A 72,089-nucleotide genomic window follows, 5' to 3' on the forward strand; every position below is an offset into this window, starting at 1 on the left:
TAAGAGCTTTCCCGTAATTGGCCTTCAGTGTTGCTTGAACATAGGTGTGCCAACTATGTGAGGCCAATCAGCTTCTCTTGGTTTCAGATTTTGCAACCTAGGCTGGTTAAACCTGCCTATTTTATTTTCCTATTAAATAAACATTAAAGGAGGACATTGTTTTATACTAAATGTTTGCATAGTACCCACAACAGTCCAGACTAACTTCAAAATGACATACATCCCTCAGGCTAAATTGAAATTAAGCTGCTTTTCTGACCCAGTAAGAAATCAGTAGAGAAAACAGTTGGTGAGGTGCTTAATTCTAGCATAAAACTAAAAGCAATTGTGATTTTTAAATCACGTTATTCACATTATTATTTTGTTTTTGTTTTTTCTTTGTAGTGCTGGGGATGAAGCCCAGGACCTTTAACATGCTAGCTAGGGTTCCACACCCCCCCACACACACACACTGTGTCTGACTTTCTAAACTACTGTGATTTTGTCTAGAGACCCCCAAAGCTACAGGGAAGTAAGTCTGGAGCTGCTGACAGCAACACCTCCCTTCTTTGGGAAAAAATGGAGTGGACACATGGGAATAATGGGGCCAAGTCCACTTCTGTCGCTTGCAATTCAGGGACTCTGGAACCTGTATTTTCCTTCTTTTGCTTTGGTTAACTTTGGTGGAGTGTCTTTGACTTTCAGACAAAAAGATGATGATCCCAGGAAGAGAACTTCCAGCTATTCTGAAACAAAGGGCAGGGATGCTAATAGCATTTACTGGAGATATGCCCATAAGTGTTCTTATGCCAATAAACTTTCTGTTTCCATGGCCTATTTCTGTAGACATCTACTCTTTAGTAGTTAGGAGAATGGAGGAGGTTGTATGATAGACAGAAGAGGTATATTGCCACCTGTAGTGGCATCATATGTTGTCCCCTCCCCAGCAAAATATGAGCCATCCCCTCTTCTGGGTGCTGTGCATGCTTTGATCAGCTTGCACATCCCAAAGGCTCTAAGCCATCACTCATTCTTACCCTTCACTTCTATCTAAGGAAAAGGCAATGACTTCAGATTTTCCATCCAGTGCCTTTGTGCCAGCAGGTGAAAACTAGAATTTGCATAGAGAATGCTTAACTGAAGATTCTAATTGTTTCACAAGGAAACTGGAGCCCAGGAAGTCGAGTCAAATGGCAAATTCTATTCCAGAACTGCATCTATTGGGCTTGCTCAATAGAGAATAGAAAATGTCTATGGCTTTGAGATTATGTTCAACTGTGTTCAAAGTCTCTGTCTTTTAATAGCCAGATTGCCATGAGACAGTGATACCCCAACCTCTATTTTCTCATCAACAGAAAGAATTCTACAATGACAGTTACTTCAAAAGCTTTAATAAGTGATGGATTAAATAATGCCTATAATGTGCCTTATGTAACCCTTGATACTTGAATTACTGATTCATTCACCTTCTGCTAATACTCCATTCCCTCATGAATAGTGAACAGAATCCAGTGTTCTCTTCATCTCTGTTAAGCAGGGTTATCTAAAGCTAGAATTCTTAATCAGTGGGTTGTGACCCTATATGCAGTTGTACAGATGAATGCGAGGGATGATGAAAACTTTGTTGACCATAAGAAATTTCTGAACACATAAAAATTAACTCAAAGTCAAATGTGTAAGGAGCCTGGGGTTTTTCTAGTAACTTTCACCCGTGTTGCATCCTGTGACTTCTCTGCACCCTTGGTTCTCAACGGCCTGCTCACTTTGTACAAAGCACACACCAGCAGGTCTCATGGTACCACATAGTAGTATCCGAAGTGCTCCAGCTCAGATTTCAAGACTGCTCTTAGGAATAGCAGGGTTTCTGCTGTGCATGGAAGTTTTCTGTTCTTAGAGAAACATGATGGTCTAATTATAGAAAACAAAGGCTTTCCATGCTTTTCTACCATAATTCCTTAGCAGGTTGAGTTTCAAATCAGTATATCTTCGGGTTATACTGTGTGAAGATACTTGTTTTTTTTTTAAAAATTACTGTTTGGATTGCTGACTTAAGTTTCATAAAAGGAAAAAAAACATTAAATGAATTTTAATTAGGGATTAGGACAGAATTTCCAACAGCTTCTGAAATGGCCACAAACCATTCAGCACTAAGTTATTTATGCAAAGTGGCATGCTCATCATGGATGAGTATAAAATTAAAATGTCAGTCAACTTTGGAAAATGTTGAAGATGCTGTATGTCCTGCAGCATCAAATATTTGGTCAAGATTTAAATCTTTAAGTAGGAATGAACAAGCACATTTATCCCATTAGTGTGCAAATTTGCTTTTGTCTTTATTACTACTAATAATTATATGTATACAAACAGTTGCTTAAAATAGATGTTTTATAGCTTACCATCAGTAAATGTTCATTACTAGCAATTTATATACATGCATTATATACCTATGTATGTTTCTCAGGTGGACATCCTTGAGATTGGATGAAAGAGCCAAGAAAGTGGCCGCAGCGGGAGGAAGACTAGAAATCCTAGCCTACGTCTTGGGGTCTCCAGTGGAAGGGGTCATGGAGAAGAAAGGAAGCTACAACATTTTCTGGAAGTGGTGGGCCATGAGGTGAATGTCCAGGAGACTGTGGCAGCTGCATGGACGGAGGAATCTGCAGCTCCGTTGGGTAACAGTTTGCAGGAATGAATAGTTGACCAGCAAAGCCTCGTGCACAGGCAGGGGGGCCGAGAATCCATTGCAGCCTTGGGTCCCCGAGAGCTTAGGGCAGGTTGCTGTTAGGTTCAGGCCAGGAGAAGGATCTTGGTGGAAGCTGTTTATGGATTTATACTTTGACCTTTTCTAATCAGGTTGTACGAGGGGCTAGCAGGCTGTGTTCAATGAAGTACAGATCAGAAACCGGAACACAGTTTGATGAAAGAAAAATAAGTTAACATTTGGATTTAAAACTCATCTCAACTCCGAGATATTAAATGTGACTCCTGAGCTGCTTGCTAATGCCTAAGCTAATGTATCATGCCCAAATCCTGAAATGCAGAATTCTGAGCATTCTAAGCTGTTTCTCCCAGAAGGACATCTGAAGATGAAGGTCAAGCTCTCTCCTCAGCAATGAGTTATGTTGGCCTTTCTTCTTCCTCTTCCCTCATTTGTAAGAAATGGAAACTTTCACCATGTTTAATGGGCTTCTTCACATGTTATTTCACGGACCATTAATATAACTGGATAATAAAATTGATGGTTAAACCCCCTACCTACTCCATGCAAGATGTGAATGTGCAGCAATGGTGATTAACCTAAGAGAGCTAAGGGCCACACAGGAGGAAAGCCCCTGGGCACAAATTGAGGATGGCTCTGAAGCACAGTTAGTGGTGCTCTGCCCACCCAGGGGAGAAAACAATTATCAAAGTAGCTGTGATGTATGTCCTACACACATGGCCTTCACCAGTCTTCCCGAGAATGTGATGAGACAACATTGTCCTCACTTGGAGAGGAAATTTTTTTTTCGAGACAGGGTTTCTCTGTATTGTTTTGGAGCCTGTCCTGGAACTCACTCTATAGACCAGGCTGGCCTGGAACTCACAGAGATCTGCCTGCCTCTGCCTTCCAAGTGCTGGGATTAAAGGCGTGCACCACCAATGCCTGGCTAGGAAAATATTTTTTGAGGCAGAGCCTTATCTTACCATGAAGTTTGGATTGATTTTGAATACATGATACCTCTGCCTCAGCCTCTCGAAGACCGGGCTTACAAATGTATGGTACTTGTTCTGAGAGAAATCTTAACTAAATAGAAGTATTAGGTATCTCTATCAAGAGAGATGTTTTTGTGGAAAAAAATCTGAGATGTTTTTCCCTGAAAAGGCATGTGTTGAAGTCCTAACCACTAGGACCTCAGAATGTGAGGAATTAGGAGTTTGAAGGCATTAAAGAAGTGGACTTTACATAAATGGGTCACGTGGGGGAAGGTACAGTGCCATGTCCTGAGAGGAGGGGTAAGAAGGCCAGACACACAACATGAAGGCAAGGGGTGGCCCTCTGCCAGCCGAGAAAGAGGTTGGAGGAAAGCCAACCTTCTAAAACCTCGGACTTCTAGCCGAGGCCTCTGAGTACTTGTTTTTTGTGGCAGCCTGGACTGATTAGGGCAGGATACCACATACACAGTAGGTGGATGCTTTAGAGGGCTCTGTGAAGCTGGTCTCCTTCATCCTCTACTAAAGAGGCTGTGCTGAGAGAATCATGTCTGAGTTACTTTCTCCTTCTCCCCCCTGTCCTTCCTTGGCCAGGGGAGGTTGGCAGGCTCACAGCATCCAGATCTCTGTCTTCCAGATTTGTAAAGAACAAGAGACTTCAGAGTTCTGAGAGTTGAGAGTTCTGAGGGCAAAATGGTCCATGACCGGGCAATACAACTTCTCTACAAGGGTACAAGGGATTTGCCAAAAAGGAAGATGAATATGTGTTCCTGCAAGAGAATGAGAGAAAGAAGGGGTCTGGCAAGTCAGTTTTTTGTTTTGTTTTGCTTTGTTTTGTTTTTGTCAGAAACTTCTGTACTTCTGGCCCATGGATCCTGGGAGCATCTCATTTGACAAAAGTCCTTTCACTTGCCTGGTTTGAGCGAATTTCCCTTGTTTGCAACCAAACTTGTCTCCTCTCTCGGTTTGTTAGACCCTTTGTAGCTGTGACATAATACCTAACAGAACAACTTAAAGGAAGTATTATGCTGTGGAATAATCCTGTACTGTGAGCATGTGTTTCTCTTGTTGTTTATAAAAAGCTGATTGGCTGGTAGCCAGGCAGGAAGTATAGGCAGGACAACCAAACTAAGGATGCTGAGATGAAGAGGGGTGGAGTCAGAGGAAATGCCAACAGATGCAGAGGAAGCAGGGCATGTAAAAACTGAGGTAACAAACCGTGAGCCATGTGGCAGAGTATAGGTAAGAAATATGGATTAATTTAAGTGTAAGAGTTAGCTAGTAATAAGCCTTAACTATTGGCCAAGCTTTTATAATTAATATAAGCCTCAGTGTGTTTATTACATGCAAATAAACCAAGAGCCAAGGTTAATATATACAGCTGAACCAAGAAAAAAGTTTAGCTCATCTCAGTAGGAGCAGGCTCTGTTGTTCAGACCATAAACACCCAGCTGCAGAGGATGGGGGAGAAAGCTATGGTGGACATTTTCTGCACATACTATCAACATTTACACTTGGACCAGGAGGGAAGGCTTTGCAGTTTACCCAAGGATCTGAGGCTTTGGTCCTTGGCATGGCCATGTTTATGTCAACAACACACATCCACTCAGGATTTCACATGCTTAAGGTTTCCTCCACTGCCTACAACTTGAAATCAATTAATCGTCAACAGTGATCACATCTACCAAATACCGTAGAAGAAAATAGGTCAATGTTTGACCGACTGGACTGGGTCCTCTCACTTAGCCCCATTAGCTTATAAGAATAATCATTATAGGTGTTGTGGTCTTCTGGGTCTAAGGAACTAGGTACAAGATGTTTGACACTGCTCCTATCACTAATGTGTCACCATCCAGGGATATGGACTATAGTCATCACAGAATAAGAATCAAAGTGCTAGTCACACCTCATAGATCAAGGGAGGGTTCAAAAAATTGAGGTCAAATGTAGGCCAGACTCCCAAGGATCTGTAGGATTTTGATGCCAGGAGAGAGGTGTGTCTTAGGGACTGGGAAGAAGTTGCCCAAGAAAGTAGGCTGGGCCAGAGGATGCCTATTCTTAAAGTCAAGACAGGCATGAACCTGAATCTGGGGGGCAGTTGTACAAGCTCAGAGGTTTCCAGAGAAGCAACGGCATGTCAAGAGCCATGCTTCAGTGCATCTAGGAGCGGCAGGTCTGGGAAGAAGTCACCAGGCATGGGCAGGGTTTAGGATTAAACACTGTTTTCCTGGCGTATCCAGTACCTTTCTCATTCCTGTGACCAAACATCTGAGAGAAACAGCTTAAGGGAGGGAGGGCCTAGTCTGACTCCTACATAAAATCCATCACTGAGAGGAAGACATGGTGGCAGGAAGATACGATGACTGACGGTGTTACAGCCATAGTCAAGAAGCACAGGAAGATGAACGCAGCGGCTTAGCTAACTTTGCCCTCTCTATTCAAGCTAGGACCCCAGCCTAGGGGATGGTGCTACCCACATCTGCCCACTTGATGTACTTCTCTGGAAATACCATCCCCAGATAACCCCAGACATGTATTTCCATGGCTACTTTAAATTCAGTCATGTTGACAAGGAAGATTAGCTACTACTGAGCTATGGATGATCAAGATGGGCCTGAAAAGGAAGTGAGTTGGCTTAAAGCATGGTTGAGACAGACTCCTCTCCACTGTGCCCTGAGGACAGAGAAGCTTATGTGACCTGGAGTTTACCAAGCAGCCCCTGAATAAAGATCTAGCGTCCAGAGCCTGGCGTTTAGACAGCTGGATTGGTCCTTTTAAAGCAAAGAAGGAGGAAGTAGAAATATGGTATTTGCAGAGCCTCAAACTAGTAGGGCATCCTAACACTTCATACTCCTACCCTGGAAGATCTGCTCTGAACACATAAACTGTTAACTATGTCCATTTGCCTAAGTTCATATTTGTTTGGACAATTATTGAGTTTTCTCTTGAGAAACTCCTGTGTGTTATGTAGTGGTGGTTATGGTGTTGTTGTCATTATCATAGTCATCGTCGTCAACATCATCATCATCGTATCATCATCACTAGTGTTAGGAGATGGGGAGGTGCTGGTTCTGTTGGTTCTCTCCCTTTCCCTTTCCCTGAGTTCTGGGGATCCAACTCTGGTTGTCAGGGTTGCTCTGTAAGTGTGCTACTCTCTGAGCCATCTTGCCTACCCTACCATCTTGGTTTAATAACCTGGAGACTTCTTTCCATATAATTACCCCTTAAAGCAGGCTTTCAGAACTTGAAAGGCTACGAATCTTACAAGAGGAGCATGAACTAGCTATAAAGGGGGCACTGGGCACAGGGACCATAAAGAAAAATGCAGAATATGGGGATGACTACTGAAGACCCGTGGCAGTAGTGACAGAAAAGCCAATGGGAAAGGAGACAATGACAGATAGAGGACAGAGGAAATCTGAACCAGCAGAAGAAATGGGAAATAATTTGGTTCACCTGAAATTGGTCTAGGTGAAGTTTTCTGCAATTAAGTACAAGATGAAGCTTGAAATTAGGTAAATCCAGTTACAGGCGTTTAAAAATAGCTTCCATTTCTTGCTCACCCAACCTTAAGGCTTGTACCTGCTTTGTGTATCAAAACAACTACCACTTGTCACAGGCACCAGTCCTGGGAGGAGGCAGAGGTGACTGTCTCGAAGAGGCATTCTGCCCAAGACTTGAGCTGTCTCACTGGAGATTGAATGACTACATCCTATGATGTGCTTGCACATTTTCAAAGCTCTGCCCCAACAGCAAGCAGTGTGTGGAGGGGATGGGGCACAGCCCTTCAAAGCCTTTCACTCTGGAAACCACCTGAGATGATTAAAAATGAAAAAGAGGGTTGGAGAAATGGCTCAGCAATGGAGAGCGCTTGTTTCACAATCATGAAGACAAGCATTCCAGTCCCAGCCACCACAAAACAAACTGGGCCTCCCATGCACAGCTGTAACTTAGCTCCATGTGGGGCAGAGATGGGACCATGGCTGGTGTCAGCTGTGTGTGTGGGGGTTCCTAAAGTGATAGGGGAGAGTGTTAGAGGGGACCCTGGGTCCTCGTGTGTGTGTGTGTGTGTGTGTGTGTGTGTGTGTGCTTGTGCATGTACATATAAACAAATACATCTTTAGAGAGGACAAAAGGGAGAGGAGAGGAGAGTAAGAGAGAGAGAGGAAGGGAGGGAGGGAAAGAAAGAGGGATTCTTTTGTCTCTCATTTTTGGTGGTTTCAGTTAAAGGTTTGGTGCTGCCATAACTGTGACCCTCTGGTGGGTATTGCCACCACAATTGGTCTTAGGTATCTGATCATCTTCCTCTACGGACACCTTAGTGTGACCACACCCTCCTCTTACTCCTCCTATCCTATCTTCACGTTTTCTCTACTCTCTTTCCATCTGGTCCTCCATTGTGGTTTCTAATCAACCTTTAACATAGCCACATGTTCCACACATATGCCCAAGTGTCTCCTGCTTCTTTGCCTTTGTTTACTCTGCAGTTGTTTCTTCTAACAGGACTCACTTCCTTTTGCTTCTCCCAAGCTGAAATATCCCATTGCCAGCTTCCAGGAAGAATCACATCTGAAACACAAGGCGTAGTTTTTCTTTTTTCTGTGTCTCTCTAAGACTTCACAGAATGTGTGTGCATGTATGTATATGTGTTTGTGTGTGTGTGCTCATTTGTTTGTGTGTGTGCACACACATGTATGGGTGCATGTGTGTGTTGCTGTAGACAGAACTCATGTCCTCTCATGCTAGGTGACAAGTGCTCTACCACTGAGCTATACTGTCAGCCCCAGATTCCAAACCTGTCCTGCTCTTACTGTATTTGTGCAACAAATACCCTGTTCAACTTCAAACACCTTAAGTGAAAGGATATTGTCTCATTTAGTTTTAATATCCTCCACAACCTCCCAAAATGACAAATATTCAACATAGGACAGGTGTTTTAGAAAAACCACTGTTAGATACATTGATAATGGTAGGCAGAAAGATGAGCAGTGGAGTCCTGCACCAGGTAACAAGGTGGCCTCGGACACGAATTTTGGGGGCAGTGGGAGTTAGTGGTTTGGTATAATTTTAGATCAAGTTTGGGCAAATGTTTTCTATAAAGGGATAAATATCAAATATTTTAAGATCTGCAGGCCGTTCTTTCTCTATCCCAGCTTACCCTACTTTGTCCTTGTAGTCCTGGAAGGAACAAAAATGCTCTAAATGAACAGTTGTGTCCTTCCCTTGGTTTACCAGATTATTGAAGCAGTAAACCCCTCAAATTAGAATTTCCCCAGAAGTAGCATGCTAAATCTCTGGTGCCCATGTGAGGAGGAGCTCATCTGCAGGATGTCACACAGTTCTCACACTTACCAGACCACATTGCAGGAGAGCCTGGCAATGAGACAAGGAGGATGGGCAGGGCCATACCATGACCCTGAGCTGTTCACGCCTCTTACTTTCTACTGTAATCTAAACTTCGTATCAGTGCCTGGAGGATTCTGGGGATGACAAGGAGGTCACTGGACCTCTTTGTTCCTCATCAAAGTCTGGCCACATTGAATACAATTATTTTTTTCTGCTTTTCACTATTATTTAGGATGGCTTATTGGGGATGGATGGCCAAGTCTAACTTGTTAGGGATGCCAGAAGCTAATCTCTGACACCAACTCCAGTATGTTCTGTAGTATGAAAGCAGTCACAGATAATGTGTGATAGACCCGGCCATGTTCTAATACAACTTTATTTGTACACACTGAATTTTGAATGTCAGACAATTTTCCAATATCATAAAATACTGTACTTTAAAATTTTCTCTTCGACACTTAAAACTTTGAAGACTATCATTAGCTCACTGGCAATAGAAGAATGGGTGGGTTGATTTGGCTCTCAGGCCATAGTTTGCCAAACCCTTATTTAGAACAATAATTAAAATGTTGCAATTAAAGAAGATTCACATCAAAGTTTTTATGTTGGTCAAAAGGACAATGATTGAGTAAATTATAGTACAATTACTTGTGAAATTCTTTATAGCCAATTAAAATAGCTTAAAGATTGTGGGGCAACATGGAAAATGCTATGATAAATTGCAAGTTGAAAAAGCAGACTCCAAAATTATGTGTGTTCTGATTCTAACTATGTTGAATGAATCTTAAATAAACTCTGTGCAAATTATGTATGCACACGATTGAAAGGGAAAAGGAAAGCTGTTTGATTTGTATGGAGCTGGGACTGTGGGTAATTTGTTTTTACTTAAGCGTGAGTATCAAGCTGCTTTCTGAAATTCTCAGGTTGTGTGATGTGATTCCCAAGGACATCCAGCTCAAGCTCCTCATCAGGGAAGAAAGGATGAGGATGTGATGTAGGTTAGCTGGAGGTCAGCAGAGAGTTAAGTGGTGCAGTTCATCACTGTTATGCGATAAACGGCCCTACACTTAATGCCCTAAAAGGACACCACTGTATACAGTATGCTCAAGGGTTCTTTGTGTTAGAAATTCAATCAGGGCCCAGGAGCAATGGTATGTGTGTAGCCTGTGATGTTGGTGGCCTCAGCTGGGATGACCTCAATGACTACTTCATTGGGTGCCTGGACAAGGATAACTCCAAGGATGGTGAGTTTGATTCCTAAGACTATCAAGGTTAGAATGTCACACTCAGGTGGATTGATGTGGAGACTCAAGGCTCTGGGGGCTGAAATCTCTGGTCAGGTGGTTGGTAGAAATGGCTTCTTCCAAGGGTTATGGGAGAGAATGCTTTCCAGGTGTCTCTTTAAGCCCTGAAGGTTTGCTAATGAACTTCAGCACGTCCCAGTTCACAGAGCCATCACCCCGCTTTCTGCATTTGTCTTTCTGTGCTGCCCTCCCTGCCTGTTTAGCTAACTTTGTATCCAAATTCATCGTTAAAAATAATTCATTGGAGTTGGAGATATGGTTCGGTGGTTAAGAGCACATGATGTTCTTCCAGAGAATCTGGGTTCAGTTCCCAGCACCCATATGGCAGTTCCCAACTGCCTGCAACTCCAAGATCTGACAGCCTCACATGAACATATATACATGCACACAAAACATCAATGCACATACCATAAAAATAAAAATAATAAATTAATATTTGATCTTTTGAGATAGGGTCTCACTCACTCTCTAGCTTAGATCATCATGGAAGTCATTAAATTCATGCAAGCCTTCTGCCTTAGCCCCATCCCCAAGTGTTGGTAATACAGGCATGAGTTTCTACATCCAGCTTAATTCTCTCCTACCCCCCCTTTCTAGAAACATCAGCCATATTGGATTAGGGTCTATGATGATGACTTCATCTTTACTTGATCTTCGGGTAAGGCCCTGTTTCCAAATAAGGCCGCATTCATAGTGTGAAGGTCAAGCTTTATTGTCAACTCGCCTGGGTTTAGAGTTTCCTGGGAGATTGCAGCACACCTCTGGGTGTGTCTATGAGGGTAATTTGGAGATTAACTGAGGGATGACTCATCCTGAATGCAGGTGGCACCATCCCATGCACTGGGAGCTTGTGTGGAATGAAAAAAAGGGAAAGGAGAAAGTGAACTAGGCACCAGAATGTATTTCTCTCTCTGCATCCTGGTCCACTGACATGTAAACAAGCAGCTACTGCATGTTCCCATCACATCACCATGATGCCACGCCTCCTCTGATGTGGACTGTAGCCCTGAAAACTGTGAGCCAAGATAACTATCCATCCCTTTAGGATGCTTTAGCCAGCAACAAGGAAAGTAACCAATACACATAGGTTTTGGGGATTTGGACTTAAACATTTGGGAAGATGCACTTAACCTAATAGTGGCTGGGATAAGTGGAGGTGACCCAACAGAGTGTCTGTACAGACTGTGTGCACATACCGAGGCCTATGACTCCATGCCCAGCATAGGAACTTTTCTGAACTACCTTTGAAGGTATACTCCACTGGAGAAACATTTACAAGGTTGCACTGTGCTCTAGCTTCAATCTGTTGCTGTGATTAAACACTTTAATAAAAAGCAACTTGGGAGGGAATGTTATTTGTCTTGCTTTTCCAGGTCATAATCCATCACTGATGGAACTCGGGGCAAGAATTCGAGGCAGGAAGTGATGGCAGGAACCATGAAGAAACACCACTGGCTTGCCTTCTGGCTCCCTCATTGCCTCATTCTTAGATAGCATCTTAAAGTATAGCTCAGGACCACCTGTCCCAGAACGGCACAGCCCACCGTGGACTGAGCCCAACTACATCAGTCAATGCCCAGGAGAGTTCCACACAGACATGCCCACAGACCAACCTGATAAAGAAATTGCTCGACTGAGACTCTTTCCAAGTGACTCTAGGCTGTGAGCAGTTAATGTGTACCAAGAGACCCTGACTTGAGATAGGGATATTAGCCTCACCCCTGCATGGAGAAGTATCAGTGTATTTTCAGGCATTTACATTTTTAGAGCAATTTTAGGCAAACAACAAAATTGAGCAGAAAGCACAGAGATGCCCACACACCCCCATGCCCTCTCTTACACAGCCTCCTCCATAGTCAGCGTCTCCCACCAGAGTGGCACATTTGCAAAAACAGATGAACCTGATGGTGCACCATCCCCACCCAAACCCTCACGTTGTTGCTTAGGCTCATTCCTGATGTCCATTCTTTGGGTATGGACAAATGTATGATGGCAGGTATGCACCATTACGGTGCCCTATGGAGTCTTTTCACTGCCTAAAATATTCCTATTGGCAGCCATCTTAAGTAACCATTTTTATCCTAGGATCTGTGAGCCCACTGGGAACCCACTGTTGGCTTATTAAGCATCTGCGAAGCCACAGAAGCTGAGCAATGTGCTGCCTGAGACCGTGTCCTTTGTTTCTGCAGTACTTACTGGTCCTCAGATTCCATTCTATGCTCTGAAGGGTCTTTGACCCACAAATGATGAAGGATTTCTGAAAAGCTGAGCCCATCTGCTGCTTCCAAACGGAGCAAGGCATGCCTTCCCTTAACTCAGAAAACGTTTTCCATCTAGCTTGGCATCTATGACAGCCTTTCTCCTTCCCCCAGGCAGCTCCTGCCATCTGGCAAATGGTACTGTTTTGTGACCCCAGTGTCCTTGAAGCTGTTCAGCAGCCCTAGAGTGGTCCTAGGATGCTCCAGCTTCTCAGTGGACAGTGAAGGGTTTGAAGAGGATCCTGTTCCCACTCCCCAGACCTGGGAAGTTGTGTGATACCTCAGCTACATCCTAGGGCATCCCTAGAGTCAGTGGTCCATAGCACCCAGCCTCTTCCTGATCCCCTTCCAGTACTGGTCACATGTTTGTAGTATTTGTGTGCATGACTATCCTGCTGCCTATTACATACCTCTGTGAGCAAGGATCTGTTATATTGCTCCTCTTATTAAAAATATTTAGTCTTGCTGTTTGTGTGTTAATTCCTAACACGGTTAGTACTTTAAAAATATCAAAGCTAAGTTACCGCAGATCAGCTCAGATTACTAAGACCTGGTGCTAGTTATACACATGGGTATAACCAGGGCCTGGGTAAAGGGTCTCATTTGGGGTGAGGTGTCACTACAAGTGGGCAGTGGTGGGGCAAGATAAGTAGATTGAGAGGGGGACTTGGGGAGTGAAGCCTCCAACCTTCCCAATTGTCACTAGTATTCAATGGGACACTGGCCAAGACGTTTCTGAGGACACGGGTAAAAGATAAATGTGACTCATGGCTCATATGTATTAGCTATGAAAGGGGTAGTCAGCAGACTGGGGAAGCTGCTGGCCCTGAGCCCAGATTGCAAGGGGGGTATCTAGTGTGTCCTCTGACTGCCTGTGGGGCTATAGGCATTAATAAGCTTCCTGGGACCCCAGCTGCCTCCTCTGTCAAACACCAACATTCCGAGCTCACCAGCCTCTTCAGTGTGTTTGCACTTGCTCAGTACTAGTACAGGTACTGTACTAATGCTTGCACATGTCCTTAACTGTGGTAGGACCTGTGCGTGTGTGTGTGTGTGTGTGTGTGTGTGTGTGTGTGTGTGTGTGTGTAATCCTTATGTCCCTATCATGACTGCACAGAGGCCATGCTATCACACCATTCAACAATAATGCAACTGAAACATCCAGTGGGTTAACTCTCTCATGGTCACTGTCTTAGAGTTTCCAGAGCTGTGAAAAGACACTATGGCCATGGCAACTCTTATAAAGGAAAACATCTAATTGAGGTGGCAGCTTACAGTTTTAGAGGTTTAGTTCATTAGCATCATGGTGGGGGGACACAGTGGCTGGGAAGATGGTGGTGTGCAGGCAGACATGGTGCAGGAGAATTCTATATCTTGATCCAAAGGCAACAGGAGATGAATTGAGCCACTGGAAGTGACTTGATCATATATGAGACTTTAAAGCCCATCCCCGTAGTGACACACTTCCTCCAACAAGGTCATACCCATTCCAACAAAGTCATACCTCCTAATAGTGTCACTGCATTTGCCGACCATTTTCTTTCAAACCATCACAGTCACTTCATTGACAAATGGTAAATGGGATGCAAGCCAGGCGATCTTGTTCCGCCAGGTAAGCAGCCTCTTTTTCCATATCCTACCATGGTCAAACACACAGACCAAACCACCATGGACTTAATGCTCTAACTCCATGCAGCAGAACCAACCTGGCCTTGTTTCTGTCAAGTATGTAGCTATGTAGCTATGTAGAAATCATTATTAACACAAGGGCACACACACAACTCAGGCACATCTGTATCCCCAGCACAAGCTTCTTGCTGTAAGTGGAAAGAGGGAGTCACTAAAGATCAAAAATCCAATTCTTGCTTCTCTTTCTTCTTGTCAGTACTGAGGATCAGTTTCAGAGCTGCACACATTCTAGGGAAGTGCTCTACCATTGAACACAAATGTCTACTCTTCTAACAGGCAGCAACCCTCTTGGCAGCTGCTGTACAGATGGAATACGTCTGATGCCAGGAGGGTACCTAACTGTAGTACTTTCCTTGTTGCTGTGACCAGATACCTGACGAGAAGCAGAGATTTATTTTGTCTCGTGCTTTAAGAAGGGATACGATCATCAAGGGAAGGACTGGAGACAGGGGCGCCTTTGGATCCAAAGTCAGGAATTAAAGAGTGGACAGGAAGTGGGACAGGCTGTAACAGTTCAAGGCTCTCCCTCAGTAACCCACTTGCACTTCCAGCAAGGCTCTGTCTCCTAAGGATATGACAACCTTTGGAAACAGCACCACTAGCCAGGGACTAAGTGTTCACAAACTCGAGCCTGGTGGGGGCATTTCTCTTTCAAACCACAGCACTAAAGCTGCAGGTTTCTTTGGCTTCCTTGCCATGTGTGCCTGCTCTACCCACCTCCTTGTGGAATAACATCCAATCAAAAGCCCAAGAGACAACATGAAGAAGCAATTGACAGAGATTCCATTTGGGAGGCTGGGGAGTGAGGCCTGCTGGTATCCCTCCCTCTAGGAATATCAGGGTCTGCACATCTATATGCCATCCATTAGTGGTTAGTGTGGTTCTACACACACACACACACACACACACACACACACACACACACACGCACACGCACGCATGCACGCACGCACGCATGCACGCACACACACGTACGTGCCCTCCACGCTGTCTTGATAAAAAGTAAGAGTGAGAATATCTGAAATAAAGTTACTGTTTTCTTCTTCAGCCGTTCAAATACTGTTTTATTTCTCCAGAGACATCCTGAATCTGATTCCAAGAATATGCTTGGAATTTATTAAGTCTTTGCAACAAACATGGGCAACAAAGAGAAGTCAGTAAAACAAGTCACAGATCTGAGGGCTAGAGAAAGGCTGAGACGCCAGTGAAATCTGGGGATGTGGAGCCAAAGTTTCAAATGAAGATAGAGGTTCTAACCAAGAAGGAGCTAGGCTGATTTTAACAAGGAAGCCCACGACTGACAAGAGATTGGAGTCTAAAGGAAGACCTGGAGGTTTCCTTTGTGACTTTAAGGAAAGAGCTATTAAAGGAGATGGGGGGGGGGGGAAGAGGCCAAGTGGAAAGATAAAGACAACATATGGTTCTCTGTAAGACCAGTGCTTGCTTACAGGATGAGGAACCTAACAAATTAGATGACCTGTATCATGAAAAATAAAAGACCCAGAGACAGGTATTAGGGTTCAAGCTTCAATCTGAAGATCAGAAAAGCAAAGCAGCCAGCCACTAGCTCTTACTCTTCCTCAGCTCAGACCAAAGGGGCGAGCCTCAAACTGCTTCCGACTTCACTGCTCCTCAGGTTCACTCAGACTGCTATGCTCTCCTCAACGTGGCTACAGACTCCTGAGACTGAATGCACTACCTTTTATACCTCTCAAATCCTGGGATTAAAGGCATGAGCGCTGACTCATTCTCCAGTAGCCCAGGGTGGTCTTGGACTCAGAGATTCATCTGCCTTTCTCCTGAGTCCTGGGATTAAAGGTGTGTATCACCATTGACTGATCTCTATAGCTTGAGGCTGACTTCGCTTTCTGAATACTCAGGCAAGCCTTTATAAATCATAAATAATATATCACCACATGACCCATGTTAAATGAGTTCTTTTTAAGCAGAGAAGTGTTGTGTCCATTTTTGTTGTTGTTGTTGTTGTCTTACTAGGCTTGCTCTGGCTACGTTATGGGAGATGCAACAGAGAAGGATAAAGATGGAGGCAGAAAGACTGCCCAGGAGGCTACAGTTCAGGTGAGAGATGATGTAAGAAATGGAAAGGAGAGAAGGGATGGAGTGCAAAGGTACTTAGGGGCAAACCTGGCAGGCTTGGGTATGGATCAGAAGAGAGCAGGTTTGAGAAACTGGGCAGAGGCAGCACATGAGCTTTAGGGGAGAAGTAAAATGCTGGAGAGATGTGCTATAATGACTCACTGCAGTGCACTTAGGAGTCCCCAACTATTTACAAACGCTTTCTTACCACTGGAGATCCCTCGATGGGGGAAGTCCTTCTTCTGTGTATATGTTGATGAATTAAACACTGTTGGCCAATAGGGAAGCAAGATAGGTGGGACTAGGAAAAAGGGAGGATTCTGGGAAATGTAGTCAAGAGTAGGGTGAGCATTTTGCTTACATGTATGCATGTATACCACTTGTATGCATGCCTGGTACTCTTAGAGGTCAGAAAAAGCTATCTGGTTCCCTGGAGTTAAGGATGTTTGTGAACCACCATGTCAGTGCTTGGACTAAACATGCGTGATATAGAATGTCCTTTTGTATGCTGTGACTATGTGTTTCTCTTATTGGTTGATGAATAAAGCTGTTTCAGCCAACGGCCAGGCAGAATATATGTAGGTGGGAATTCCAAACAAATATAGAGGGAAAAGGAAGGCAGGGTCAGAGAGACGCCATGTAGCTGCCAGGGAAGCAAGATGCAAGGGCATCACCAGTAAGCTGCAGCCATGTGGTGATGCTCAGATTACTAGAGATGGGTTAGCATTTTAAGAGAGAGCTAGCCAGCTAAGAAGCCTAAGCCATTGGCCACACAACTGTAACTGATACTAAGCCTCAGAATGGTTATTTCATAAGCAACTGTGGGGATCAGGTGGGCAGAGAAAAATCTCCCGTCTACACATGGGTGTGCAAGAGCAACACATGCTCTTAACCACTGAGTCATCTCTTCAAACCCTGGACACAGATTTAAAGTGATAGTCAGAAAGATGAGCTGGCCCTGACAGGGGAGGTGGCCGAATGTGGGCAGTAAAATGGGGGGGGGCTGGTATCACAGAAATTAGTGGTAGGTATGGCTCTCTAAGACTGAATCAATACGGCAAATGCTTCCAGAAGGCCAAGTAAGTAGAACACTGATCATGACCACCAAATCTTGTTTTAGGGCCCTCGGAAAGAGCAGTTTTGATCCAGCAATGCCAACGGGGTTAAGATAGAAAGGATTCAGCTGTGAGGGAGAGATAATGAATGCAGACCACAAAGGAAGGCAGCCAAAGAGTTTTGGCTATCCTTGGAGGTCATGTAGGGTTAAAGGGGAGGAGTTTCATTTTTAAATCCTTAGACAAGCTAAGCCTCCTCCTAAATGAAGCATTAATAAGGTGCCATGTGAAGTGGTGTTACATATTTAACTAAACAACGACCTTTTCCATGTGGGAGAAAGAAGCATGGGTTTGAATAAGGATGGCATGAATCTAGAAGGCAAGAGAGAGGAAAGACAAAGGAGACAGAATGATTTTAATGCTTCACTTGCTGTAGAAGAGGCGGGTGGGATCACAGATGGGGGGTGTGGTTTTAGAGAAGAGAAAAAGCCCCTTTTTTTGCTCTCCTAGGAAGGAGGATGTGATGCAATATGGAAGGCATGTGTTTCGGGAGTTAACTAGTGAAGATATATGGACTGGTGGTACCCCCTTCCTTCCTTCCTTCCTTCCCTCCCTCCCTCTCTTTCTTCCTTTCTGTAGCCATAGAGTTCTTTTCCTGGGTTTGTGTAGGCTAAAGGTTAGGGCTTCCAGGGGAGTAGAAAAGGTTTCCATGGTTATACTGAGGACTGGAAGAGCAAACCTATTAGATCGCCATCCGTGTTGGGGATCAGCTTGGGATGAATGACCAGGACTTGATGGCAGCCCCAGTCTGTTGAACAGTAAAGCCATTCCTGGCAGTTTAGCAGGCTCTTAGAGGGAGCTGTTTCTAAAATCACCATCTCCTCATGTAGACCCGCAAGGTAAAGAAGCAGGGTAAAGGCTGGCACCCTGACCTTGTGTCTATCTCCTTTGTCTTAGACGCCCGTGCCACACCGCTTAGGCCTGTCCATCACCTAGAGAATGTGTGCCTGCTTAATCTATGTCATCTCTGGAAGCATGGAGCTTAGCCATTGTCCTAAACGTGAAGGCACCCTGGACTGAGGGAACAGCAGAGCCTGGAGGACAGACCACCTCTGAGAAGAGGGCAGTTGTCTCCGAAGGCAAGCTTTACCTTGAAGCATGAATAATTATTTTCCTGGAGTGATCTTGGCCCAGCAAGTAAAAAGGACTTTCTTGGATCACTTTCAGACCTAGAACTGAGACAGCGATTATCAGACCAACTCTACCAGGACTGCTTAATTATGTATACCTCTTGTTCCCTGTCCCAATTCTTCCTCTATTTAAACCCAAAACTCATGTCAGTCCCCTGAAGGCAGACTCGGGAGGTCACTGAACCCCTTTATCTGTTCTTCCCAATGGGCTGATTAAATCTCCACTTTTCGCCATCACTTGCCCCTTTAATTGTTGTATCAGCGTGCGTGACCAAGCCTAACCTGTTAGAGCCACTGGAGACGAGGCTTTTCCCCTAAAACTGGGGACAGCAGGACTTGGCACCTGTTCACTGGCCAGGAGCCGGCAGTCAGTTCTAGTCATCAGGCTAGGGGATGTTCAGCTTGCTACGACAGAAGGACAATGGGCACGTAAAAGTGACAAGAGGCTAATCCAGACGTTCTCCATGGCTGAGGTGTTTGGGATCAGGTGAGGCTGGTTTGGGGTGTCACCACGATGGGGAACACTATTTGGGTCAGAGGTGCAAAGTAGCCTGCAGTGTTTAGAAGGGAACCTCAATATAAATAATGGTCTTCTCGGCATTGCCAGTCACAGCCACTGACAGAGAAAACCATGAGCTCTAATTAGTTCAAATAGAGGGCAGAAAATGAACAAGTGGGAAGGCAAGCAGGTCAAAGGACAGGAAGATCCAAGCCAAAGGGCAGAGGCTGTAGGTGTGCAAGACAGCTGAGCTAAATGTGATCAGGATAGACAGTGGGTATCTAAGTCCTTGATCTCAGAGATGAGCTGTTCTCCCATGGAGGGAGACTCCCCTGCTTAGTGCTCTGAGAACAAAGCCAATACGGTTCTCCATGTGCAGGTACTCTGCCTGGAGCAGACGACACAGGAGGGCACATCTGGAGTGTGTGTTGGTGGGTGAAGGAGGGCACATCTGGAGTGTGTGTTGGTGGGTGAAGGACTGACACACTTGAGAAGGGAGAGGGAGGGCAGGAGGGTGGGACAGGAGTACTAGGATGAAAGAGAGTCCCTGAGCAAAGAGTACCCACCGGTAGAGTCCCATTGAGGGCAGGATGGCCAAGCTCTGGGTGTTGGTGTCAGGCAGGGGTGTCAGAGCAAGGCACCTGCAGGGCTGCCACACAAGGGTGTCTAGACAGACAAAAGAAGTTCAAGCTCCAAGACTGTCGCACCTGCTGTGCGGCCTGCATCCGAGAATGTAGCGAGGTGGTCGGGATAGATGACACAGAGAGCGGTCGGTTGCTTTAAGAAAACTTTATGCTTCCCAAGTCAGCTTAGGAGGAGACCCCAGTCCGCTTAGGAGAGAGAAGTCTCAGGAGAAGTCTCAGGAGAAGTTTCTCTAAGAAAAAGGAGCTTCCCTTTTTCAGGACTTCTGCCATTCATCTACATACCATTCTTTCCTCCTGGCTGGTGGTTTAATCTCTGGCCCCAGAATCGGGGAGACACCACAGGGAAACAGGAAGAGGCACCTAGCCGTAGGGGATGTGAAAGGCATGGTATTTCAGTGAGCAAGCCCTTATCTGAGCCCTATCAAGAGCTTTAAAGCACTGAATTGTTTTCAGTAAACATTAACAGATGCCTGCTCCCAGGCCGAAGGGGAAGTGGGTTTCTGCTCAAGGTCTGGTGTCCCCACACAAGACAGAATGCTGCTGGGCATTCAGGTCCGTTAACCATCGCCTCGGTTTCCCCATGTTCCAAAGATATCAGGAAACAGAAATTGTTCTGAAAAACATAGATTCATATCCAGCTCAACCAAAGAAGAAAGTTCAGTTCCCACCCCCAGGCCCCTTGTTCCTGGTTCCTGTGGTCATCTTGAAGTTTACAGAAAAACTAGCCCTAGAGTGTGCATAGGTTTAGCTGTGAGATGGCTAATATTCTACCTTTTGGTGTTGTCAAAGACATCATCTACTAAATTCATGTTCAAGTGTCAAAAAAATTCACAAAATAAAAACTCATAATGTTTTAAGTTTATGTTTGGTGTTAGGCCCTATTCACAACTCTACTGGGTCACACGAGGCAGGTTGTACACACATGAGCTTTATCAGGTCTTTCCGTGGGGGAAAGTGACCTTGGGTCCCAAGTTTGCCTCAGTTCTCTGTTAGTTTTGTTATTCAAGTCTGGGATAAGAGGAAGAGGGCCTTTAATATCCTCCATTTTGAAACAGGAAAGAACTTTTTTTTTTTAATGACAGTGAGGTCCTTATCCATTCTGGATCCGGCAGAGTTCTTTGTTCATGGGTTTATTCTGTGAAGGATTTAGAATTGGGGTTTGTGAATCTTTGAGCCTCAGCTTCAATCATGAGTCCTGCATGCTGGCAAACACACTAAGCTACCTCCCAGCTAAACTATAGACATCCCGGTGTTCCCTCACAATTTCCTACAAATTATCAAGTGACCACAGGCATGGCAGTCATGAAACTTGACTTCCATCTTCTGGCTTGGCTGAACTGTAAGTAGATCCATGTTTCTTTGTCAATTTCTGCTCCCTAGTTTCTCTGGGACAGTGGGCTCATTGACTGCCCAGTGGTGTTCCCTCTTAGATCTTACGTTACTCCCATGCTAGACCAGACACCCCTAGTGAACAAGTGAATACATGCGAACAGACATGAGCATGTGGGTGTTAAAGGGCTGGCACAGCATCTCTTCAGGGTCTCTCTTCCCAGCAGGGCTGCAGCCCAGAATCACGGTGATGAGAAGCTCTGCTATAGATCTTCTGTTGTTTCTAATATCGGATCCTTGCCATATGGTATTAATGCCTTGTGTTTGCCACTCTAGTTGGTGGTATAAGCCTGGGAGAAAAGGGCCTAAGAAAGAGGCGAACTGAAGTCCCATCCAATAACCAACTTTATCAGAGCATCAGATAATTTATACTCTGAGGGTTATGACAGTCACCTGGATAAAGTACGCAATCACAAAGACACGCCACACATGGCAAAAGCACGTTTTCCCGTAGAGGCATGTGTCTAAATAGCAGGGCCAGCTGTAATGAATAACCTGAAGTAAACTCACTCCTATCCGCTACCCCTGGGAGGGCATGACCGCAAGCTCTGAGAGCAACAATGTTTCAGAGGAACAGAGGTTACAAGAGTCCTGTCTTGCTTACTCGGAGTTTTCTCACAAAGTTTCAGGAGTCTCCTCACACAGCTTCGTGCATGGACTGTGTTCCGACACCTTGTCCACTCAACCTGCGGTGCAGAAGTTTGTCAGTGAACTGATGTGTAATATCCAGAAGCTATAAACAGCGGGACCCCGGGGCCGAAGCCTACCTGAGGGCCAGAGTCTAGCTGCAGCAACTCAGTGAGGAAGGTAGGCAAACCTGTTAAATGGCTCCCGTCCTGTGGGTCTCGGCGAGATTAAAAGGCATTTCAGGAGGAAGGCTCCTCAGGACCGGTCTGTAAGTGGTACTTGGTATGTGTGAACTACTTTTAGTGTAGTGTTTCTTCCCCCTCCCATTGTTGTCAAGGTGAACAGAGCTGTGTTCCAATATTTAGATTGTTCACTTTCTATATTGAATTCAGTGACCCCCAAATGTGATGATCCCTTACTTTTTTTTTTTGCTTTATAGTCTTTCTTATTTTTATTACTTCATTATTTTATTTAGAGTGTGGGGGGTGCAAGCACGAATTCAGGTCAAAGGACAACCATGTGGGCCCCAGGATTGAATTAGGTCATGAGGTTTGGTGACAGGCAACCCCCGAGTTACCTCGTAGGGCCCATCTTGCTTTGGGAATCTAGGAGCATGTCGAGCATCCACTTATTCCCCTCCTACAAGCAGACAAAGGTGAAGTGAGTCCATGGCTGCCCCACAGACACCGACTGAGCCTCAGCTATGGATTCCTGGGTGGGAGCAAGAAAGGGGGTGTACTCGAACAGGAGTAGGCTGGGTCTCACCAAGCTACATAAATATCACCCTGGACGCATGTCTTCTCTGCCAGGAAGCAGAAGCAGCCTGCTTTCCTCCCGGAACAAAGCCTGTGCATGTGTGAATGTCTCTAGAGAGAAATGTGTTTGTACATTAGACTGGTAATTAAAGGCTCCCAATAAACCCGGTCTCATTACTCAGCTTAAAGAGCTGCCTACATGGTGTCTGGCGCGACGTCAAGTGTCTGCCTGTGCAACGCTGGGGTTGTGGCTGTGCGGCTGCTGGAGGAGGGCACAGTTGGTGTGTGGGGAGCTCTGCTTCTAGGACTCGTGTGTGGTGGGCTGAGGGGCAGGAACAAAGCCCTGCACCTTCCGGCTCTCATTATTCTCCTCTCCAAATATTCCAGTGGACTGCTAAGACGGAGCCACTGTCTGGTCTACTGTCTGGTTCACTGAACATTAACATTGGTACAATCAATTGTCAGTTTGACAGACTCCGCAATTCCCAGTCAGGTTACATACACTCTTTCAGGGAGAAAGAAAGCTGCTACCTATCACCCTTGTCAGGATGCAGAGTCCTTCTGAGCCAAGGTCAGATGCAGGAAAGATGATCACTCCAGTGGATGTGGTTTCTGTTTCCTTCTCTCTGAAAATCTTCCTTCCTTCCTCATTCCCTCCATCCCTCCCTCCATCCCTCCCTCCTTCCCTTCCTCCCTCTCTTACTCTGTTTCTTTTCTTTTCTTTTTCTTTTCTTTTCTTTTCTTTTGGGTGCCATGTACTCCAGTCCAGCCTTGAACTCCTTAATGTTGCTTCAGATGACCTTCAATGCCTGATTTTCCTGACTCCACCTCCTAAGTGCTGGGAATGCAGGAATGTGCCACCCCATCAGGCCAAATACTTCTTATTCATCACTTCCACTGGCTAAGAGAACACTTAGCTTTGTAAATTGTTTTCTGCTTTGCAAAGCATTTTCACTGTATCTATACTTTTTCTTTACGGTCTTATCCAGATTAGGGGTAATATTAAAAGTAGCTGTTACCACCATTATAGCAGCTGATTTTTATTTACAGCCTTCTTTGTACCAGGGACTATTTTAATTGAACTGAGGAGACGGTGGAAATAGAGAAGCCAGACAAGAGAACACGATCCTGAGCTTGCTCTGCACATATACATTACAGGGGTTTGCTGGGGAACTCAGGAGGCATATTTTTGTCCACTCCTTGTATCCAAATGCTGATTTTTGGAACAATGGCTCTTGCAGAGGACTAAGGTAAGGTCTCAGTATCTCTGTTAGGTAGCCTGCAACCGCCAGTAATTCTGGTTGCAAGAGATCCGATGCCCTCTTCTGGCCTCTATAGGCATTACACTCACATGCACAAAACCACATGCAATTTAGAAATAAAATATTTAAAAAGACAAACTGATTTCAATTCGTTCCACTTTTCTTTTCATGAGTTTCAAGGTGTTCTGTGGTTTCCATCCTCTGAATCATCCTGGAAAGGGCAAATCACTGTAGTAATATCTATCAACACCAACGGGACACAACTACTATGTATTATGCCTCTAAGAAGAGACTTTTAAAGAGTCGCTTATTTAACTATCTCAACAACCCAATAAAATGGGTATAGTGTTTTATTCCTATTCTTTATAGGAGACTGAGCAACAGGCTAAGTGACCTGCCTGTAGCTCAGAGCTGAAAAATCAACACCAACGCTCATGGTCTAAATCACCAAGTGGACCACAACATCGCTTTTGGCAAGCTTAAACCTGAACTGACTTCAGCCATCCTGAAACCAATTTGCTCTGTATGACAATATGAGAGACTCAAAGAGGTCAAGTGACTTCCTAAGGAAGTCAGGGTTTAGACTTCGGTGTCCATGTGACAACCTAAGGCCAGAGTTAAAAACAAAACAACAACCAAGCCACAGAATGTCATAAAAAACATATGTACAGAATTAAATATATTTAACATTATCACTAAGATATTACATATACTCATTAAATATATAATATATAATTTATATATATACATGTATATATATAAAATTTTCCTCTGTTTTCTTTTTTTTGAGTCAGAGTCTCACTATTTAGCCCAGGATGACTTCAAACTCAGATCCTCCTGCCTCAGTCTCTAGGATGCTGGGATTACAGGCGTGTGCTACCACACCGACCTGCAACTGTTGTTTAATTGCACTTTTTGCAGTTAGGTAGTCAATAATCCAATTTTGTTAATTTTTTTCTCCACAGAAATGTTTATTTTTCTGTGTAAGTCAGATACTCAATTGTTCAGCCTTCTTACCTGTTGGCCAGCTGTTTTTGGCCTTTGAGACTTCACCTCCAGGGGTAGAGCCCACTTTTCCAAGCTCTGCCTGTACTTTGACTTCCCTCCCTGTACAATGTATTAGAATTATTTTATAATTAAAGGCGCTCTGAGGGAGAGGATTGGGTTTGGGACATGGGTGGCCTGAGATCTCCTATCTATAGCTTATTCTGGACAACAGAATGCAATGCAATACTATACAGAACAATGAGGCAAATGTCCTAATGGTACCAGTAATGCAATATTTCTGACACTGAGGTAATGTTGTTCAAGCTGAGGTCTTCTACAAACTCCCAAGGGACTTTAGGTTATGAAAGTAGATTTATGGAATTACCCCTGGAGATTATCATCTACCATCTATCTGTTTTGAGAGAGGGTTTCAAGTATCCCAGGCTAGCCTCCAGTTCTGTGTAGTCAAGGATGACCTTGAACTTCAGGTTCTCCTCCAGCACACTCCTATGGGTGTGCATTGACACATGTGGATTTTAATGTGGCTGTGGGGGTGGACCTCATGCTTAGAGACACTCTACCAACCAGCTACACCCCAAGCCCCCATCACCCACCATTTTGTGGGCATGGCTGAAGTTTTATTTATTTCTAACTTAATTAGATGAAACACTTTCTAAATATTCATGGCAGTGACAAAGGGCTTTCTCTTTTAGAGGAAGATGTCTTCTACTCTACGTGCACATTGGAACAACCAATCACATCCACCGAGGTTGCTTGCGAAGTGTTCAGGAAGCTAGGGCAAGTGCACATACGTGTGCCACACACTACAAAGGCCCAGCGTGTGCAGATGATCACCTATAAAATGATTGCTGAAGAACAATGGCATGGAGCTTTATATGTCACAATTATTTCAATGATTCTGTGACAATGATCTTGTAATCATATGTGCCAGAAGAGAGCTCATTTCTCTCTCTCTCTCTCTCTCTCTCTCTCTCTCTCTCTCTCTCTCTCTCTCTCTCTCTCTCTCTCTCTCTCTCTCACACACACACACACACACACAGCCAATGTATATACACACATACACTCACAAACAACACACTCATAAACTCAAACACAGGTGCACATACACTCACAAACTCTCTGTCACATATGCACACAGACACAGAACCCATTTCTTACACACACATACACTCACAAGCTCTCTCTCTCTCTCTCACACACACACACCAAACACACATACACACACGCCCTTATAGACACAGAAGTTACCAAATCTCCAGAAAGTGTCAGCACATTGTACTACATATAACTTTATTCATTCTAAAACCCATAGTTCTCCACCCGGACTACACACCATGTCACCTCCTTAACTCCCACACTCTATGCTTTTAAAGCTCTGGTGCCCAGTCCCTCAGAACTGAGAAGTAATCGGACTCTCTGAGTTGGAGACAGGTTCTCTCTCTAAGTGTCCTAGAGATTCTATTCAGTTAGCATTAACACCCAGAGAAGATATTAACCACCAACTGAGGGCAATTGAGCCAGGCTTGTGCAAATCCTTTTGTTGGTAAGATTCCATGACAATGAAGGTGATAAGAAGTCCCAACCAAGTGTTACCTTCCCCACCTCCGGAGAGTCCCAAAGGAGCCACCATACCTCTCTACTGACTTACAATCCACCCAGAAGTGCTGAGCCTCACTGCTGAAGTAGGGGGGAGAATACTGAGTTGATTATTTTATAATTAAAGAAAGCTCTGGGGGAGAGATTTTGCCCAGGAGCCCAGCATTGCAAACTGGGTCACCATGAGCTGAAGTCCCCATCCATCCTCACCACCAGGAAATACCAGGCAAGTTCAGTGTTCTTTCTTTACTTCCCAGTTGGCTTTTCCAATGGTTTGTTTGCATCCAGAGAGGCTCCATAACACATCTGGTTTACATCTGTCCATGTTTCCCGCTGCCATGCTGGTGTGAGAGAAAAGCATACATTATCAGGAAAACGTTTGCACATCTGTGCCTCTAGGTCCCGGGAGATGACCTGGGAAGCATCCCAAATCCCAGGTGCCCTGGTGCAGGTCAAGCTGAATTATATCTAAATCTCTATTTTCTTTCCAAGAGCTCCTTGTGGTGATTTTAAGATACACCAGGCTCCTGCTTCCTGGTATTGGTTCTGAAAGCCAGGTCTTGACCCAGCATTGCCTGAGAGCTTGTTAGAAATGTAAACTCCCAGGCACCACTCTGTCCCCACGCACTCAACCTAGCAATGAGTGATTCTGTTTTGTTTTAGTTTTTTTGTTGTTTTATTTTTCTTTTTTTAAAGTTATCAGTCTTAACAATCTAGGTGATTCTAATATGCGATAAACTCTGAAAATAGTCTGTGGGGGATCATCAGGCAGGTACAAACTATTTTTTATTAAAAAGCATGGACTCTTCTGTTGGGCCACCAAGTGAGACAGGATAAAGCCTGCTCTTTCTGCCTCCATTTTCACAGCTGTCTCTCTTACTTTAGGTCACCTGTTTACCTCTGAAGGTAAAACTTATTTTTTCTTTTTATCATTTGCATATGTCTGTGTGAGGTCAGGTACCCCCCAGAGGCCACAAGCTGGGGGCAGCTGGCAGCTGCCCATGGAGGGTGCTGGGAATGGAGCTCAGGTCCTCTGTAGGAGTGGTATGGGCTCTTTACTGAGCCATCTCTCCAGCCCCTGTGTAGGAATCTTTATCATTCAGGGAATGGCTCTCTAAAAACTGGTGATATCCCCTCCAGGGTAAAGGCACACATAGATAAGCATAATTGAGACATTTTACTGTCAGATCTTTATAGTGTCCTGTTTCATAGCTGTCCCCAAAGGCACATAACTCCAACAGTGTCCTAGACTTACATCTACCCTGAATTCCAGGAACAGCCAAGTCTTATGGGACAGGTCACTTCCTAGACAAGGCAATTATCTGAAGATATCTGTTACCTCTGAAGCAGAGTTCCCGAGGCTCCAGCAATGTCAGGAACGAGGACGTTCCTAATAGCAAATAGCAGGCAGGCAGAGTAAGTAGCTCAAGTGGGCCTTTCTGCTTTATAAGACTTTACATGCAGGCATCAGGCACCACATGATTTTATTCTGCTCTCCCTTTCCTCTTTGAGTAACCAGGAGAGTACACTCTTAGATGTCACCTCTCTTTGAGTAACCAGGAGAGTACACTCTTAGATGTCACCTCTCTTTGAGTAATCAGGAGAGCACAATCTTAGATGCCACCTGCGTCTCACCCTTCCCTTTGCCACTAGTATCTGTCTGTTTCTTAACAAGCACTGTGTGTGGATTATGTTGCCCTGTTTGCTTTTTTATCTTCTTAACTCTAAACCTTGAGGGTTTGCTGCTGTTGTTGGGGGGAAGGGGACTAGACCAGTAGGCATTAGCAGGTTCCAGTGTTTTCCTATTCATCCAGAGCTGGACCTCAAGACACTTCTGAAAATGGACCATTGGTTTTTATGTCTTATGAACAATAAGAATGTTTAGCCACCTTGTAGAACTAGACCCGGGATAGTGATCAACCAGATCACACGGAGTGGGACTTTTTAAACAAACAAAGGTATTTATGTGTTTGCGTGAGTTTATGTGCCCTACGTGCGTGCAGGTGTCCTGGGAAGTCAGAGGTCCCCTGATGTGGGCGCTGAGAACCCAACTGGGTGCTCTGCAAGACCAGTAATTGAGTGGGTAGGTAGGGGAGGGAGGGACGGACGGACGTGCCCTTAACTGCTGAGTCCATCTTTCCATGCCCTGACCAGGACTTCTTGATTACACAGGCCTCTTGCCCACACCAGTTTCCCCTGGATTTCAATCTGAAGTACATATACTGATCAGAAGATGCACTTGGGGTCAGTGAGCCCCTTTGTGTGCTCCTCTGTTAACGCAGTCTCTGTTCTCTGCTTTTCCCTGGAACTCTTTAGTGCGTTGGCGTGGACCCCCCCCCACTCCCTTTCCCCATATACACACACACATTAAACTGTTGGCTTTTTCTGCTAGCTCTCTCAGTAGCATAGAATCTCAATTCCCACTTCCTGGGAGCTCTTGGGAATAAATGCTGAACCCTGACCCACCTGGGATGCAAACTCAAAAGTCACTTCCCACAGAGCAAAATAACCTCATGAAGTGACGACGGCAAACTATCTGCTCCCCTGTAATCAAGGTGTTTGCTTTAGTGTTGTTTGCTGGACTGAACCTTTCTAGTCTTTACCTATTGTTTCTATATCTGTTTAGCTTAAAACTGCCTGGAAAAAAAGTTACCCTCCAACAAGGTTTAATTAGATAGCAGGTTGGAGTTCCCTAGAGAATCCTATGATTCGATGGGATGAAGTGTTTATTATGTTGAGTTGAGGACAGGCGTCCTAAATTTCCTCTAATTGAACAGAGCTGAGGTAAACACTGAGGCTGGAGGAAAGCAGAGCTGAGCTGACACTTGGCAGCAGTTTGTGCCAAGAAAAACAAAGATGACCTGCCATGACCTCTAACCTGGGTGCAGGGAGCTGTTTAAGTTTCAGGCCTGAGATCTTTGGGATCAGGAGTTACTGAGAGGCATAGGCGATTCCTTCCATACAGAGGGAGCTCAAAGATGTGTCCTCCGCTGCCCTTCCTTCGGCTACAAGGAAAATTCTGTAAACCAGTTACATCCAATAGTTCTTTTGATAAAGCAGAATAAAAATAATGGCCAAAGGAAGCAGGACCCAAAGAGGGGTCCAGGGATCCCAACCAACTGCAATCAGGCAGTGTTTATAGAGAAGGGGAGGCGAAAACTAGGAAACACTTAATTGGCTACAGCTTAACTGGCTAGTTGTGTTAACTGGTTAGTTGTGGACAGCTTAATCCGTTGCTTAGCTGCAGAGCCTCCTGCAGCCAGCCATAGTATAGCCATGCAGTGTGATTAGCCTCCACAGTGGTTTGGTCCCTTGAACCCAGTGCAGGAACCCAGTTTGAACCCATGGCCTCCTGTAAGTCTTCCTCAGTGCCTTCAGTTTTCAGAACTAAGTCACAGAGAAAGAAGAAAAAAAAAGAGCTGATGTTGCCGTGTGTTTACAAGGGTCTTACAATCTGGTTATTCAGAATGCTGTTTTTTTCCAAAGTCAGCGGAAGTATGGCAGCGGCCTGAGTTCTCTAGTTATATAAAGCTGGATCCCTGACTCTGAAGCCGAAAAGAAATTCAGGGTGAGCCTGTATGGGCATAGTTCAAGTTTATTAAAGGGAGATTTTTAGCACAGACTCAGTGTGCAGGTTAATAGAAAGAGGTAGCTGGGATGAATAAGACACACCCAAGAGCATGCAGGTGGACTTCTCAAAGGTGGGTTGGGCTTAACTATCTTCTTTGCAGTAGCCATATGTAGGATTTGCCTGTTCTCTGGAGGTCTGTCTTCAAAGGCTTGCTAAGGAATCCAAATAAAATAATAAAGTGTTTCCTATGGTTTTTTGATAGGATTACAATATATAAGACAACGTCCTAGATCACAGTGGTTCAGGAAGCTAGGGCGTTTTCATTGCAAACAAGTTAATCGTTTTGTTTGTGATGTAGCCAAAAATGTCTGGGCAAGGAATGAGGCCCTATGTGCTGAGGCCTGCCTTCTGGATTAATGCTATTAAACTTTCCTACTTGAAACACCTCTATAGAAAGAGCACTGTCTCTATGTAGGCCCTATATGCTGAGGCCTGCCTTCTGGATTAATGCTATTTAACATTCCTACTTGAAACACCTCTATAGAAAGAACACTGTCTCTATGTAGGCCCTATATGCTGAGGCCTGCCTTCTGGATTAATGCTATTTAACATTCCTACTTGAAACACCTCTATAGAAAGAACACTGTCTCTATGTAGGCAACCTGCACAGTGAATGGTGTTTGTGTTGAATTCTTGACTAGCTGGTGAGGTTTCAGATAGACTCTGGACTCTGGAGTGAGGGGCCCCTTCCCAAGTCCTTTTCCTTTACCTTTTTATCCTGCCTCAAAAATGAAGCGTGTCTGGTCTGCCAGATGGGGTACATTTGATGGTATTTTAACATTGGATGCAGTTTAATCCTCATAACGATACTGTAAAGAAAAGTATCTTTGGCCCCATTTCCAAATTAGAAAAGTGAAGATCAGGTGGTCTGCCGGTGGCTTTTAGAACTGCAAGCTGGATGACTGACTGAAGTTCTAAAGCAGATCTATCCAGCCTCAAGGCCTTCGTGTGCTTTCTTGGCCCAGCAGGGTACAACTTGGAGCTAGACTGTGTGGTTATTCAGCAGCTTTGTGTCCAACTATAAGTAGATAGATCAGGGGGTGCTGGAGAGACAGCTCAGGGGAGGTGATAGGTGTTGGGTTGAGCATCTTCAGTTTCTTTTTAAGTCGGGCTACACATTTCCACTTTGGGATCTCTAATCTCATTACCCCATAAAGACAAAAGAGAAATTTGGTTCATTTCTTTTAATCATTAAGCTAATGGTAGCTACTTCCTTCCTCTGTCATAACTACCATTTTAGGAACAGTACCCTAAACCAAACTAATTAGACAAAAATTATTTTCAATAAACCCATACTTGCATCTAGTGACTATCTTATTTCTTTGATTGTTCACACACACACACACACACACACACACACACACACACACACACACGCGCGCGCGCGCATGGTTAAATGTACAGAAGTACAGATATCTGCAGAGGCCAGAGGAAGGTGTTTGTGAGCCTCCAGATGTGGGTGCTGAGAAGCAAGCTTGGGCTTCTATAAGAACAATATATATTCTTATGGTTGTAAGGACTGAGCCATTTTTCCGGCCCTGATTTCTTTCTTTCTCTTTTTTCTTTCTGGAGTGGGGGATTTTCAAGACAGAGTCTCCCTGTGTAGTCCCAGCTATCCTGGTCCTGGAACTAGATCTGTAGATCAGGGTGGCCTGAACTTAGAGATTCCCCCCTGCCTCTGCCTCCTTAGTGCTGGAATTAAAGGCATGGGGCACCACCACCCAGCCCTGGCTTCTTCAAGTTCATAAGAAGTACACCGTTAACCTTTGCAACTTCTTTCTTACCCTGACTCTAAGTCCTATCAGCTGAGATTCAAACTGAGAAACAGAACTGCCAGGGTGACATAGACTAAGGGGACTTGGCTTTTGCCTCCAGTGGGCATCTGGTGTTAGAGTCTAATGACAGCAGAGTCATGGGGCAAGGTGACAAGATACAGTGCTAGAGAGAGCAGGACAACCTGGAATTTCTGTACACCTCACTGTTTCCAGTTCTGGCTGGAAGCCTCTCATTAAGACACTCTGGCCAGGGTCTGAGAGCTGCAGCAGCAGGCACCTGGCTGTTTCTCTGCACCATCCCCAGGAACCAGCCAAGTAACAATGGGCCATGGTTGCCATGGTGATTCTGCTCCCACCTTTAAATCTGCCCCTTTTAAAATCTGCTGTAAAATGTCTCTTTGGCTTCCTTTGTTGAGAACCATGGAGGAGAATTAGGAGTTCAAGACAAGTATGGGCTATACAGAGAGTTGGAGGCTAGCCTGGACTGTATGAGACCCTGTTTCAAAGTAACAAAAACAATTTATAAAAAGAGTATTTTCTAGGGAGGTAGGACAAACCCAATTCAGTAGTAGATGGGTAAAAGGACAAACCCAGTCATCTGAGTCTACAAGAACTGTCTTTAATTGGGTGTGACCCAAACTTGTATGGGTATGGAGAGTGGGGAGGTGGGGAGGTGGGGAGCAAAATTGGCTGTAAAAATCTGGGTAGGCTGAACCCAGAGCAAACCCAGGCTGGAATTGAGTGCTCCAAAGATGTAGATGCTGCTGCTCAGGTTGGAGGGTCCCACAAAAGCCCAAGTACAGAAACTGATGGGGTTAGGGCGCTGTGGGCAGCATTCTAGGACAGGTCAGTTTCATTGATGGGGTCTTCTAACCTCCCCGTATCACACACAGACCTTCCTTCAAGAAATGAGATGCTTCCATCCCTTGCCTAATCACAGGAGACAACCTATAGTAGCAGAAATCTTTGTTATCTACATCTACCTCTCTCTCTCTCTCTCTCTCTCTCTATATATATATATATATACACACATATATACACACATATATATATATATATATATATATATATATATATATATATATATATACAAGATGGAGGGGTTTGGGCAATTGGTCTTTCTTCATAACATCAATGCTAACCATCCAAGATTCTCCCATCTCCTATTGTTGGCAAAAAAATTAATTGCAAAAGAAATTTAATCTTCTTGGCACCTTTTCTAGGAAATCTTGTGACAAGACAGATAGGGAAAGCTCCTCAGCCCTGTTCTCCTATTAACTTCAACCCTCATTTCAAAAGCCCCAGCTGTCCTGGACCAGGTGCCTGAGGTTCCCTTTGTTGTGGTCTGGGAGCTGTTTCTCTAGAGCCGCCCTGCCCTCATCCTTTCACACCTTCCTAGCTCTAAGGCCCTCAGGCCCCATTCTCTTGCTCTACCAGCCTGATTTGCTGCTACCTTAGATAAGGCTTATCACCTTGTTTATTGCAGCTGGCCCAGAGTTAATGTTTCCTTTGTTTCATGAGGAAAATCCTTGAGGGTTAAAGGACAGGAGGAAGTGGGAAGACACAAAAGTGTTTCATGATGGTGACATAGTCAGTAACTTTCATCTTGTATCCTTAAAGTCAATGGCTAGGAGGTTTATTCCCCTCCATGCACAGGAGGAGGAAAGTGGGATTGGGGAAGGTCTGCCTTGGCATTTCTCCTACACTGATTCACTTGCTGGCCCCGGGGTGGGGGCTCTTATTTAAATCAGGGAAGGAGCACGACTGTGTTGAGGCCCAGCATCTGCATTTCTAAGAAGCTCCTGAGAAATAGCAGTATGCTCATCTGTGAACCCAAGGTGGGGACAAGGACATGTGGCCCCAGGGAAGCTTTAACTGCTGAGCTTTCTGATGGGCTGCAGCCATTGTTACTGGCCCATCAATGTTTATGTCTTCCCAAAATTCATATGCTGAAACCATAGTCCCAGTTGGGGCTCAAAGGAAGTAGCTAAGGTTAAGAGATGTCAGAGAGAGAGCACACTCCATAGTTCTCTCTCTCTTTTTCTGTCTCTCTCTCCTCTCTCCCTCTCTCTCTTCTCTCTCCCTTCTTTCCTCTCTCTTTCTCTTAAACACACACACACACACACACACACACACAGACACACACACACACACACTCCTGAAGTGAAGAGAGAAGGTCACAGTAAGAATATGGCCATCTACAATCCAGGAAGTGAGCCCTCACCTGAACCCAACCATTCTGGCGATTTGATTCTGAAATTTCTAGCCCTCTGATTTTTTTTTTTCCTTTGGTTTTTCTAGACAGGGTTTCTCTGTGACTTTGGAGGCTGTCCTGGAACTAGCTCTTGTAGACCAGGCTGGCCTCGAACTCACAGAGATCTGCCTGCCTCTGCCTCCCGAGTGCTGGGATTAAAGGCAGGTGCTACCACCAGCCAGCTCTAGCCCTTCAAATTTTAAGAAAGAGAACTTTGTAACTGAAGCCACCCAGCCTATGTTGTTTTATGCTGGTTCTAGTTAACTAATCCAGTCACTATGGTTCCCAAACCAGGTATCCCAAGAACTGGTCAACAACAATCTCGAAGACCGAGTAAGTTGGAGTTCACTATCTTGGCCATTATGCTCCAATTTAATCTTGAAGTCAGTGGATCTCAACCTTGACTGATCACTTAGTCTGAGAGTTTCTTCAGGTGCCCATGCCTGGGGTTGTAGACATGGCCCAGAGGGTGAGAGGACAATTGCTCTTCAGACCGTCTTACTTTGGTTTCCAGCACCCTCATCTGGTGGCTCATAACTGCCTGTAACTCTAGCCCTAGAAGATCTGATTGTTGTCATTGTCTGGCCTCCATAGATACCTGCACGCGCACACGCACATACACACTTGCACGCGCACACACACTATTAAAATTACAGTTTTTTTTTAAAAGAAAACACCTGTTCCCAGATCTTACCCTCCCCCGCCCCCAGAGTCTAGCTAGACTCTTCCTGCATGCAGCTGATGATAGCTATACAGTACGGCCTAAAACAACATTGTAAACTTAAAAACAATAAGGTTTTTTTGTGTTTTCAGTTTTTTTGGGGTGCAAGGGGGGACTTGACTGCTTGCCTCATGCTTGTGAACTCTGTAGATGGTGATGCCATTTTGCAATGTCATAAGACTGGACAAGGCTGATGAGGGAAGCCTGGTGTTAGGGTCTTTTTACAGCTAATTTTTAAACCACCAATAGCCAAGACAGAGAATGATTGCCCAAAGTAAACATATCAGGGCCGAGTAGGGGGAAAGGTCAGTTTGCAGTCCCTGTGTGTCTGTGAGGGTGAGAAAAGGCTGCCTTCAGCAGGAGAGAGAAGGTCTGCTAACAATAGCTTGCTCTCTGGAGTTGAAAGGGGTATTTAGTCAGGTTACGTGCCTACACTTGTCCTGACCCGTTGTGGAGGCCTTAGCTTCCATGCACTATGTGTCTAGGAGTCTTGAAATCGGGCTATAGAATAGATCTTTTAGGTGAAAAGAATAGGCCTTCTGGGGAATTCAAACCACAAGTATAAAAGAATCCCCAAAGGCCATTGTCAGCACCCAGATGTACAACCTCTTTTCTTGATTTCTTTGCACTCAAGTATCCCTGAAAAGAGCTGAGTTGAGCTTAACTATCTTGGTGGGCAGTGCCTTGTATGAGGACGCCTGCACCCTGCCTCTCCTTGGAGTTCCCTTTTACTCGGCATCAACACCGAGAACCCCCTCAAAGAGGAATTCAGCACAGGCAAGAGTGGAAGGCATCTCCTCCTCTTCCCTCGTGTGTCTGGTTTGTGCTCACTGTTGTGTTTAGTGTTAAGCTCCATTGTGGTCTTGTCACATTGCATTCTGTCACTTCTGAAATCATGCTGCAGTTTTATCAGTCACAAGAGGAATCCAGCACCCACTGATGAGGACCCCCCCACACACATTTAATGTAACCAGTCTACTCCAAGTCCTCAGATGCACAAGGCCACATCCAGTGGTGCTGGGTGAAGTCTAGGAGGTAGACATGCCACCAAGCGGGATCAAAGATCTAAGAGCTCCAGGTAGCTCACCCTCCACACACACAGTGGGGGCAGGAAGTTACATATCTAAGCTCAGATATCGCAAACATTCTGCACACTCTGTCAGACCTGGCTCCTCCAGAAACCCTATCAGAACAGATCTTAAAGATGGAGGAACCAGGTTCTGAGACACTTGGTAATTCCTTGGTCCGAGGTCTGCGCAGTATTGGAACTGAGACTAGAGTATTATGCTCTAGCCATGACCCCCCACTGCTGCTAGGAAAAGTCATCTTATTTCCATTTTATGGGCATTGGAGTGATGCACGAGTCTAGTTAACCTGCAGGAGGTTTCTGAGCAGGAGCAGTGCACAGCTGGCTGACTGCTCAGTGTCTCCCCATGGACTTTGTTTTGTTCTGTTATTTCCTTTCAAGACACAAGCCTCACCACACCTGGGCAGCATCCTACCACTCCCAGGATCTCTTGGTGCTAATAAGTTCATCCCTAGGATTCCCACAACCATTGTTGGTTTTAGAACAGAGCCCCCCCCTCCTTCTTACCCACTTTTCTTTCTTCCTTCAAAGACCTTTTAAGAACGGAGTTAAGTCAGCCTAAAATTACATAGGAAATTACAGGGCTTTCACAAAAATCTGAGTTTTTTTTCCTTTTCTTCCAGCAAAAAAAAAAATCTGCAATTTCCATCTCTCCCTCAGCAGCCCCAAGTGCTTCAGGGCGACTGTTGTCAACTCGTGGGTGACTGAAGTTTCACAGTAGCTCATCATCATTGCTGTCTACGAACACAACACAAGGTAATCTTAAAGTCATGTTGGCAGGAAAGGATGGGTGTCTCCATCCATGCAGAGCCTTCCTCAACCCAATACCATAGGGAGACACCTGCCTTTCTTTATCCAGTAGCTGGGTGGGTTTTGCATGGCCTCTGGCAAGACCAGCAAAGTAGAATCTAGAAATAATAGATCCAGGTCATATTTAAGTCTTGACACATTAGCAATATAATTAGTTTAATAAACGCAATTTGCCAGTGGATTTGGTCCTAATGAAGTTGGGAGCTTCGTTTTGTCTCCTCAGCTCCCTTCACTCCTTACACGTGAGGAAATTATCCTAAGCATCTGTTTACTGAAGGCATTGCAAAACCTCCCACATGGTTCCCATTTTTCTCCGCATATTTTTTGTTTTCAAGGATGGAGACAGTCCTCTGCTGAGAGGATCTAAGGAAATTGTCAAGATGTCTTTTGTTAGCATACGTTAATTAATGAGTGTGGGCATCCTAACGTTAGTTGTGGTTAGCAACAGGCACCTTAGTAACCTTAGCAACAGCATTATGAATTGAAATATGCTTTCAACAACTAATACCTACTACCTGCAAAGATGACCATATTTGGAAATAGGGTCTTTGCAGTTGTAACTAAATTAAGGTGATGTCATTCCAGAGTAGGCTGAGGCTTGGTCGACGAGATTACTGTTCAGAAGAAAAGAGGAAAAGGGGTTGGAGAGATGGCTCAGCTGGTGAAATGTTTGAGTTCAGATCCCCAGAAACCGCATGGAAAGCCAGGTTTGGTGGCATGCTCCAGTGACCCCAGTGCAGGGGGTTATGGGAGAGCGGAGACAAGAGGATCCCTGAGGCCTGTCCTTTTAGCCTTATCAGTGAGGTTCCAGGTTCAGTGGGAGACTTTGTCTCCAGAAATGAGGAGGGGAGTGATGGAGGACACCTGACATTAACCTCTGGCCTCCATGTATGCATGCATGTGCACACGCATAACATTCTCCACAAAAAGCAATAAAACCACGAATGTACACATACACCACACACAAAAAACAAAAAAGCCAAAAGGAAAAAAAAAGAAAAAGGAGAGGAAGTTACATGGACATAGGACAAAGCCGTGAGGTGTCTGGGGCAGAGACTATATTCATAAGCCAAGGAATACCCAGGGCTCCTCGCACCAACCGGAGTTAAGAGTGTAGGATACGTCCAAGGCTATGAGAGAATCCACTATGGTTGTTTTTACGCCACTCAGTTTAGGGCAATTTGTTTCATCAGGTAAAGGAATTCACAGAGATGGGAGGGAGAAGCTGGTCTTGATATATAGAGACTACAGGCTTCCATGAGTGGAAAGCAGGCACGGGCTTCCCTGTTGGCTGTAGATCAGAGGTATGAGCCATCAGTATCTCTGCTTGGGTAACTTGTTAGGCCTTGCAGTCATTCCACCTGAGGGAAGGGCCTGAAAGTTAGCCTGAGTCCAGTCCTGATCATGCTGTTACTCTCAGAGCAGCCCGGGATCACTAAACAAACTGCCCTTTGAAGAGTCAGGCCTTTGGCTGAAAGAAAAGAGGAAATGACCCCACTTTGTCTGTTTCACAACTCTGGCCAGGGCCAGTTTCCCCAAGAAGAGGCAGCACACATCAGCTCTTTCTTACGTGCAACCAGGAGTTCATTGCCCAATGCTTGCTCTTGCACAACCCTTCCTAGGGCTCACTGCTGATTTTTCTGTCTTAAACTTTGCCTGCCTTCTATGTTTATTTCCTGCCAGGAAGATAATTCAGGGAGCCAACTTAGTTACCTTTTATCCGCTTAATCCATTGGGTGCTCAAAAAATGTTGACAAATAGATTTTTATCTTTGCAAGCAAACAATGGGGGATGCCATGTAGGATATCACCAAGTATTGGGCTCAGATTTGTTCTCCTTAGTGCTGGAAATGTTGTCAACAAAGACTTTACTGGAGCCTCCTACTACCGGAGCTTCCTGTGTTTCAAACAAGCTGCTTTAGCCAAAATAGTCTTCTCTGGGCACAGCCTTCATTTAAGGACTGGTCAGTGCGAATGTGTGAAGGCCTAGCCCCATTAACTCTCAGCACAGTTATCTCCGAGGAATCTCCTGGATTCAGAACTCACACAAGAGTGGATGAGGTCTGTGCATGGACTGTGACTGACTCTTCTGTTTGTGTCCTGTCACATCAGTCTTGATCTTAACAGTTCCAACATCCTGGCAGACACCCTGCACACAATCTCAGTCTCACTAGCTCTTACCTCTACCTCAGGCTGAAAGGGCTGATCCATGAGCTGTCCACCAAGGCTGCTGCCTCTCCTCAGCATGACTGGAGAGAACCTGAGACTGAGCCTACTGAAGACCCTGCACCTACCTCTCTAGTCCTGGGATTAAAGGCATGTGATCCCAAGTGCTGAGATCATCTTTGTGTGAGCTGTTTCTCTTAGCACTGGATCAATTTCATGTAGTCATGAAACTAACAGAGATCCATCTACCTCTTAATCCTGAGTCCTATGATTAAAGGCGTGTGCCTGGCTTCTATGGTTTGTGACTGACTTTGCTTTCTGAATACTCAGGCAAACTTTAATAAATTGTAAGTAATGTTTCACTATATACACACCTGTGGCTTCATTGGCCTTCCAAGGCCTTTTGTTATCACAGCCATAAACAGACACTGGAGTATAATTATGGCAAGGATGCTATGTCTTTGTCATTAGTCTATGTGTCTAAGTTACTGTTACTTACATGGCTGAGAATTTTCACTCTAGATGTCCTTCCACCCATCCATCCACCCATCCATCCATCCATCCATCCATCCATCCATCCATCCATCCATCCATCCATCCATCCATCCTTCCAATCCAGTGGTCCCCAAGTTCCCTGAGTCGATACCTCTACAAATCAGTTCTCCAGCTCTGCAGCATGTGGAATTACCTGGGAAGGACTTACCTTTCAGGTCTCACCCAGCCACTGTGCAGCCCAGAAGGAGAATTGCTATGTGCTTCACCTGAAGCCTCAGCTGTGTTATGGGTGGTCCTACCTACAGGCATCACCACCCTCAACTCTGCCTTACACTCGTACTGCAGAGAACTCAGTGATTTTCTATTTCAACAACTTGAGCGAAGAACCCTCTTTTACCGCCTAGCAAATAGTTTTGCTGCACAGCTATTTGAGGTTGGAAAGCAGAGACAGGCTTTCTGTAGAAGGTGGTCTATCTCCACTGGTGGTAGGTGATGTTAGCAACATGTAACAGATAGCACTGACCACTCAGATCACCGGTGGGAGATACACAGATGATCGTGGGCTTATTGGCTCAATAGCAACCCTGCTTTTTCTTTCTCCATTCCGATTTGAATATAGAGTAAAAAGGAGCTGATGTAGAGAGGGAAGAAAGAAAGCTCATCATATTGCACCTGATTTTGTCTTTAATGTAATGAGAGCTCTGGGTTCCCCCAAGGGATAAAAGAGGTTCTCAGGTTATTCCAGCCTCTACCAGAAAGGCTGTGTAATAGAATTTAGTACAAAGGCCCAGTCTCCAGGAGTCCCAATGGACAATTTGGCTACCTATCCCAAAACCCCAATAAAGAGAGGAGTAACCATGAAAGGCAGACAGAGGATACTTAATCAGTGTGTAATTAGTGAGGCCACACTGGAACAGGAACAGATAGAGGGGTTCAGTGACCCTCGGATTCATCTTTAGGATACTGGCATGATAGAATAAGAATTGGTGCATTGGGGAAAAGGCATGCATGATTTAGCAGTATGGTCAAGATGTATTGAGTCTGATTGATCACTATCTCAGTTTTAATTCAAGAAATCATCTTGCTTCTTGGGTTGAGATGGGCATCTTCTGAAGGAGGAGGAGGTAGCCCTTCAAGGCTCTGTTGTGCATGGGATTCATGGTGACTTCACACTTAGGATAATCGTTAGAGCTATTTAGGTGCTTTCTGGAGATTATGAATTAGGTCATTATAAAAAGTTGAACTATTTTTATTTATTTATAAAAATAAGAGGCCTCAGTTACTCTGTGTGCTTTCATCTTTGAAGGGGAATGGGATGGGTTATATTTGGCCAGTTTCCATATAGACACTCTATGAGTGAATGACGTACCTATGTGCAGAGGTAAGCAGCTGACCCGATGTAAAGGAAGGAGCTGCAAAATGAAGGCAGAGATGTCAGGTTTTCACTCTGCTCATTGGCACAAGAGAAGGTCTGTGGTTGTTAGCAAAAGCAGCTTCCAAGAGCCTGTCACCATGGGGCAAATGGGTGTGATCTCAGAACTTTGAGAAGGAAACTAAATAGAAGGCACCCCACCCTGTAGTAACTCTCTCAAGGTGTTCTTCCCCAAGATAGCTATTTATGCTCCTTGGATGTTCTGGGGTAATTTTTGTCTCCAGAAAACAACAGCATCCAGGTTGAATGCAGAGACATGCCTCTGTTCCCCTCTGTAGCTTGACACAAGAATAAGGAGTTCAGAGTACAGGTCTTGAATTTGTTTAAGCTCGGCCATGGGAGCCAAAGGGCAGCTTGCACAGGCTTGTTCTCCACCATTACTGGTCAATTGCTTTGACCTATTGACTTTGCAGCTGGCCAGGCGCTCCATTACTGCACAGGCAGCAACAGCACGGCCCCAACTGAGCAAAGGTTGACTTAACCTATTGGTCTCCTAATGCTGTTATAAAGTCCACACCATTGGAATGTTTATTCATCGCCCTTCAAAGAGTGTTTGTACAAAGTTAGAGAAGTGCCACTCCACGGGACTCAGTATGGATAGGAGGAAGGAAAATGATTTTTGTTTTAGAAAACACTGATGCCCCAATCCTCGTTGTTGAGTTTCCTGTAACACATTTAAAACCTTGTTCTGCCTCTACATTTTGTTGTGAAATATAATTTACTTTAAATAATGAAGGCATACTCTAATTGTGTCTGCATAGTACTTTTCTGTGATTTCCAATGGTTTCCTGATTTAAATGAGGCACCTCTGGGCCTGGACTTGCTCTGTTCATTTCTCTCCCCTAGAGGGTTCTTAAATTTGATGAAATATAAACACATTCCAAACATTAAAAGCCCTTAACACTTTAAAGTCTAAAATGAAATATGGCAATATAATAAATATATAATTTATCCATTTTTTGCTATTGTTGTTTAAAAAAAAAGAAGTTAAGCCCTGGGTTCAATACCCAACTTTGAAAACTAAACTAAACTAAAACAAGGGGTGAGGGGTATAGTTCAGTAGTTGAGGTCTTGTTTGGCATACTTGAAATCCTGGGTTTGATTTATAGCACCATAGAGAAGAGGAGGAGGAGGGAGAGGAGAATGAGAAGAGAGAGGAAGGAGGAGAGGAGAAAGAGGAGGAGGAGGGGAAGCGTGAGGGAGAAAGGAAGGAAGGTAAGAGGAAGGAGGGGGATGAAATGGGGTAGGGGCAGGGGAGGGAGAGATTCCTATTGTCACTTGAGCAGCTATAGTAATGCTTACAGCCAGGAGCATGCACTTTCCATGTCCCCACTACTTGCCTGACCGTGCCTGCGGACCTGCTAACCACAGTTGATTAAGGTAAGCCTTATTGCCACACAACTTTTCACTCATAGGATTTAATCTGGAGAAAGAGCACTCACTATAGGCCAGACAGTAGCAGCATATGCATGTGAAGCTTGTATCTACTTTATTGTATAGTGGCTGTCGCAGCAAATTAAGCTAACTGTAATCTTTTTCACTGCCATTTGTTAATGAGTTGTTGAAAAGAAGCAGTATTCTGGTAAGTGATGATTTGTGTGAAAAGTTGGTTTGTGGAGCTCTCTGGACTCATACACAAAATGGAATATTACTTGGCTATAAAGAAAATGAAATCATAAAACTTGCAGCAAAATTGATGGGCTTAGAATGTAAAATATTAAGTGAGGTCATCCAAACTCAGAAATAAAACAAAACAAACAAAAATGCATTTTTCTTCCTTCATATGTGGATCCTAGCCTATGTTGTATACATGTTTATATGTAGATAGGTGTAAGTGTGGTGTAGTGTAGCATGCAGAAAGGATGCCAAGAAAAGGTGATGAGGAAGGATGGGGCGTAGGCAAAGGACTCCCGAGTTGTGGAAGAAGACAAGAAGCTAACTGTTTTTCTAGTTCAACTCTGCCATGGTTTTTTCTTGTTTATGGCGGATAAGTCCATAAAAATGAAACTGACAGTGCAAGTGTAAAGCTGTAAATGGGCTCCATGGCTTCAGGATGGCCATTCTAACCACATGTAAGTTCACTGAGGCCTAAAGTTTGAGACTGGGCAAGCATTTGGGTGGCTATCTTAATCTAGTTCTGTGTTGTTTCATTTATGAGTCTATTACAATAAAGTGATTCTTTAAAAGAGAAGTCATAGGCTGAGTATTTATAATAATGACCTCTTCTTTATTATTTATTTCTTTTTGTATAAGTGTGTGTGTGTGTGTGTGTGTGTGTGTGTGATGAACATGTGTGTGTGTGTGTATCTGCTTATGTGTGGGAGCATTTGTGTGTGCGTGCGGGTGCTAGTACACATCAGATGTCTCCCCCAATCACTACTCACCTCATGTGTCTAGTCATGGTCTCCTATTTCACCTCAGAACTCACTGATTTGACTAACTAGCCAGCTTGCTCTAGGGATCTCTTGCATGTGCTTCCTGAGTGCTGGGGTTACCAGCAAGTAATCACATCTGCCTTGTTTTGATGTGGGGACTGGGAAGGTAATGGATTACTTAGAGGATTGTGGACAAGTAAAAGGCAGCTGCATTACTAAATGATGATGACTCATGTAAGCTGAAACCTTGAAGGTCTCTCCAAGATTTGCAGTCATCTAGACAGTTGGAGACTCTCTTCACCTCAACAGTCCTTGTTGTTTGTGACTTTGGTAAGGGAGGAACCAGTACATCTAACCAGTTTCAGGGACTTCCTGAGACTTCTACATTGTGTATTTCCTAGATTTTAATAGTCCTTCCTTTAGAACTTCTTAAACCTTCAAGATCTTCCCTCAGAGTGGAATGTTTCAAATTGCTACTACACAATATTGCTATTGGTTCTATCCAGAGATCTTATTGTTTCCATAAATGTTTTTACATGTCTGTTGGTGTACATGTGCATATTTGGGGGAGGGAAACTGAAGGTTAAAAGATAAGCATATAGCTCACTCTAGTATGTCACTGATTCCCAAGGTGGCTCTGCCATTTCCACCCACAGTGTCACTAACTGAATATGAGGTTCCCTTTGCTTTTCAACCAGATAAAATTGATGTTGGTCTCAGCTTTGTCAGTCTTTCTGGCCCTTTTGTGAAATGTGTAGAGGTGCTGTATTTCAGTATTAATTTGCATTTCTCTGGTAGCTTACAATGCTGAGCATCATTTTATATATTTGCTGGACATTTGCCCTGTAGCCAGAGGCTTTTTTGCATCCTGCCGGGTCCTGCAGCTGCTTATAATTTATCAGACACTGACAGCTCAGGCTTATTACTAGCTAGCTCTTACATACAAATTAACCTATTTCTATTAATCTGTGTATCACCAGGTAGCCCATGGCTTACCAATAACGCTCTGGTATCTTACTCCTCTGGCAGCTGCTGTCATCTCTTGACCACATCTTCTTTCCTCCTGTATTCAGTTTGGCTTTCCAGCCTAGCTATATTCTGCCCTGCCATAGGGCAGAGCAGCGTTATCCACCAACCAACAAAAGGAACACATACTTGCAGCATGCAGAATGACATCCCACATCATTGCCCCCCCATATTGTGTAATGTTTATTCAAATCTCGTGATTTTTTTATTATAGTTTGGATGTCCCTTCCTTGGTATGTATAATAGACTTTTATGATCCACTTATTGATTTTCTGTATTAGCTAACATTTCAACTGATGCAATAAAATACCACGGTCAAAAGCAACTTATGAGATAATTTTGGTTATGGTTCCAAGGGGGATTGGAGTCCATTATGGTGGGGACGTAAGTCAGCAAGCAGAAGGCATGGTGGCAGGAGCAGAGAGCTGGTAGAACACACGCTTAACCACAAACATGAAGCAGAGAGAGCAAACTTGAAGGGGAGCAAGGCTGTGAACGCTCAAAACCCGCTCCCAGAGATGACTTCCTCTAGCAAGGCAGCACTGCCTCCCCTAACACTGCCATTAGCTGGGGACCAAATATTCAAGTAACTGAGCCTGAAGAGACATTCATTCAAACCACCACACTTTCCTTTTCTCCAAATTCTTTAAATTCTTCATTTGCTAAAAGTGCACATGTATAAGTAATGGAAGAATATGCACGTCTCATTGTAAAGCATGAACATCTCAGTTTATTTATTGTGGTGGTTAATTTTGGGTATCCCCCTCGCTATAATGAGGGGTGATAGGTCAACGGTAGAGCATACTTCTGTGTGGGTGTTTCTAAGAGGCCTGACAGGGGAGGTCAGCAAACTGAGTAAGAGGCATCCTTCAGCCAGCTGAGGGACCAAAGAGAGCAGGAAGGCAAGAGGAAGATGCCACCTTATACCACATGCCTCCCTCGGTTGGAAGCTTCTGACTTCTTAGATGTCACACTGCTGACTTTTCTGTCTCTCAGCTCCCAGATGTTCACTGTAGATTTTTCAGCCTCCTTGATTCTATGTGCCAATATCCAGATTCTGTAGAATGTACATCTATTTATAGGTGTACATGTATCCATATCTACCATCTGTATCTATATAAAACTTACTGTTGGTTTCTCCCTAGCTTATAAGAAATGAAAGCCAGGTTATTAGGGTGGTAATGCTATAGGCAATGGAAAATTTCTCATTTTCTGGTGTGTGTGTGTGTGTGTAAAATCTATAAGAATCTGTGGCATGCAACAAACATTCAGCAAATACTTGTCAAATAAAGGAAGGAAGGGAAAAAAGGGATGTTGGAGATGTCATTCTGTTGGTGCCTACCTAACATGCAAAAACTCCTGTGCCTGTGTTCAGTTCCCAGAACTGTACAAGTCAGGTATGGTGGTGCATGACTGTAATACTGGCATTCTAGAGGTGGAAGCCAACAGCAACAACAAAGAGGAGCTGGGTGTGGTGGTACTGCCTTTAATCCTAGTGCTCCAGAGGTAGAGGAAGTGGATCTCTGTGAGTTTGGAACCAGTCTGGTCTATATAGAAAGTCTAGACCAGCTAGACTCAAAACAACCACCAAGCAAACAAATAAAAATCCCTAAAAGACTATTATATTCGTACTTCTACAACACTTTTCTATGTCTGTAATATAGTTGTTTTAATTTTAATTAAATTTACATTTTGTTTTATATTATGCCACCTTCCACATTTTACCTGTAAGCTGATATTTAAAATTCAGGTAAATGAAGAGCATAGGTTTGACACTGCAAGAGACTGTATTTCTGAAATACACCTTCAAAAACAAGACAGCAACAACAACAGAACTCGAGTCCTGTATTCATCTAGAACCTTGCCACTCTATAGCAAGAATTGGAATCCTCTCAATTTCCCTTGAGCTTCAGTGGCATTTTGTTGACTCTCTTGCTTGATGGAGTCCAGGAGAAATGATGCTCTCTGTTGTCTTATTCTTGCTTCTATCTTTTCTATCCTTAGGAGAGAGAGTTCTGGAGCCCTAGTCATCGCGGAGGACACTGCCATCCTGGAGAAGCCACATTATCAGGTTACACTGACATGGAGAGAGCAGGCCAAAGCCTTCCCGGCTGTCTAGCTTTCTAGACTTCCCAGAACAGATGCCAGATTTGTAGCAAAGAAGCAGTGAAGTTCAATGAAGGCCCAGCCATCATTTAACCCAGAGCCTTCCACATTGCTTTGAGCCAGAACCATCTAGTTGAGCTGTCCCCAAATTTCTTGACCACAGAAACTATGACCAACAATGAGTAATTATTGTTTTAAGCCATTACATTCTGGGGTAATTTGTCATGTAGCAGGATCACTTACTTGAACCCTTACTGTAAAACCATTTAGCGTGATTGAGTCAATAGAAAAAAACATGAATCTTGCTCTATTTCATTACAGTGTGTGCTCCTTAGGGGAAAATATCCTATTTGGCAAAATGCAAGCAATGCCACTTCTTACTCCAGCTATTCAAAATTTTACCACGCCTTAGTGTCTGAGGAAAATTTCATGCAACTGTGATTTTTTTTCAGTTCTCTCTAGTTTTCTCTTTTTCTTGTTATCCGTAAAGATACTTGCTTTGACTTTCATATTTATATCTGCTTCCTTCTTGAAAACATTCTCCATTCTTCAACTTTTTCACACTGATGTAGGTTTGCTTCCAAGCTATCAAGCTGGGAATTCATTTCAGCACTCTGTGTTAGTGCCTCTTAATTCTAAATCTTCTTCTTGGGTTCTTGTTTGTATTAGTTACTTTTCTATTGCTGTCGTAAAACACCATGACCAAGACAATTTATAAAAGGAAGGGTTTAACTTGCCTTATGGTTTCAGAAGGGATTGGAGTTCAGTTTCCTCTTGAACTGAAAGCAATAGGCAGATAGAAAACTAGGAGTAGCAAGAGCCCTTTGAAACCTTAAACCCTACCCCCAGTGACACACCTCCTTCAACAAGACCATACCTCCTTCAACCACAAGGCCACACCCCCAATCCTTCCCAAACAGTTCCACCAACTGAGGCTCAAGTATTCATACATATGAGCCTATGGGGGCCATTCTTATACAAACCACCACACTGTTCCATTAGAACATATATTAAGTAATTTTTTGTGTGATACACACACACACACATACACACACACATACATACATATATACTTGTTTATGTTTGTATGTGTGTGTATATGTTCTTGTATGTATATGTGCATACCTGTTTGTGGGGGTGGGGTGATTCATGTGTATACAAGTGCACATCTCTGTGCATCCATATAGAGGTCAAAGGTCAATGCTGAGAGTCTTCTTCAATTGCTATCAAACATTTTCTTTGAGACAAGGTCTCTCACTAAACCTAGAGTACACCAATTCAGTTATATTGGCTTGCCAGCAACCCTCAGGGATCTTTCTGGGTCCAACTTCCCAGTGCTAGGATTAGAAGTGGGCTGCCTGACTGCATTTCTATATACATGATAGATATCCAACTTAGGTCTCCATGCTCATTTGGCATACACTTTTCACCTTGACCATCTCCCCAGCCCCTATTTAAGTAATTTCTGTTTGAGACCAGATCTCCTGGCTGTCCTGGAACTTGCTAGGGAGACCAGGCTGGTACCAAACTCACAAAGATCTGCCTCCTGAATGCTGGGATTAAAGACTTGTGCCAGCATGCCTGGCTGACTTAAGTCATTTTTGAAGTATGCATGGAACATGTTTCTGCATCTAAGGAGACAGGTTTCATTGGTAGGTATGCTTACCCAGAAGACTGTTCTCTAAATGAGTGAAGCTTCCACATACTCAACAAATTCAGCTACCATAATTACCTGAGGCAACATCCATGTCATGAAATTTGACTTTGGAGTAGAACTGGTTTTTGTTTATTGTGGAGGCTCTAAAGCCCTTCAGGATGCAAAATACTTCTGCTTCCACTAAGTCCCTCTATCCCCTCCTTGAAAAATGTGTTCTGTGAAGACTAAGGTTATGCAGCAGCTGGAAACAAACATCTGGTCTACACATGGAGTGTGGATAGTGTGTGTCTGAGTGGTCTAGTTCTGCCAACTGTCTGTTGTGTGGCCAACTTCCCTGATAGCACCTCAGGTTCATGCTTGTTTTTCCTATTCGTGTTCTCCAAGCTTGGGGCCCCTCTAGCCAAAGCCTATGGCTGAGGCCTTCCTCTGTAGAGTTCAGCTTTGGAATGCCAGTGGGCACTATTGCTTTCTAGTTTCCAGAAATGTCATCAAGCCATCAAATATTTTTTTTTCTGTTTCAACATTCTGAGGGATTTTTCCATCCTCCATATGGCTTTACCATTCCTTCAACTAGGTCTAGGAGAGTTTCTAAAGAGACCTAAACTTCTAAATTGCTTAAAATAATAATATCCAGTTGATAGATAATTTATAATTTTGAAAGCATGTTATGTGAACTTTCATTTGTTTTTTCTTTTACTTTCTCACTTTTTTTTCCTACCACTGACCTAATATCCCCAGGCTGTGATGATTTTTGTTAAAATAAATTTTTATTTAAATTAAAAACAATCTTATTTTACATACCAATCCCAGTTCCTTCTCCTTCCCATCCTCCCATGCCCCCATCCCATCCCCATTTACTCCTCAGGGAGGGTGAGGCCTCCCATGGGGGACCATCAAAGTCTGTCACATCATTTGTGGCAGGGCCTGTGCCCTCTCCCATGTATCTAGGCTGAGAGAGTATCCCTCCATGGGGAATGGGCTCCCAAAGTTCATTCATGCACTAGGGATAAATACTGGTTCCCCTGCCAGAGGCCCCACAGACTGTCCAGGCTTCCCAACTGACACCCACATTCAGGGGGCCTGGTTCAGCCCTATGCTGGTTTCCCAGCTGTCAGACTGGGGTCTGTGAGTTCCCACCTGCTCAGGTCAGCTGTTTCTGTGGGTTTCCCCAGCATGGTCTTGACCCCTTTGCTCATCACTCCTCCATCTCTACAACTGGATTCCAGGAATTTGGCTCAGTGCTTGGCTGTGGGTCTCTGCTTCTGTTTATATAAGCTACTGGGTGAAGGCTCTAGGATGGCATTTAAGATAGTCATCAATCTCATTATAGGGGAAGGGTGTTTAAGGTAGCCTCTTCACTATTGCTTAGATTCTTAGTTTGAGTCATCCTTGTAGATCTCTGGACATTTTCCTAGTACCAGAATTCTCTTTAAACCCATAATGGCTCCCTCTGTTATGGTATCTCTTTCCTTGCTCTCCTTCTCTATTCTTCCCTCAACTCTATCTTCCTGACTGTGATAATTTTTATAGTGGAAAAACTATGGATCTAAAAGGACAGAAGAGCTACCTTGTCTTGTCCTTTGTCACTTCCTAATAATTAAAATAGCACAGTTACAGGCATGATCTATGCAGAAAGCAACCTACAGTGGAGTTCCCAGTTACTTCCTGTGCTAGATAGGTGACAAAGGGCCATGACTTGTAGCTCTAGATCTCAGCCTCTTGGGGATAATAACACATTGCTCATAGAATGCTGTTTTGAGCAGATTAAGCAATCTACAAATGGCCACTGGTAGCAACAGCTGCTGTAATAGTTGACTGTCATCCCAGTCATAGGACAGTCACCTTGTTATTCTCTCTTTCCCAGATAATGCAGTCTTCATTAACCTAAGTTGTGAGACATTTATGAATTTAAGTTTTATTTGCATAACCTTCAATCCTAGCCTCCATCTTAGTCTCCTGATCACAGGGAGCATGACGAAGATAAGAGAGAACAAGTTAAAGACAGATGGTAGGGCAGCATGAACATAATCATGCCCTATAGTTTTACAGCAAAGATTTTACAGTCTTTGTCATTTATCCCTTCAAAACATTACACTATATGCAGATAATGTATCCATTAAACATTTATCCAATAACCTCTCTTTCCTTGCAATGTGCATCAGTGAGAAATACAGAGATTGTTACAGGAATGTGGAGGTGGGAGAGGGCACGGTGTTCCAGTCCAGTCAGGATAGGCTTTATGAAGGAGGAAGAGATTGAAGTGAGCTCCAGAATCAATGGGATGTCACCTTATTTGGAAGAGGCCCACATCAGCCCAGGACATGAATGCACAGGATGGTGACAATGAATACTAGAGGAAGGTTCTGGCTAAACAGAGGGTGCTGAGATAGATGCTGAAAACTGGCTTTCATTTGTTGCAGACGCTGGTCCTTCAGCGGTCCATTGCCTCACTCCACAGGCTTCTGTTTGAAATGCCGTGGAGCAGAGGATCAGGGGAGACTCTGAGAGAGATTTCCCCACAAAGTCTCATTGAAGTATTAGGGTAATGAGACATGGAGTGAAACACCCATGCCTAGAGTGGGCAAGGGAGATAAGAAGAGAGTCACACATACTGAGAGAAGGCAAGGAAGACAAGGGTGGAGACACCTGCTGGCGGGAGGCTAGGAAGACAAGGGGGGAAACACCTGCTGGAGGGAGGCTAGGGACATGAGGAGAGAGGGAGGTAAAGATTTCCACACAGTGAAGAATGTTTGTTGACTACTGAGTAAGATGGAGACTCGAGGCCCACTCCAGTCCCACATCATTTGGAGCCTGTAGGATCTGGTTCAGCCAAAGGAATCTGGGAAGAATACTAATTTTGCTTGTAAAGAAAGATGGTAGCTGTCATTGGGGGATAAGATAAGCAGACTTCTTCCATTATGCTGATTATTTTCGTTAATGTCTTGACTGAATACCTAGCTGCTTTCTCCCTTGTCCCGGTTTTATTCAATCTGTGACTGTAGGCCAGGGGATGACACCGACCAGCCTCAGGGGTGGAGGGGGGGTTCTTCCCCTCTCTGAATATGTCTTCAGACACACCCAGAATAAGGCTGTGTCTTAGGAAGAAGGAAAAAACCCAACAACAAAGGAGCAAGTCCAAGTGAGTTGTAGAGCTGTGTGTAATAAATGGACCTGTTTATTTTTCTGAGAAAACTTGGGTGACTTTCTGACTTCTTAGTTGGAAAGCCTTTCTGTGACTTAATATAGTAAAAGAAAAGATCAATAAGCCTGTCCAAGGATACTTGAAGCCATTTTCAGTGGCAAAATATGCCACGAGCAAAGTCAGGAGACAAATGACCTACTGGGAGAAACATTTGCAATGTCTGTCGGGGAGGGACTGAACTCCCCTCCTAGTTAGGTAAAGAACTCTGAAGATAAATCAACAAGGCTGAGAGGAAACAGGAAAATCACACAAAGAGACAATTCACTGGGGGAAAAACAGAAACTGGCTTTTAAACAAATTTTAAAAATATTCAACCAGGCTTTCAGTAAGAGGAATTCTGATTAAAATTATACCAAGCTATTTCTCACTTAGAGACTGGCAAACAATCCAGAAATTGAACCCGCTATACAGTCTTATGGGCCAGAACCTGACACTTCATATAAAGACCCCATATAGTTGGAGTCATAAACGCTTAATGTATCTGTGGCAGTTTGACTACAAAATGTCTCTCATAGGCTCATATATTTGACTTGGTCTCCAGTTGGTGGCGCTGTTTTAGGAAGCTATGGAGCCTTGAGGAGGTGGAGTCTTGCTGGAGGAAATATATCACTGAGGGAGAGCTTTGAAGGAGTTCAAACTTACCTCCTTTCCTGCTCCTGGTCACCACCCCTCATCTCTGCACCCCCACCCCACCCTGTTTCCTGTGTGCAGGTGAAATGTGATCTCTACTTCCCATTCCTGCTTCCATGCCATCCCTTCCCCACCATGATGGAATTTGTCCCTCTGGAACCATAAGTTAAAGTCAATCCTTTCTTCTACAACTGGCCTTGGTCATGGTGTTTTATCACAACAGAAAAGTAAATTCATATAAATCTGACCAACAAAGATCATAGCTTCTTTGCCTGGAGTGACTTAAATTTGGTACTGGATTCTTTCACACAGCATCATATTTGCTTCTACACACATACACACACAAACACTGGGTGAGACCACCCACAAGGGCTGTGTGCTGAGCAGACCAGTGTCCCAGGAGCATGTGCCCTGAGACCTAGAATATAAACCTTGTCACCTGTATTGTCTTTCGGCTTCCTCTTCCCCAGAATTTCCCTTCCTTTGTGGAATTCACCAGAAGCTGCTGGGAAGGAGTTTAGATTCCTGGATTGTTTTGTGTTTGTTAGTGTTTAGTTTAGTTTTTGGTTTTGACTAAGAATGATGATGACTCTCAGTCTGCAACAGGGGAAGAAACTTGCTTGGAAATTGAGATCACAGGGATGCAACTGGGGACTGGACCAAGTTCCTCATTGCTATGATTTTTTCTTAGAAAGAGGCAGAGTGACAGTCACTTTCTGGTTCTTGGTCTGAGTGGCAGGGAATACATACAGTTAACAAAAAGTGAGCCTCTAGTTTTGATTCCAAAGTCACTTCCAGTATGGTAATCAACTTGTAGATTTGACTTTTTAAGACGAAATGAGAGAAGAAAGCAAATTAACCCCCACCCCACCTCTGCCATCAAATCTGTACAGAACTATATAATGTTTAAGTAAGTATCTCTTCAAGACAGATTCATTTCTTCCCGCCCTTATTCACTCATTCATTCACTTACACTATAGGCTCTGACACAATGAGTACCAACACTACCTTGGACTCCAGTCACAGAGATAAAGATATAAATATGACTGTGGCAGCCTGTGTGATTGACAGGGAGAGCTGAAATAAAAAATAAAGCAGAAAATCTTTTAAGTGCTCAGGGTGATGAAGAATCTCAGAGGTCATCTTCCATCCTTCAGATTGCAGATCAGGGAACTGGAGCATAGAGTGCCCCACCCCCACAACCACAAACCAGCTACTTAAGGGCAAAGCCAAGGATAAGCTCCAGGTTTCACCTCACCAAATGCAATGCCATTTCCGTCATGAATCCCTGCTTCTAGATCAGATCTAAAGTGTGTGGATGAGCAAGAAGGCTAAAAAATATGTTACAGAGTGTAAGCTGATGACTTAATCTTCCTATTTAAGATTCTGGAAGAAGAGCATTCTTCGAGGACAGGTGCTAAGTGGGTGAGGAAAATGTATTTAATTAATCATTTTGTGATTCACTCACAAATATGGGCTTCTTGGGATAATATCCCTCAAGATTTTGAAGGAAGGCTCCGGCATTGTCCTCTGTGCTAATAATGAAAGATGAGTAACTTTACTGTCTTACATATTGGTTTCCTCTTCAAAATATGGCTCTGAATAAAAAGACCTAGCTGTTGTAGCTGAACTTGGATTCACTTGGTCTCTATGGCAACTGTGAGCGAATCCCCACAAGTCACAAGAAAAGGGCACTTGACATCTTGAAGCACAAGAGACAGATCCATTAAGTCATATTCATTCCTGTTGAGGCTGCAAGGTAGAATAGAAGGGAGACACGATGAAACACACATTCCAGAACCGTAGGACAAAATCCTCTTTGGGCTTGGCCCAATTCCTTTTGCTGCTGCTGAGGTCAAGAGTCATTTATAAAGGCTGCTGCCTCTAAGGGACAACTCTACATGTTCCTTGACATTCTCCTTGCCTACCCCTCACCTCATACCTAATCAGAGTAAGTCCCAGTTGTCATCCAGATGCCTCAGACATTGGTCTGGCTGTGTTACACAGGCAATGCTAAGCATTTTGTATAAAATGTCCAGAAGAAGACAGCCCTGTGCATCCATGGTTGCTCACCAAAGACTGTAAGGAAGCAGTAAGGTTCTCCTTCTTTAGGGAACATGTCTTTGCCATCAAAGCCTCATTCCATGAAACAGAAAGGAAGAAGGATGCAGAAGGAATTAACTCTCTTTTAAGGAAGTTACCCCAAAGCATTTGTGCTAACAATCATTGACGAGTAAATCATCATTGTCACCATCATTATCATCAGCATCATCAGCATCAGTGAGGCCTGGACTCAAAGTCTCATGCACACTAAGCAAGCCTTCCGCTACTGAGCCTCACCTACAGCCCCAACCAGACTCTAATCACTTTGTGTATTTGATGGTAGAAAAATGAAGGGGGATGCAGTCCCTATCTATGCCTGAGGGATGTTTTCTCGTTTATAAAGAAGGACTTTCAGCCAGGAATGATGTCATCTTCCTATAACCCTGAACTCTGAAGGCCGAGGCAAGAGGATTTCAAGTTTGAGGCAAGCCTGTGGCATGTGATGAGATCATGTCTTCAAAAAACCAAAACTGAACAATAAGTAGGAGTTTCCTTGTAAGAATGGAGGGGAATGAGTATGTATGTGGTCCATGGTGCCTGGCATGGATGAAATCTTGCTTTCTTGAAGACTTTTGAAGTCTCTCTCTTAGACATGGCTATCCTTTGAGGTTGCCTCCTAGCCTAATGTCTGAAATGGTTTCCTTATCATGATGGGCCAGTGATCCCAAGGCTATAGTATCAGGGAAAGAGTAACTTCCTGCAGAGGCAGCTGTATAATGACGTTAGCCAAAGGGACCTGGGGATTTCAAAATCACAAGTGGATACTCGTTGGAACCTATGGAAAGACATGTCCCCAGATGAATGTGGACTCCTGGTCTCTCAGCATGCAGGCGAGCAACATGTTCAATATGATGTGTAAACAAATACGACATAAAGTAGCAGCAGGAGAAGCCACTGGAGCCTCTGGGTGGACACACTGCCTACCGGAGCCAATGAGTGTTAGCGTCCGTGCCAGCTGGAGGGAAAGGTTCTGGAGGGGGCATCTGGAAACCCTCAGTGGTCCGAAAGGTTCATGTTCATTGCAAGTTGGATGTGGAGACATCTTATACTTTTTTTATAGTTCTGTTAATCTCACAGTCATATTTTTCAGGCAGTTTAGGCTTAAGACTTTGGGAAAGGAAGAACAACTTCAAATCATAATATCCCTTTAGCTTAGGAGGCTCTGAAGAGACTTTTGAACTCTGAGCAGATATTATGGGTTGTCAGAAGGGGTTTCTGTGCCTTGGTGACTATCTTTGGGGCATTAAAAGCAAATGGTTCTCCCTGAAGCACAGATTTGAGGGAAATACTAGGTAGAGGTGTTGACAGCGGGTTGGTCCTGCTGCCTTAGGCTCAGTGTGGATGAATGTCAGTGTGCCATAATTTTGAAGTTTGGGGCTCTGGATAGCATCAGGGACTCTGTATCCTGCTCTGTTGTGACCCAGGAGAAAAAAGGAGATCTAATAGCCCAGGGTTCTCAGAGGGGTGGACTGGAGTTAGTTTTGCATGAATTCACTGGAGACAGCCAGTTGGGCTGAAAGAGTCCAGATTGTGTTATCCTGAATATTGCCTCACAGGAATAATGATTTCATTTGCTGAAGGCAGCTGAGGAGCAGAAGTGAAGGAGTAGGTGTCCCTGCACCACAGGCAGGGGGAAGGACTCATGATTGGGCTAACATAATGTTAGAGCTACATAAACTAGACTTACTGAAATAAAATTTTGTCTTTTGCTCCCGCCTCCCACCCTATGCCCATCTTATTTGCCATCCCATAACTACTGCCTGTAGAAACCCAACCCCCCTCCCCCGTCTCATCTCTTTTCCATAGAGATATCGATTGCTCTTTGTTGTAACAGTATACAGGCACGCAAGCCTCACTACTACTCATTTCACTTCCTATTCTAAGAGACCCCTATAAACCCATACAAAGAATTAAAATGTGAAAATAAAAATGTGTATGCTCACTCCTGTTGATCTCTCTTCGGTGGTCAATTTAATTTGCAGGACCCAGTCACTGATAAAGAACCTACATGCTACAGGACAGCAACAGCAGCATTTGCTGGGGAACTTTAGAATGCACAAAGTAGGGGCAGAGTGATAGAGAGTTGGGAGACAATACAGTAGGGACAGGGTGGGGTACTCCAGTCAGCCTGCAGGTGAACTGGCAGATGCCAGTGTGCACATGGGCCGTGTGTGTGTGTGTGTGTGTGTGTGTGTGTGTGTGTGTAAGAGTTCCCTCAGCAGCTTGACTTCTTTTTTAAAAAAATAAACTTCTGTAAATTTAGCAGGAATGAGTCTGACATTGAAGACTGCAAAACTAAACAGAACAAGTCATTCCTGCCTCAGAAAACATTAGGTTGAGCCAAAACCCGAGTCCTGTTACAAAAACACAAAGAGCATTACCAACTTGGCGACTGTGAGTTTATGGCATGAGAAATTTGAAGATGCTGCAAACCACATATCGACTTACAGAGAATGAAAACAAAGGTATTAGATTTTGTATGAGTGCATCAGTAAGAGAGACATGTCTAGGAGGTCTTGTGAGTGGAGAGAATTACAGGAAGTCTTGCTACAATTGTGAATAATCTTTTATTGACAGTAGACCACCTTGATCAAATACTATGTAATCAGGTCTTATTAATATTTGCACATGAACAACTGCAAATCTTTGTTAGGTGAGGATCTTCCAAGGAAGAAATAATGGGCTTATTAAGGTCTCCTCAGAGAGAGATGTCTCCCTCCATGTCCCTTCCCGATTTTCCTCCAATACTGCTGTCCTAGGGCTGTTTCCCATGATGTTCTGTGCTGTTCTTCCTACAACTTCTGGGGGTCCCCACAGTTCCATTCTGCTTGTCCCTTTACACTATCTTGTGGAAAGCTGGGCACCAGCCCATGAGAATAGCTGTGGACACAGCATTGGAGGGAGTCTCATGACTTTGTGTTGGTACCTCATGCTCACACTGAATGGCATTCCCTAGCCACAGGGTGGGTGACGATTCCCACCTGGTCTTCCACGAACTGAGGACCACCTCTGGTTGCTTAGTTGGGAATGATTCTCTCCATTCACTCTTTTAAATTCTATCTTCTCAGGCATAAAATCGGGAGAGTCACACCCAGAAATGATGCAGTGATTGATGTACATCTCACCACCTGGCACATAGCGGGTGCTCATCAATGGTTCTAAAAGTTATTTATTTATTTTTGTATGGCACACAAGTGGAGGTCAGAGGACAACTTGCAGGGGTGAGTTCTTTCTTTCCTCCATGTAGATCTCAGAGATTGGTGCCAGGCACCTTTATCTGTTGAGTCATCTTGAGGTCTTCATTAGTGTTTCTTTATCCCTTTCTTGATACCTCTTTTGGAGTGAAGTGCCCTTGAGAGTCTCCTCCACTCTCTACTCCTTTTGCGATCTTCTAACAGAATTTTCTAAAGCAACCACTGTTGCTATAGGTCACCTGAAAACTCCTGTGTTCACCCACTGCCCTTTATTTTAAGCTGTCTGAACATTTGACCTCTCTTTGGGAGGAATATTGGGAGGACTTGATTATCTCATAGGGAAAAAAATGATCTGTCAGCCAGATAAGTGTGTCTAAGTTATAGGAAATTGAATCGACACACAAGAGCCCATTGTTTCTATGGTAAGAATTGAATTATGTTAGCGAGAGATCAGAGAGCTGTTGCTGACTTCCCAGTGGATGCTAAAATTAGATAAGGTGCTGTGGTTTTGTTATCTGGAGCAGGGGTAAGGATACTTTAAAGAAAACATCTAGCTGGTGCCCACTCAAAGTCAATCAAGGTTACTTAAACAAAGGACAACTAAATATAATGAGTTCATCCAAAGGCAGGGGGAAAACAATCAAAATCATTTTCTATATTGGCTATTAAAGTGAAAGACATGCTACATAAAATGCCATTCAACAAATACAGCAGAAAATAAAACCAGACGCTGTAAAATTTTGATTATCTTGGAGCCCTTTAGAAGGGAGGAAATAGTCGACTTTATATCTTCAAGAAAGGATTTTTTTAAAGGATTTTAAGTCTCTAAAAAGATCACGTGCTTTTACAAGTTTCCCAGCATATGAAGAATAGAATTTAACCCCTTTCTGACTTGGAGTGTCAGTGAATTTATATTAATATTAGTTATTGTAGACTCCCTTGTTGATATGACAATGCCCTCAATATCAGCTTAGGTACTGCAGCTAACTGACTTTAAAGTGGTCCCAGATTTCCACGGCTGTCACTCTCCTCTCTCTGCCAGGATGTTGCCTCTGCCAGCTGTCCGTCTCTAGTGATCCTCATCACTTTCAGTGACTGCTAAGTCAGAACCAAGTTTTTAAAAAGCTGTTTGTCTACTGTTAGAATCTGGATGTTAAATGTGCCTCACAGGCTTATATGTTGGTCACCAGAGGGTGACACTCTTATGGGTGGTTGTGGAACCTTTGCAAGTGTGCACTAGCTATCAGAAGTGGACCACTGGGAGCCCATTTTAAAGGGATACCCACTTCTGATTCCTGTCTACCACTGCAATGTGACTAGCAGCCTCATGGGCATATCACCATCAACAGGAGCTGGTCCTGGTGGCCTGTCTTCCCCACAGTGGCATGCTGTATGTTCTGAACCATGAACTGAGATTAGGCCTTCCTTCACTGGGTGGCTTCTGTCAGATATTTTGTCATAGCAATAAGAAAAGTTAATATATGAACCAAAAACAAACTTATTCTAAATGAACATTTGAGGGTTTAAGAAGAATAGATATGAGCCTTGATGTTTTTTTTCAAAAAAGATATTTTAGTTATTCCAGTGTCTTTTATTCTGAACTAAGTCTAAGTTAGAAGGATTACTATAAACAACGGAGCCAGTAGAATGTATACTGGAAGGACATTGATTAGATCGGCTTGGACTATGTGGAGATGGTCGTACTACAATGGCTGCCTCACACTGAAGAGACTGAGAGACTCAGTGTACACGGCCAGGGACCTCAGCAGTCCTCATATGACACTGAAGGCTTGGAGGATTCTTGGAGAGCCACTGGTCTTCAGTCCACATTGGCAACTTGAAGAAGCTGCATTCTGATGATAGAGAAGGACTGCAGCAAAGCCTCCACCGCCACCGTCACCGCCACCGCCACAGAGTAGCTGAACTTGCCAGGAAGACTAAACACAATCAGGTGAGAGCAAAGCTTCTGTCTTTGACCTCTTTTAACCTGGCGACACTGAAAGGTACTGCCTACATTTAGGTTTGTTCTTCTCACTTCTAGTAACCAGATGAAGAACATATCTCACACTATAGAGCAATAGTAATGAAAACAGCTTGGTATTGGCATAAAAACAGACAGGTGAACCAATGGAATTGATTCGAAGACCCTGATATCAATCCACACACCTATTAACACCTAATTTTTGACAAAGAAGCCAAAATATAAAATGGAAAAAAGAAAACATATTCAACAAATGGTCTGGTATAACTGGCTGTCAACATGTAGAAGAATACAAATAGATTCCTATCTATTTTCATGCACAAAACTCAAGTCCAAATAGATCAAAGACCTCAGTATAAATCTGTACACACTGAACCTCATAAAAGAGAAAGAGGGAAATATATTTGAATGCATAGACTACTTCCTAAATAGAACACCAGTAGCACAGACTCTGAGAGAAACAATAAACGGAACCTCCTGAAACTGAGAAGTTTCTGTAAAGCAAAGAACACAGTGAATAAGACAAAATGTCTCCTTATAGAATGGGAAAAGATCTTTACCAACCTCACATCTGACAGAGGGCTGATCTCCAAAATACACAAAGAACTCAAGAAACTAGAAATCAAACTACCAAATACTCCAATTAAAAAATGGGTACAGATCTAAATAGAGAATTCTCAGCAGAACAATCTCAAATGGCAGAAAAACACTCAAGGAAATGCTCATCATCCTTAGTTGAGGGAAATGTAAATCAAAACCACTCTGAGATTCCATCTCACACCAATCAGAATGGCTAAGATCAAAACCACCAATGACAGCTTATGCTGGAGAGAATGTGGAGAAAGGGAACACTCCTCCATTGCTGGTGGGAGTGCAAACTTCTACAGCCACTGTGGAAATCAGTGTGGTGATTTCTCAGAAAATTAAGCATCAACCTACCTCAAGATCCTGCAATACCACTCCCCAAAGGAGGCACATTCACACCACAAGGACATTTGCTCAACTATGTTCATAGCAACATTATATGTAAAAGCCAGATCTTGGAAACAGTCTAGATGCCCCTCAACTGAAGAATGGATAAAGAAAATGTGTCATATTTACACAATGGAGTACTACTCAGTGACAAAAAACAATGTCATCCTAAAATTCACAGGCAAATGGACAGAACTAGAAAAAAACCATCCTAAGTAAGGTAACCCAAAACCAGAAAGACAAATATAATATGTACTCACTCATAAGTGGATACCAGACATAAAGCAAAAGATACCCAGCCTACAATTCATAACCCCAGAGAAACTTGAACCCTCTTCCAGAAACAAATGGAAGTAGGTATAAAAATCCACAACTGACTGGTGGGTCAAGCTCCTGGAGTGCAATGGAAGTGAGGGAGAAGCAATAATATGAACAAAGGAGTTAAGATCACGATGGGGAAACCCACAGAATCAGCTGATCCAAGCTAGTAAGAAAACACTGACTCTGGTCTGACAAATGGGGACCCTGCATAAGACCGAACTAGACTCCCTTAATACAGGTAACAATGGTGTGACTGGGACAATATATGAGGTCACTGGCAATGGGTCTGAGACATAACACTAATGCACAAACTGACTTAGTGGAGTCCATTCTATACAGAGAGATACCTTGCCCAGCCTAGACATAGGGGTGTGGGGGTGGAGAGGTGCCTTGGTCCTGCCTCAAAGAGATGATGGGACAGACTTAGTAGACTTCCTAGAGGAGGCCTTACCCTCTGCATGGAGTAGATGGGAGGAGGCAGGGAGTGGGGGAAGGGGAGCAGGAGGAGAGAAGGGAGGGGAACTGGGATTGGAATATAAAAAATAAATTAAAAAATTATAAAAAGAAAAAAAGAACATCTCTCACAAGTGTCCCCAGCAGCTTGCATCTTAGTTGACTCCAGCTCCAGCCAGGTTGACAACCAACACTGACCACCTCCTTGCTTTAGTATCAATCAATGCCTCATATGAGAAAGTTTTCTATAAGTCATAATTGTTATTCAAGTATGAAGACATGTGTTATCCCCAGGGATGTTTATGTCTTCAATTGGTTATCTTATTTCTGGGTGAGCAGGGGAGATGGCAATGCAGAAGACACGGTATGGGGATCCTAGAGCTTATATTAAGGAGTCACAGCTGCCCATGACTAAGTTGTGCAGGAAGTATAGCAGATCTTCTTGGCTACTCAACTGTCCCAGGTACCAGACTCACTGGATGGGTTGAAGTATATCCATGAAGAACCATACAATCTTCCTGGAGGCCAGTGGGACTTGGGATATCTTAGCCAATCTTCTCCTACCATGAGCATCCTGTAATTTATCCAAGTCTGCTCTTCAAGTCTCATATCTAGTATGTGTACTATGGGACATTAAATGCTGACTAGTCCTGGTGTTGGGTAACATACTGAATCATAAGGATCCACGCTTATGGGTTTAGACAGATTATGTTCCCTTAGTTGTTATTTTTTGACATGTTTTGCTGACAATGGTTTTTTTTTCAATATGGGAATGCTCATAAAACCAGGTGACATGAAAGTTCATACTCATGGAGCTACTAACCTGGAGCTAGGCACTTGGTTCTAATATGGAAAATATTTTAAAAGGCTCAATTTGCTAATTTAAGATGTGTCTGGTTTCATAACTCTGTAAACTCATTTTCTGGAGGTAGACAGAGTATGCTCATAAGTTCAAAGCCAGCCTGGGCTACATGATGAAAACATGTTTTTTTAAATGTATGCAGTCAACCTGTCTTTATTTAGCATAGACGCTGTGATAAACCCTGAGACACCAGAATGAATAACACGAGCCACCGGCTCCAGTGAACTGAAGGTACAAAGACAGTCACAGCACAGTGTGGCGACTGGGAGCACCACTGGATTCTGACCTTCACAGTGAGAAAACCTGTCCAGTCCCTGATCTCTAGTTCCAAACAGGACACCAATGCAACTTGTCTGGGTTCTCAGGCTCCCCAAGCACTTATGGAGTGGTGTGTGTGTGTGTGTGTGTGTGTGTGTGTGTGTGTGTGTGTGTGTGTTTGTGTGTGTGTGAGAGAGAGAGAGAGAGAGAGTGAGAGAGAGAGAGAGAGGGAGGGAGAGAGGGAGGGAGAGGGAGAGAGAGAGGGAGAGAGAGAGAGAGAGAGCTCTGCATCAGAGGTCATTCACTGGACAATACCCACATTCTGCCTGCAACCTCCAGTGTGGGGCTCCTGTGACATCTAATGTTTTCCCACAGAGCAGGAGGGCAGGCTTGTTGATGGTCCCTGTCACCCACCTCTGCAGATAACAGGATAGACACAAAGCACAGTAGCAGTGTCTCTTTGAGCCAAACATGCACTTGTTGCCTCAGCTAAAGACTTTGCTCGCTGAAGGAAACTGAGACTACGGTTAAGAAGGTTCTAGAATGGGAAAGATGGAGTTTTAATTTTTTTCCTCAGTGAATGGTGAAACTATAAACTTCTGACCTACAAGAATGGAAGGAAGTCAAGCACATGAGCAGAGCCATTGTAAGAAGGCATTGTGATTGCCTTGTTTTGAAAATACATGAACGTTCATAGCTTCCACAGGAAATGCCTGTGTATGCACAATTTTAAGGTTGTAGTTTCCTTCTTGGACAAAGTAACTGGAAATGTCATTCCAGGAAAACTTAAGCGGGCTTTGTCCTCCCAACACCTACAGTCTCAGAGCTGACCGGGGCTCACCTTCCTATCCAGTAAGAACTACAACTAACGTTGGCACATTTGTTAAGGACTATGCAGATGTCTAGATGCATTATCTTATTAATTCAAAATAGAGTGCATTATTGTGAGCCAAATGCCGTACTCCTTTAGTCTTTCTCACAAACATTTCATTTTATTGCATGATAAAAGATTCAAAAGATAGAAAAGGAAGACAAACAGGTTATTTCCTAGTGCAGAATCTTGGCACCGTGGATTGTCCTGGTAATTATCTGATTGGAATGAGTTCTTTTGAAAACACGCTCATTATGCCTCCAAACAGGCACACCGAGAGTCCACGTGATCCATGGAAAGCATGTTTGTCATCTTTCAGATGCCGCTTTTTACTTTACTGAGCTCAGTGAACTCAGGTCCCCCATGTTGAAGAGACTTATTTTGGCCTCAAGGCAGTTTTACAAGGCAACGATATTTCCTCTCTGAGCAGAAAGTTGTAGTTTTGCCATGAGAATTTTGGTGCCTGGAATATCGAAGTACATCCTTCTGGGATCAATGAATACTCCATCCATTCAGGAGCTCGGCATCCTGAAGACCAGAAAGCAGAGAAAGAGCCTTGCTTAGCCTCCAGCAGAGCAGCCAGCTCGCCTGACTTCTGGAGCACCAGCCCAGTCCCATGTCTATCCTTTGAAGACTTCAAGTCATTTATCTCAGTGTCTTTTCGCCTGTTGCAACCTCTGCCTGGAATTTCCACTCCCTAAATTCTTCTTACCCTTCTTAAAAATTATTTATGTGCCAGTGTGGGGGAAGGGTGTGCATATGAAGGTCAGAGGACAGTTTCTGGCAGTCTGTTCTCTTCTTCTACCATGTGGGGGCCAGGGTTTAACCTGAGATCATCAGGATTGTCAACAAGATTCTTTACCCCATGAGTCATTATGCCAGCACAGCAGCTCTTGTGAGCCAATCCATTCTCATGTTTTCTAACTGTCCTGTCCATAACAGACTTCCCCAAATCTAAGCACGTATTCTAATCTACAATGTTCTTGGGTATTTCCTCTCTGTTATCTGAGTCCATTGCCTGCATGTTAAGTTAAATGTCAGCAGGGATCCTGTTTGCATGGTATCCCACTGCCCTGGCAGTGCGGTACATCTATGGAGTAATATGAATGGATAATACTAAATTTATTCTTATTAGCTGTCTTAGTTACTTTTCTCTTGACAGGATAAAACACCATGGCCAGGGTACCTTACTGAAGAAAGCATTTACTTGGAGGCTTGCTTACAGTTTCAAAGGGCAAGTCCATGACCATCCTGGTAGCGAACATGGTGGCAGGCAGGCAGGCAGGCAGGCAGGCATGGTGTTAGAGCAGTAACTGAGAACTTACATCCTGATCTACACACTCACACACACACACACACACACACACACACACACACACACACACACGGAGAGAGACAGAGAGACAGATACACACAGACAGAGACAGACAAGAGATACTGGGTCTGGCATGGGTTTTTAAAACCCCAAAGCCCACTCCTACTGACTTCCATCAAGGTCACACCACCTAACCCTTCCTAAGTAGTTTCACCAACTATGGGCAAAGCATTGAAATATGTTAGTCTATGGAGGCCACTCTCATTGAAACCAATCACATTAATAAATGGGATATTATATAACATATCCTTAGTATTCATGTTTCTCAGAAAAAGTATGCTCTCTGAGAATGCAATATGTGTGTGGGAAAAAATAAAAGTGAAATGAAAGCCAGATGTGCATGTGTTGGGGTGGGCAGGGGGACAATACCTGTAATCACTGCTCTGTAGGCCCTGCCATCACTGGAGACATTGAAACAGGCTCATAGGTTTGAGGCCAGCCAGCTTGTGCTACACAAAAAGACTCTGTCTCAAAAATGAGTGAATAAATAAATGAAGAAAGAAATATGAAGGAAAGAAAGAGTGGAGACAACATGGAGATAGTACATTTCCCTTTGAAGCAGGATGAAGAAGTCTGCCTGGAATCATCTTTAAGTCTGAAAATATTTCAACTACCAAAATCCTGTCACTCTTCACCCCCCCACGTCAGTCTTATCTTGAGAAAATAGAAATGTCCACCCACATTCCTGATGGCCTCATGTTTCCCATAAAAATTGGGGCTGGAGAGGCTGGGGAGAAGATGTGAGGAGAGGGCGTTTAAAAGTTTCTTTCAAAAATTGTTTTCAGGGGGAAATTCCTAGACTTCTGAGTTTACAGCAATGTGTAACAGCTTCTGGGAAATAAAGCCACGGGACACACAATTTTGGGTTGGTGTGGGGTCTGGACTTGATTATGAGCAGGCCAGCAGGTTGTAAGATTTTACCAGAAAGTGGCAGAACCGGCAGAGAAGGGGAAGATGGATAAACCTAAAATGAAATTCCCCTGGTTTTGTGAACTTGAGTGGAATATGGGTGCGGGCTACACTTTGCTTGGAACTCCCTTTTTTGGATCCCCATCTGTAGCTAGCGTTTGGAATTCTCCAGAGCTTAAAGGTGAGAGGTGTTGCTGCTCAGAGTCAGATGTGGCCTTGACTGAGATGCTGGTGACATGGAAGAGTCCTCGTGTCAACCTGGTAAGGTGTTGTGTGACTCCCTGCTACCACACCTGCCTTCTCTGGATGTCGGAATTCCCTGAATCACAGTATTTATCTCCTACCCCAGCTCCTAAATACCACATGAGAGACACCACTTCTGCAGATGTGGATCAGGGAGAATGCTCTTCCCTCCGAGGGTCAGGAAAGCACAAGCAATCTGGCCGCAGTGATACCTGAGCTTTTAGAGGCGTTGGCTCGAAAGACATTGTGGGAGGAAGAGCAGCTGGAGGCACACAGGGAAGACGAGTAGAGCAGTTGTTGAGGCTGAAGTGGAGCCTGCTACATTGGTTTGGGGGAGAGGAAGTAAAGAGGTCACTGGGGACCGTGAACCAAGAGTGTTCTCACAAAAGAGAGAGAAAGAAGAGAAGAAAACAAAACAAACAAAAAACCAAGGCTGGACACAAAGGAGACACTAAGAAAACACCGTTGCCAAAGATTGCCTCTGTCTTCCCCCGGACAGGACCAGGCATGGTACAGGTTAGGGTTTGAGTCTGAAATGCCCCTCACAGGTTTGTGTTTGAGTACTTACTCCATGACTGTTTGGGAGGCTTTGGTGCCCTTAGGCTGTGGCAGAACACTTGGAGTGCACCTTGAAAAGATGCACCCAACCTTTTGTTCTGGTTTGCCATGATGTGAAGAACCTCCTCCCCAAGTTTCTGGAACCATGAGTTAAGCTGGGTCATAACATAACTGACAGTGAAGGAGATAGGAGGAGGAAGCTGGATTGAAATTCTCTGAAACAGTAGGCCAAATACAGCTCTTAAGTGACTTCTGTTGGTCATAGAATGTGAAAGAGTTAGTGCAGTACTGGGCCCATCATTCTCCCACTCGTATTCTCTCTCTCTCTCTCTCTCTCTCTCTCTCTCTCTCCCCTCTCTGCATATGTGTGTAGTCATACACATAACATAATTATAAATAACAAGAACAAAATCCATTGCCCAGGGAACTGGTGATATAGAAAGCAAGTTCCAGGTAATGTAGTGTCATGCTAAGTAGTGATGATGGTAATGGAGAAAAATAGAAGAATAAAGTGTGTGTGTGTGTGTGTGTGTGTGTGTGTGTGTGTGTGTGTGTAGAAAAAGAACAAGCCGTGAGTGTTTCAGAGAAAGGAGAGCAAGGGCCAACACACTGAGGGAGAAAGTCCATGGATAATGTGGATGCCATCTCCTCTTCCTTCTCTCTCTCCCTCCACCTTTCCTGTCTTCTGCCCCTTCTCCCTCTCCTTTTCTTCTTTGATGAAGTTGGGACCTACAGCTCTGTACATGGTAGGATACTTATTCTACCCCTAAGATATATCCTTGGCAATTTTCTTTTGTACCTTCTAATTGTCAGATAGCCTCTCACTGACTTGCCCAGGCTGGCTTTGAGTCCACACGGCAGTAGCCCAGACCTGTGATCTTCTTTCCTGAGCCTCCCACGTGGCTGGGATTGCAGGCCTGTGCCACAAGACACAGCTCTTTTCTCCTCTTTTAAATGGCATACTTCTCCATGGAGGGCCCCTGTAAATGGAGGCGTCAGCAATCTCACCCAAAGTGGAAGGAAAGCAGAATAGAGACCATTGCAGTCAAATTAGTTGAACCGTTTCTCTCGTCTTAGCTTCAGAGTGGTGACCAGGCCATATGTTCCCTTGTTTTGCTCTCATTCACTGCCCTCTACCTGATGATGGTGGAGGACACTGATTTGCAAGCTCCTACAGAGAATGGGAAGGTGAGTATCTCTTGCTTCCCTGGGTAGTTTCTTCTGTATATTCTTTTCCATTGCGGTTCTATGCCTGAGATGGAAAAACAACCAACCCATCCTGAGTTCGATCACCCCACAGCTTTCGCAGTAAGTGGGAGGCTTTGCTGACGTACACTTTGGTAGCCAGTGAAGGCAGTGTGGACTCTTGCTTGGTGCACTGAAGACCATGTGTTCTAACCCAGGAGCCTATCTGGTGGGTAGGTACCTGGGGCTGCCTCCAGCCTCACTGAGATGCTCGTGTATGGTACGTTTGCTGATGAAGAGACTGAACTTTAGGTGGATGGAGGAGTTGCCTAGAGATACACAGTATAATGGAGCAAGGATTGGAGGCCAACTGCTCCAACTTATAGGGAAATCTTAAAAAGGAGGATTGGAGCTGAGCAAGTAAGAAGAGGGTTCCGAGACAGCATTGACCTGGTGATAAGCCTCCACCTTTGCACAACTGAATCACCCAGGGAGTTTTTAAACTTTCAATGCTCAAGTCTTCCCCCAAGCTGATTGAAATGGCATTTCTAGAGGTGGGACCCAGGTACCAGGATGTCAGATAATGTACCCAAGCACAGCTTCCCAGATGATGCCAGTGTGCAACCATGGGCTAATGGCAAACTCAGTTGTGTAGCCATGGGCTAATGCCAAGTTCAGTGATAGTTATGAAAAAGAAAAACTTAGGAACTATTGTTTTTATTTTTAAGGACAGCACTGTTAATTTTCCATTTATCTCTTCCTTCTCTGGTCACTCCAGAACAGTCATTTTTCAAGGTAAGAAGTAGGGTTAAACGTGTATAAAAACATGAATAAAATTGAAAATAAATTGCTAAGTGAGAAACAAAAGCAATGAATAATGTAAAACGGGGAAGAGCTGGGACAACTAGGGCAGAAAGCAAATCCAAGAGAATATTGTAAGCAGAGGGCCACTCGGGGAAGGTGCTGTGGGCTTGGAATACAAATGCAGGAAGGAGAGCTGGTGTGCAAACCCTGTCTTCTTGAAACTCAGGAGCAGTAAGTACCGTGGACGCCTGAGGGATTTCAGTTCTCACAGATGATTGACAGGCCACAGGCAGTCAGTGCCTCCCTAGAAGGACAGTCATAGTCTTGGTCTGCCCAGCATGTTTGGAACTGAGATTGACACTATGCGAGCAGGAGGGAGGACTCCAGAGACACTGACCTTGGCTCAGAAGGGAGGTGTGGCCTGGGGAAAAGTGCATCAGAATCCAGAGGGTGGAAGAGAAGCCCCGCTCCAATTTGAAGAAGCTGTGGTGGCAACCTCCTCACTCCCTTCCCCTCTCAGTCCTCAGCCGCTAGTACAAGAATTACTGTTGTCAGCTTCCCTGTAGACCATAAGCCATCGGAAATCACATGGACAGCATCTTGTTTGCACTTTCTAGGTGGTTGCCTGAGTGAAGACTGCCGCTAGATTGGTAGTTGTCAATGATTGCAAATCTCTGTCACTCTATGACTGTCATTGATCTCCATGACCGTCATCAGCCAAACCTCCCAGAGAGAGAAATGGTGGTGTCTTTTGACTGACAAATACTGTGTTTTCCAAGAAGGCTTGCTTCTAACCAAATCTGCAGCAGTCTCAGGTTATGAATTATGAGTGTTAACAAACTCAGATCATTTCACCTAGTAGGAACCATGGTTTTGTGCGATGGTTTCAGCATTAGAGAGAGACCTGCTGTAGCAGATTTCTTTGTTTTTGTCTGTTATAGGATACAGGTTGAGAGGTGCACTTGCAGGTGTTCGTTTGTGGGGCAGCTGGTGGGCACTGAGTGACATCTGTGAAACTATGCTTGAGCAGGGCCAAGGTAAGTGGCTCTTCGGCTGGATTGCTTGTTTTGATATTTTTGTAAAAACTATGAGTGTGGATTTGCCCATTTTGGTGTGTTTGCCCTGTAACAACCTTCTTGAGAAGACAAGGGAGTTCTGACGAGCAAGTGCACACAAGGCCTTTGTTGTAGATTCAGGCTTCATTTCTGTAGTGATGAAACAATCTGACCAAAAGCTAGTTAGAAGAGGACATGCAATTCCAGGTCACAGTTCATCACTGAGGGAGGTTAAGGCAGGGAGGTTAAAGGCAGGCCTGTTTGCTATTTCACACAGCATTACCTCCAACCAAAGACAAAGAAGCACATCAGAATGCTGCCTGCCAGTTGGCTTATATGTTGGTTTATACTCAACTAGCTTTCTGACATTGTTTAGTACTACCTTCCTGGGGATAGTATCACCCACAGTGGGCTGGATCCTTCTAATTATCTATCAAGACTGTGTCCCATAGACAATCCCACAGGTCAATGTGATCTAGGCAATTCCTCAATTGAAGTTCTCTGCTCAGATGACTCTAAGTTGTGTCAAGTTGACAGTTAAATCTAACCAGGACATTTAATTATAGAATAAATAGCTATTACATGAATATGTCTGGAAAAAGGAGCATTTGCATGGAAGATTCTTTCCTTAGTCATTTCCATTCACTTAAGTGCCATCTTTCCATGTTTTACAAAATGGAATATTCTAGAATGTTCTCAGAGCAGCAACTAGAAAAGCAGACATTACTGTCAAGGTGTCCACACAGATATCCACCCTCTCAGGGACTCATGGTGTTACTATCAATTCCTGAATGAAGAAAAAAGTTCTGAATTTGTAGATAGGCATATATCATGCATGATGAGGTAACTTTTTGGTTAACCAGGATAGCAAGCTGGTGATTCCATATGAAATGGCTTTTCTGAGTGCTTTCAATACCTGTAAGTAAGTGTGTGAAGCTATGTTGTGGTACCAGGTACAGTAGAAATTGCCATAGGCACAAAATTCCCAAACAAACACTTAACCTAACAACACTACCAAGCTAGTCATAATGTTCCCATCAAAGGATCTTAAATGAGCTCTCTGTGCCCACACAGAATTAGTCAAACTCCACCACTGTGTGTGATTACATCTCTGGCAGAGCGGCCTCTGCAACTGGCCCACTTCCTCAAGCATGGCAGACGCTGCATAGTCATGGGTGGGAAGGGACACCCTGACTCTCTTCAAAAGCCACCGGGTTGGAAAAAAGAACAGAAAAGAATTGTTTGCTAGACAGGTAAAGAAGAGATTAGAGAATCAATGCTTGAGGATTTGGCCGCTCCCTGGCACACATAGAATCCCATAACAAGAAAAGTCAAAGGGCTGGAAAGATGGGTCAGCTGATAAAAGCACATTTTGTTCTTGCAAAGGACCCAAGTTCAGTTGCCAGAGCCCATGTCCAGTGACTCACAGCTACCTATGAGCCCAATTCTAGGGTTTCCAACACACACACACACACACACACACACACACTATTAAATAAACAAAAACATGTTTTGCAATTCCCTCTGATAGAATCTGAAAGATCCTTTTCATCGTTCCTTGAAAAGAAACAGAATGAGTCAGCACCTTTTTTGTTTTTGTTTTTGAGACAGTGTCTTTCTAGCTGTCCTAAAACTCACTATGTAGACCAGGCTGGCCTCAAACTCACAAAGATCTGCCCACCTCCACCTCAAAGTGCTGGGATTAAAGGCATATACCACCATGCCTGGCAAGTCAGCAATATTTTTTAAAGGAATCACATAGTAAAGCTCTTGTGTTTATGGCAACAACTCAGCTCTGTCATCAGAGCCACAGGCTGTATGGAGACAATCAAAGTAGCTGTCTTCCAATAACACTTATAAAAACAGGCCATATGCTAGGTTTGCCAAGGGCTGTAGTTTTCAAAAACCTCTGTCCATATATATAACTGAGAATGATGTATGGGCATGGGAGACAGGTGACCAAATAACAGAGTATAGCTTGTAGGGCCTTTTTAGGGAAGTATGAAGAAAGAGATTCTGAACTCAGAACCTAACTTTGCTACTTGCTAGGCCTTGTCTTGCTCATCTATACAGCAAAGACATGAGTAGAACTCAATGTTATGTATTTAGGATGCTCCAAAGAACCTGGAGGAAAGGACATCTGTGCAAGTGGTTTCTCTGAGATCCCAACTTTTATTACTGTAAAGGTCACAGTAGTTGACATTTAAACAAATTTCACCCTGGCACAGTTTAACATGGTAATTAAGCACCAATAATATCAGATTTACGTAAGTTATTCTGCACATCTGTAAGGAGTGGGTGAGGTCCTGAGTGAATGCAGTTCTAAGTGAATGTGTATTGTTTGATGTGAGCTGACCATGTCAAGGACCAAGGAATCTGATCAATGGGAAATTGTCAAAGTCTTCCCCTCCAGGTCAGATTCAGAAAGGCAAACCTTCCCTCTGTCCAAATACAAGGATTTATTAATGACTGGCCATTGTGTATAAAAATTAGCAACTGGGGCTTCCTGCTTTCCACTGTTTATAGCCTGAGACTACTCAACTACAGGGGCCTCCAATGGAGACTCCATAAACCCAATCCCTGTGTTGTACCTAATAAACATGCTGAGGGTCTGCATTGTTGGGCTCCATCAGAGTGAGCACAGCCCACCTGACCCCAGCTTTCTTCATTTCCTTGCCTCCCCTAACCATCATTCCAGACATCATGCATTTAGGTTAACACCCAAATGTTTCCTCTTTCTGCCATAATAACTCTATGGGATTTAGAGCTGGGAAGAGATGGATCATTTTCCTCAAATGGTTAAAGCATCACCATCATGAGTTTGTGGATGAAGGCTTTTATATTCCTTGGAGACCAGCCTTCCCATTTACAACTTTCCTGACACTAAAGACACTGATCAGATATCTACCACCATGCTTCTGCTATTACTTTTTCATGTGGTTTTAAAACACGTATACTCGTTGTTTCTCTTTTTCTGACCAGTCTGGCTGCTGGCAGGCACAGTCATGTCACCACATTATGACAGGATGCAGAGAGTGACTTCTGACACCCTGTAACCCAGAGAAGGCTGGAGCATAGTAAATCTTAGGACTAGGTCTTTACTGTCTGAAAGTTGCAGGTGGAAAATGAGACTGTACATATAACAGGACATGTAGCAAGAAAACAATAATGTCCAAGCAAGTTGTGCTTAT

The 72,089-nt window shown here is 44.0% G+C and overlaps 1 long non-coding RNA gene across 1 annotated transcript; it reads left to right on the top strand.

The window, feature by feature from the left end:
* The first annotated feature begins 21,538 nt into the window (after positions 1 to 21,538).
* LOC110340186 lies at positions 21,539 to 46,580 on the top strand. Its single transcript, XR_002381958.2, has 3 exons — positions 21,539 to 21,947; positions 36,480 to 36,612; positions 46,164 to 46,580. It is a non-coding gene; the product is annotated as an uncharacterized LOC110340186 (long non-coding RNA).
* The last annotated feature ends 25,509 nt before the right edge of the window (positions 46,581 to 72,089 follow it).

Source organism: Mesocricetus auratus, unplaced genomic scaffold (assembly GCF_017639785.1).
Source record: "Mesocricetus auratus isolate SY011 unplaced genomic scaffold, BCM_Maur_2.0 Super-Scaffold_100013, whole genome shotgun sequence".
Classification (NCBI taxonomy): Eukaryota; Metazoa; Chordata; class Mammalia; order Rodentia; family Cricetidae; genus Mesocricetus; species Mesocricetus auratus.